Source organism: Glycine max, chromosome 18 (assembly GCF_000004515.6).
Source record: "Glycine max cultivar Williams 82 chromosome 18, Glycine_max_v4.0, whole genome shotgun sequence".
Classification (NCBI taxonomy): domain Eukaryota; kingdom Viridiplantae; phylum Streptophyta; class Magnoliopsida; order Fabales; family Fabaceae; genus Glycine; species Glycine max.
In genome coordinates this window covers 5,080,129-5,142,995 of record NC_038254.2, presented here as the reverse complement: position 1 = coordinate 5,142,995, position 62,867 = coordinate 5,080,129, and the positions used below count along the sequence as shown (strand labels likewise).

At 30.2% G+C, this 62,867-nt stretch overlaps 5 protein-coding genes across 8 annotated transcripts; 4 read left to right on the top strand and 1 right to left on the bottom strand.

Annotated features, from left to right (window-relative positions):
• Nucleotides 1-11,874: 11,874 nt before the first annotated feature.
• Nucleotides 11,875-15,444, top strand: LOC100810350 (protein G1-like7). The gene is made up of 2 exons (XM_003552889.5): nucleotides 11,875-12,922; nucleotides 15,060-15,444. The coding sequence occupies exons 1-2, from the start codon at nucleotides 12,239-12,241 to the stop codon at nucleotides 15,072-15,074; spliced, it is 699 nt and encodes a 232-aa protein (XP_003552937.2). The 5' UTR covers nucleotides 11,875-12,238; the 3' UTR covers nucleotides 15,075-15,444.
• Nucleotides 15,445-34,081: 18,637 nt separating this feature from the next.
• LOC100809820 (lipid phosphate phosphatase 2) lies at nucleotides 34,082-36,860 on the bottom strand. Its single transcript, XM_041012074.1, has 7 exons — nucleotides 36,599-36,860; nucleotides 36,474-36,563; nucleotides 36,285-36,394; nucleotides 35,833-35,926; nucleotides 35,498-35,686; nucleotides 35,328-35,387; nucleotides 34,082-34,336 (listed from the first exon to the last, which is right to left on the bottom strand). The coding sequence occupies exons 1-7, from the start codon at nucleotides 36,858-36,860 to the stop codon at nucleotides 34,194-34,196; spliced, it is 948 nt and encodes a 315-aa protein (XP_040868008.1). The 3' UTR covers nucleotides 34,082-34,193.
• Nucleotides 36,861-39,662: 2,802 nt separating this feature from the next.
• LOC100809284 (glucan endo-1,3-beta-glucosidase 9) lies at nucleotides 39,663-43,438 on the top strand. The gene is made up of 2 exons (XM_003552887.5): nucleotides 39,663-40,606; nucleotides 42,185-43,438. Exons 1-2 carry the CDS (start codon nucleotides 40,257-40,259, stop codon nucleotides 43,287-43,289), a joined length of 1,455 nt encoding a protein of 484 aa, XP_003552935.1. The 5' UTR covers nucleotides 39,663-40,256; the 3' UTR covers nucleotides 43,290-43,438.
• Nucleotides 43,439-44,671: 1,233 nt separating this feature from the next.
• Nucleotides 44,672-49,317, top strand: LOC100819953 (transcription initiation factor TFIID subunit 15b). 4 transcript variants are annotated; one of them, XR_005889700.1, is made up of 8 exons: nucleotides 44,672-45,090; nucleotides 45,181-45,286; nucleotides 45,417-46,140; nucleotides 46,390-46,540; nucleotides 46,631-46,712; nucleotides 47,453-47,660; nucleotides 47,775-47,811; nucleotides 49,098-49,317. XR_005889700.1 is itself a non-coding variant. In XM_006602010.4 (6 exons), exons 1-6 carry the CDS (start codon nucleotides 44,742-44,744, stop codon nucleotides 47,565-47,567), a joined length of 1,527 nt encoding a protein of 508 aa, XP_006602073.1. In that variant the 5' UTR covers nucleotides 44,672-44,741; the 3' UTR covers nucleotides 47,568-49,204. The 4 variants fall into 4 exon arrangements, 1 of the variants encoding a protein (XP_006602073.1); XR_419339.4 differs by having other exon boundaries at nucleotides 47,775-47,831; XR_005889699.1 differs by having other exon boundaries at nucleotides 47,775-49,204.
• Nucleotides 49,318-52,279: 2,962 nt separating this feature from the next.
• On the top strand, nucleotides 52,280-54,875 carry LOC102666672 (protein DOUBLE-STRAND BREAK FORMATION). Its single transcript, XM_014770451.1, has 5 exons — nucleotides 52,280-52,338; nucleotides 52,407-52,614; nucleotides 52,831-52,974; nucleotides 53,453-53,597; nucleotides 54,799-54,875. The coding sequence occupies exons 1-5, from the start codon at nucleotides 52,280-52,282 to the stop codon at nucleotides 54,873-54,875; spliced, it is 633 nt and encodes a 210-aa protein (XP_014625937.1).
• Nucleotides 54,876-62,867: the final 7,992 nt, after the last annotated feature.

The following is a 62,867-nucleotide window of genomic DNA, read 5'->3' as shown; positions in this document are numbered from 1 at the left end:
AAGTAAAGAGATACAAAACAAATCATTTTATTCGACCAAAATTTAAAACAAAATTAAATATTTTTGCTTTCCACCTTTTATTATATTTTATTTTATTTTGTATATTCCAACATGACTAATATAATGGATAAACTATATTTTATAATCAAATTTGTATGTTGTATATTCATGTCCTTTGATACTCAATCATTGAATAATGATGTAAAAACTGCAAAAGACATAACAAGTTCCAACTTAAAAACAACAAGCATATGTAAAAAAAAAATAGTTCTAATAGTTTTATTTTTCATGTCCTCTTATACTAAATTATTATAATGGGTCTAGTTTTTTTTAACTATCTTCACGCCATTAACATTATTTTATAAAATAGATTGATTAATTAATTAAATAATCTAACATTCAACATATATTAATAGCATATAAGATAATAGCTTAATTTGGGTAAAATATTTGGTTTGGAACCTTATAAAGTCTTGTTATTAATGTCCTACATTTAACACTTATAGATGTGATGTAATTACTCATAAGTTAGTTTCATATTTATAGTATAATTTAAATAAAAATTACAAAAGGAATAATAATAATAATTTTATGTAATATGAAACTTAGAAAATTTAAATGTGTTTTCAGGGATCAAAATGATGGTACATGTTAAGTTTAGGGATAAAAATATTAGTAAATAGTTAAGTTCAAAAATTAAAATGACAACAAGTTAATATGATCAAAGATCAAGATGAAAAATCAACTTTTAAAAAGTGGTTGTCTAGTAAATGACACGTGGTAAAATGTGAATAAAACATGAGTGTTACGTGACTTGAAGTACCACATAGACTCAACCATTTGAGTAAATAGAAATAATTATCCATGAAACTAATTTGTTGTATTTTTTGCAAATTCAATGTCAAAATTTTAAGTTTTCATCTTACAAAAATCTAACTGTTAGTGCATAACAAGTTTAATGATGAAAATGAGTATTTATTCTTTTTTTATAAGATATTTTAGAATTCCTATCAAACATTTAATCTTTTATCCATTAGTTGCTCTTATTAAATATTCTTAGTATTTATGTTTTTTTATTGATAGTGGTACATAATAATCTTGGGCTTTAATATTCTTACATCATCCAAAATAATTTAATGATTATTAATAAGGACATGATTAATACATTAATTATTGAAATTTTTATTTATACAAAAATAAGTTTTAGAATTAATTTAGTTTTATAGTATAATTAAGTAGGAAAGTAAAAAAAAACTATGAAGAAAAGAAAAGAGACGAATACTATAAATCTAATACCCTACGAATAAGAATCAGAGGGTAGTGGAAGTTGTAAATGAGACGGTAGTTGTAACGCAAAATGTAACCTTTTGTCAATTATGCTCTATTAATTTTTAGTATTATTTTATTTTGGTATATTAAATCTTAAAAATTTTATTTTTATCTTTTATGTTTTTGAAAGTTTTATTTTTATTTTTTATGTTTTCAAAAATTTTATTTTGATATATTAAATTTTAAAAGTTTTATTTTGATCTTTTATATTTTTGAAAGTTTCATTTTAATCATTTCTTTTAATTTTTGTTAACAAACATTAATGAATCGTTAACTTTAAATTTTGAAATAATTAATTTAAAATAATAATAACTAAAAATTATCACTATCTTTTTAAAATATATTAAATCACCTATTTTTCAAACTTCCATCATCTTGCTGGGCAAATCTTATAACCACCAAAACATAAATAATGTAACCACTATTCACTCATAACTACAATTGTGTCAGCATTATAACTATCATCAAATCAGATATATAACATTCATATATCATCACACCGTGATCTGATATAGATCAGAAACATTAAATTTCAATGGTAATGAGAAACTTTAGATCTAACATCATGAGGGTGATTTTAGATCTTTCTTTAATTTTTAGCCTCATTATTTTAAATTAATCATTTAAAATTAACAAAACACATCTCACGTTTACAAATAGAAATTAAAAAAAATATCAAAATAAAATTTTTATAAACATAAAACACTAAAATAAAACTTTTTTAATTTAATATAAAAAATAAAAAAACATTACAATATAATAAAATAAAGTGACATTTAGCCTAATCATAATTCGCTCAATCTGTCAATCATCAATGAATAGCAAGCACGGCTTCCCTGATTTAGCATGGTACAGTAGACTTAAGTACAGATTATTTTTCAGGGCTGTTCTTTGCAATAACTTGCCGGTTCTTGCTGGTACTTGCATAATTAGGACCAAGAAACATTTCATGCAATGTGACAAATATTGGAGATTTTCTTTGGTTGAAAATATTCTTTAATTCATTTATTAATGGTTGAAAATGAAATACTTGCAATGCAAAAGATTGTATATTATATGCACATTAAAAAAAAACTCATATGTCTTTATTAAGTTTTAACAAGTCAATATAAGATTACACAAATATTTATAATATAAAAGTACATATTATATTTTTTTTCCTTAAACGTTTCACATTAAACATGAGACTAATCTCGCCTAATTAAAAAAAAAATAAGATCAGCATTGCTTATGAAATGACATATAACATTTTACTCCTTCCACAATTTTTTTTAGATAAAATTACTCCTTGCACAAATACTAAACATTTTCTTAAAACTGTATGTCAAGTTGCTTTTGTTCATTTACAAATTGCTTTCCATATCAATAAAAAAATTGTCAATAATAAAAAGTATGTGGCCAACACTACTTAAAAATATATATATAATTCTAATTAAAAATAAATATATTTTCATTTACATAAAAATATCTTTCACATGGAATTCTATAACAATTAGAAACTATATATACTACAGAATTGTTTGGCGGTTTCAATTATATGTAAGTTTCAAAAAAGTGCACTTCTATATTAAAAAAAATGGATGACTTAAGATCATCATTAAGCATGTGGATGAACTAGTACACAATTGTTTTATCTTAATTAATGGTCTCTAGTTAAAGTTCTAGATATGTAATAATGTTAAATGTCATCTAGTTTGGATAAAATTCTCTTGCATGTAGTCTCTATAAAAAAAATTGTCATTAAAAATATGTTGGTTTTTTCGATCCTTATTTAAATTTTTTTTAATTATAATTTTTACATTTACTAAAAGTAATATATTTTTAGTATACCATTAGAAACCAAAAACTAAAAAAGATGGTTTTTGTAATATTTAAGGATTAACGAAAACAAATACAATTTAAATATAACGAATTTCGCTTCAGGGACTCGTGCAATAAATGTTTCATGTCAACAACCTTATAAAAAAACGAGAGAGAGAGAGAGAGGCATTCAATACCCTAGCCCTACTAACACAACCAAAAGAAAAATTAGTAATCCATTCGCAATTTATATACTTCTTTTGACCATGTCACGGACCCAAAATACAAATATATTTATTCATAAACACAAAAGTAGTGCTCAATTTAATTTTATTAATTTGTGAGTCTTGAAGATGAATAAATACAATTTCCAAAAAATGACATGGTATCTTTATGAATACAACACTCGTACCCACAAGTCTTTTTTCAAGGCAGAATCGTTGGCAGCTTCCTTCTTAAGCTGGATATGTTTGAATGGAGAGAATAGAAGATTAAGAAAATGAAATATTAATATTTTAATTTTAAATTGAGAGAGGTATGAAATATTTTTTAAAATGGATAAAGAATAATTAAAAAGTTATATGATAATATACTACTTTTATTTTTAAGTATTTAAATACTGATTCAATTTTTTTTAAAATAATCACTCCCCTATTTTCCCGTCAAAAGGGGAAAAAAATTAAATTTTACTTCTTGATATAAAATATAATTTTAATTGACAAATAACACTAAATAAAATTATTTAATTAAACCCTTTCAGGAAGAAAAGTGATTAACTTAATTATTAGAACAATTTCATATCAATTTATCTACAGTGCTCGATGGTATACTAGATGTGTTGAAGATACTATACTTAATTTTATCTATATTTATATAAAGTATTACTATCCAGTATTTTATAAAATAAAAGTAAAAAAAGTAATAGAAAATATTTATTGAAAAGTATAGTTAGGATGCATTAAAAGTCAGTATATTGATAACATTTTTTCATTTTTCTTTTGATTCAATGACCAGCGTTTTGTTTTTTCCTTACAACGATGTTAATGAGATTAAAACTTAAAATCATTAGCAAACTATACTTAAAATCCTCATCAATAGACTAACTTTAATAGTTATTGACTACTTAAACACTTGTTAAAATTCTCCTTTTTATATTTCTGGTACAATAAATTCGTTTTTTTTTACAGAATAATGTTCTATTTAATTTCTTCAACCGATGCACTAAATAGCATTTACTATTTTTTAATCTATATCAATTTTTTTATTAATATTTAACACTACTTAATCTAGACATAAAAAATTGCTCATAATTAAGATTGTGAAGGTATTGATACAAATATAGGTAGTATAATATCTAATCCTATCCTATACTTGTACCATATATTATAATTAATTAGAATCGAAAGATTTTAATTTTATAAGTAATTAAGCTTGTGGTACTTTTAATGACTATATATCTATTTATCAATTTTAAGTTTTTAACATTAAAGTAATAATTTTCTTTTATTAATTCATAAAAAAACACATTAAGAAAATAACATTTAATTAAAGTGTGAATAATAAATTCAGATATATCATATATACATGCACAAATGTGCATTACATACCAAGCAAGAACGTTAAAATTACTAACGACATGAGTACGTAAGAATACAAATATTTTAGTAATGTTGGCTCAGGAAATGACTCCTATAATGATTATTCTGAGTTTCATTTCATTTTGTTCAAACTTTAAAATTCACTTTCAATTATCATAAATTCTAGAGTGAGTTATGTAAGAAGGCAAATCAATCAAGTTACTCGCACTCTAAGTATGATAATTAAGTTACATGCTATCAACTAAATTTTTTTTTATCGTATTCCTCTATCATATCAGGAATGAAATGCACACTATTCTCCTTTACCTGAAAACAAAAAAAAAAGTAATGCTTTATCTATACTTGGCTATGATTCCTTCTCGATTCATTGGGGTTGAATTTGGGTCAGGTTGAAAGAAAGAAAGAAAACCCGTGCTATAAAGAACGAATTTGATTCATAAATAGTCCAAGAAAACATAACCTAACCCAACTAAGGACTCTCCCAATTTGAAGTGCTTATTTGTCTCTGAAATTATTGATCATGTATGAAGTAATAGTATAATAAATAGAAAATATTCATAAAAAAAAAATAAAAAAAGGACGAAAGTGAGGGTACAAGAGGTATCTATCTTGAAAGCTAACATGGCCATGAAATATTCTACCATGTTAAGACCCTCCATTTATTGCCCCATCAGATCCGCATAATAATAATAATATAATAATAAAATACTCCACGCTAGAATGCCCCCGTGCTGACCACATTTTGGAACAGGCCAATGAGAAGAGCGCGTGGATGAAAGCACGTTTTGGTGAGAGTGGGTGAGGAGAAGAAGAGTGGAGAACCGCGAGTAGTGAATGGTAAACCTGTCACGTAGAGAATAGAGAGGGACCACCATGTGAAATTGCCAACACTGCAAAATCAAAATGGAAATTCTCTTCCTTTGCCAAAACTCACTCGCTCTTCACTCTCCAAAGAAAAGAAACCCTTCTCACTTCTATTCATTCATTCAGTTCGTTTTTTTACGTCCCATCAACAACAGTCCCTGTATAAAATAGACAAATGATAATGAATGCTATTAGTATATTACTAAAGAATTTAAAAGATGTTTTTTTTTATTAAAATATACAAAATTCTTATAAAAAAATATTTTTCTCTTTTAATTCTTTACTCAGTATCTTGATTATAAAATATTCCTACATTTTTCTATTTTAAATTGAGAAGAGGAGAAAAAAAAAACTTCAACACTTTAAACATAGCTGGAACTAAATAATAATTAATGTAAAGTAGAGTTTGATCTAATTTATTATTAACTTTTATTTCTCTGAGCCAATCATTCTGTATATAAAAGCTTTTAAAATATAAGTAACTTATTTTCAAGAAGAAACCGTAGAAATAAGCTTTTAAAATAGTTGATTGGAGGAACTTTACACAACTTGTGTGGAGTTTTTTTTTTTTTAATTACAAGCCTCGATTAGGGGTGAGTACGAATTGGTTATGGTCTCCAAAATATTAAAAATTAAAATAAATCAAAAAACTAATATCATCTGATTTTATTGTCAGTTTAATCAAGTAACGATTTAATAAGTCATGATTAACTTGAGTCTGTACATGCATGTGGGGTAATTTCTGAAACTTCATTGTTGTAGAAACATGGTATGTGTTCTTTTTGAAATGAAACATGTAGATGAGACGCCCAATGAGTAATACACATGTTTACGAAAGGTTGTTGCATATTGAGTGTTTATGAAGCGTTGTTGCCCAACACCCAAGGTGAATGAATGTTTCGCTTGCTGCTATGCTTTGAGTCTCTTAGAATAGGGTACATAGTCACTAATTCTTTGATAAATACGTTTTTAAAAGATAAAAATATAAAATTTAGTTTCCAAAAGTATAAAAAATGTGATAAATATATCTGGCTGTTAACTTTCATTCATCATCGTTAATAAAATAGCCTACATGACATATAAGAACGAATTTGTCATTGAAATGATTATCAACGTAATCATCTCTAATTGTCAACATAGAGACATATTTGTCGCGAGCTCTTTTCGCAAACCCTTACTTTCATGATTGTCTCCTCTTGTTATACCTTCTTAAGGATCACCACCAACCCAGCCACCGGCCACCACTGGCGCCGTCTGTCACACTACCACCACCATCTTCCTCCAACTCTCAAACTCTTAAACCCCACTTCTCTCTCTCTGAGACTTGGCCCTCAAACTCACTTGTGTGTTGTAGGTAAAGAGAAAGAAAGGATGAAAACAAAGAGGAGGAGACATATTTGTCATATAATATTTTATTAACTTTTTCATTTTCCCACTCTTTGAGAATATGAATAGGATAAATAGTCACTTTTTTCCATGAATGTGTAATTCGTTGACAAATACATCCATGAAAGATAAAAATACGAAATTTAATCTCCGAAAATGTAAAAAGTGCGATAAATATATTCGACTGTTAACTTTTGTCCGTCATCGTTAATAAAATAACAAAGATTCGAAGAAGTGAAATATGAGATATATTTATCTTTTATTTATAGTAGATTGTGACTAATTATTATAATTTAAGCAAATTTGTAATAATTGATACACTATTACAATGCTTATTTTGGTAAACCGGTACAATGTTTATTTCGGATAATTTTTATTGTGACAGACAAATTATGGTTAATAATCAATATTATCATTATTATTATGTTTGTTTTAAATCATGTTTGTCAATATTTTTTTAAGTGATTATTGTAATGTTATGCTTGTAATGATAAAAAAAATGGTAAAAATTTACCATAAAATTATATTTTATCCTTAAATGAAATGAAATTTTGGATCTAACAAATTAGTCTAATAAAAACATACTAATATTTAGGTCCAATAAAAAATTATTGATATTTTCATCCAAAAATGGTAACTTATTGACATTTTGGTGCAATGGAATGTACTGACATTTAAGTCCAAAAAAATATAGACATTTTTCTCCAATAAAAAATTATTGACATTTACGTCTGTTGGATCGAGTGGCCTCAGAATAATTAAGAAGGGGGGTTGAATTAATTATTCCTAAACCTTTACTAATTAAAAAATTACTCTTTTAAGGCTTTTACTAAATTGTTAAGAGAATAAGGAGTAGAAGAGAAACTTAACAGAAAGTAAAAGCGGAAATTAAATGCACAGTGGAAAGTAAAAGAGTAGGGAAGAAGGAAACAAACACACAAGAGTTTTTATACTGGTTCGGCAACAACCCGTGCCTACATCCAGTCCCCAAGCGACCTACGATCCTTGAGATTTCTTTCAACCTTGTAAAAATCCTTTTACAAGCAAAGATCCACAAGGGATGTACCCTCCTTTGTTCTCTTTGAGCCTAGTGGATGTACCCTCTACTAGAACTGATCCACAAGAGATGTACCCTCTCTTGTTCTCAGTCAAACCCAAGTAGATGTACCCTCTACTTGTACCACAAAGGATGTACCCTCCAATGTGTTGAGACAAAGATCTCAGGCTGTTAAACCTTTGATACTTTGTGAATGGGGATACAAAAGAATTCTCAGGCGGTTAGTCCTTTGAACACTTTTGTATTAGGGAAAGAGAAGAATCAAAAGAATTCTCAGACTGTGTCGTTTTGAATTCTTTGACAAGAGAGAAGGGAGACACAAAAGAATTCAGGCGGTTAGTCCTTTGTTCTTTTGGAAAAGGGAGAAGAGAGACACAAAAAGAATTCAGGCGGTTAGTCCTTAGCGAATTCTTTTTGGCAAAGGGAGACGAGAATGAAAAGATGAATGGCACAAGTTTTCAAGGTTTGGAAAACCAGAAAACTTCAGAAAGCTTTTGGTACAAAGAAGAAGAAGAAGTTCAAAGAGATTCAAGGATTGTAATGAAACGATTGGAAAAGTATTCAAGATGATTGAAATGCAAAACCAAGCCTTACTTTTATAGACTCTTCATGTCTGGTCAAGAAGATCATTTAGAAGAGTTATAACTTTTAGAAAAACTTAAAACCAATTTGAAAAAGTCAAAAACCTTTTTGAAGAGTTACATCTTTTGATTTATCAGAAACAGTCACTGGTAATCGATTACCAAATTAGTGTAATCGATTACACAAGGCTTTTAAGTGAAAGGATGTGACTCTTCACATTTGAATTTGAATTTCAACGTTCAAGGGCACTTGTAATCGATTACCAAAACATTGTAATCAATTACAACCTTTTGAAAATAATTGGAACGTTGTAAATTCAGTTTGAAAACTTTTTCAAACTCATTTTGCTACTGGTAATCGATTACAACAATATAGTAATCGATTACCAGAGAGTAAAAACTCTTTGGTAAAGGTTTTGTCAAAAACTCATGTGCTATTCAAAGTTTTGAAAAAACTTATTAATACTTATCTTGATTGCATCTTTTCTTCATTCTTGAATCTTGAGTCTTGAATCTCTGATCTTGATTCTTGAAATCTTGAACCTTGAATCTTGATTCTTCTTGAGTCTTGATTCTAGGCTTTCTTCTTGAGTCTTGAATTCTTCTTGATTCTTGAACTCTTGAATTTTTCTTGATTCGCTTGAGTTGTTCTTTGATTGATCTTTGAGCTTTTTGTCATCACCTTTGTTATCATCAAAATACCTTTGAATCACCTTTGATTCACCATGAAGCTTTGCTTCTACAACGTCTAAAAATAATATTTTATTGATATTTTCGTCCAATCTAGTTAGTCAACATGATCACGATGACAATTATTTCAATGACAAATTTGTCCCTCTATGCCACGTAGGTTATTTTATTAACGGTGACGGACGAAAGTTAACGGTCGAATATATTTGTCGTACTTTTACATTTTCGGAGATTAAATTTTATATTTTCTTCTTTGAGGGACGTATTTGTTAGAGAATTACACATTCGGGGACAAAAGTAACTATTTACCCATTAGAATATCTTTAATGGTAGAACTTATTTGGCTTAATTGTAGAAAGTGATCTCTTATTTTTTTTTATTTCACTAAATCAATTTTTTTTAATTTATTATCGGAGTCCCCTCATTTTCCAAAATTCATTATCTAAGTCCCCAGAGGAAAAATTGAACGTTGGTTATTAGTTTATAATGTTGGTTGTCACATGTTCTCATATAATTGGTCGTTTAAGAGGTATTGATGTGTTTAGAAAATATCATTATTTGTAACTAAAGTGATTTATTGTCGTAAACTTCATTTTTTCTAATTTATCTTCATCAGTAATTATGTAATTAATAATTATCTCAGAAACAATTATCCCAACCATAAAATGTAAACTTCATCCACCCTAATTCCCAAAATAAGCCATACGAACCTAAATTGAACAACGAGAATATGAAATGCGTAAAATAAGTTAACGGTCAACATTCAATTTTTTGGCTCGAGACTTAAATAGTGAGTTTTGAAAAATAAAATGACTCCGCTAATGAATTAAAAAATAAGATGAACAATTTAGTAAAATAAGAAAAATAGGAAGATTCTTTTTATAATTAAGTCAACTTATTTTCGATTCTTATCTCACTTTTTATGGAATTTCTATCTTCACAGATTTAAGAAAACACATTCTTTATTTATTCAAATAATAAAATTAAATATGAGTTCTTATTTTATTTTTTGTAGACTTTTTTTTTCACATGAAAAAGCACTCACTCCCTCACTTTTTCTTCTTCTCAATTCTTGTATGTTCCTATATAAGAGCCAGTTTTACAGGTGTGTACCATGTCCCTCTCCAATGCAGCATAAAAATAAAAATCAATTTTTATTATAACAACTCAAATAAGCAGCCTGCATTAGAGATCATTCTTAGATCATTCTCATTTCTTGTAAAATTTTGAGTCATTATAGTTGTATTCACAATGAATATTTGAAATTATATCTATTATTAAATCAACGGAGCAATTTGTTTGGTATGATATATGCGGCCTGTGGGCTCTTTTTTGTTTCAACCTACACCCTGCCCAAAAGTAATAAGATAAATTTTGTAGATTACTAATTTTTTTACATTTATAAATTTTAAATACCTAATTGATATTTTTACTTTTTTTTATCTCTTTTTCCCTATCGAATCCTATCACTTATTATAATATTTTTTTTCTCTTTATCTCTCAAAATGTCAACTAGCATTGTGTCTAAAAAAATTTGTTTTCAATTTTCTAATTCTACTAACTTGAAACCCAAATTCACCCTTGATAAACATGTTTCTACTTGATTTAGCCGGGTCAATGGGTTATGGACGGTTTGCATAATTTTGGTTTGCATAAATGTTTTTCCTTGCATCAAACATTCAATTTTAAAATGTACGCGTCAGTTTTTTCCCTTACGATTGACCAAATTTATTTTGTGGACCCAACATTCAACTTAAGTCAAAGTAGAAAAAATTGATTTAGGAGATTTATTTATTTGTTTTATATTACATATTAAATAATTTTACTTTATTTATAAATTTTATTTTTAACTTTAACTTAAAAATAGCTTTTAATGAAAAAAAGACTAAACATAATTTTAAGAAATTGATATATATTATCTTTTTTTATGTACTTTTCAATGAACAAGGATTCCCTCCAATAACTGTACTGTATATAATAAACATAATAATTCATAAACATTAAAAGCTGATATACAGCTAAAAATACAAAGAGAGAAAATCATAAATAAATTAAATAATTGGAAATAAGAAAAGGAGAGGGATAAAAAGATATCATTAAAATAATTATACAAATATTAATATAATAAAAATAATATTATCACTTTATTTTTTCTATAACCATCGTAATTAGAGTATTTAACTCTCAAAATATCTATGAAAGTTTTAATCCTTTGAGCTTGAGCTAACTAACTACATGTAAAACTTCTCAACCTTCTTCATGTAATAAAATATTTATTGTTTACTTTATGTTGGAAAGTCTTCTAGATGAATTTAACAGTGAGAGTTTGAGTAATATGTACAAGTTTAAAAACCTCTAACACAATGCAAATATTGACAAATAAAATCTAAAACTAAAAACTTTTCCTCTCACGGTATACCTGCATGCTACAGGGGATTCCCTTGAGAATACATTTATTATTATTATTTTTCACATTTTCTTTTTTCCTAAAAAGGTATATCCACTCTCTTCTACTAGTATTAGTATTATTTAATTTTGATTTTTTTTTCTACCGTTTTTCTCTGTGACTCTAAAGTGAAGTCCAAACCAAGCAATAAAACGCTCCCTTCCCCCTTTCCCCCCCTCTCTCTCCTTTTCTTTCCTTCTCACGAAAAAGAGAACAAAAACCAGAAACCCTTTCCCCGTGAAAACATCACCCTCAAACCCTCTTCATCACCCTCAAACCATACCCACCTAAACCAAACCCTAGTTCCTTTCACTTTCCTATATACCCCAAAACAAAACCAAAAATCACAGTCCCATAAACCTCACTTCCTCAACCTCAATCCAACAGAAACAAAAAAAAAACCTCACTTAGATCACATAGATCAAACAACAAAACACAGAGTTACCTAAATTGAACCTACCCCAGTAGGTTCTACAAGCTCTTGATCATGGCCTCAGCATCAGGGGAGGCACCACCACCCCAACCCACTTCAACAGAAGCAGCTCCAGCATCAGGCTCTTCAGCTCCAGCCATATCAGCAGCAGCACCACAACCCGGAGGATCATCGCCGGCGCCTCCGAGCCGCTACGAATCGCAAAAGCGTCGAGACTGGAACACGTTTCTGCAGTACCTACAGAACCACAAGCCCCCATTAACGCTGGCGCGGTGCAGTGGCGCACACGTCATTGAGTTCTTGAAGTACTTGGACCAATTCGGGAAAACCAAGGTTCACATCACGGGGTGCCCGTACTACGGGTACCCCAACCCTCCTGCGCCCTGCGCTTGCCCACTGAAACAAGCGTGGGGAAGCCTTGACGCCCTGATCGGGCGACTCAGGGCGGCTTACGAGGAAAACGGAGGCCGCCCTGAGTCTAACCCGTTCGGCGCCAGGGCCGTCAGAATTTACCTCAGGGAGGTAAGAGAAGGTCAGGCTAAAGCAAGAGGGATCCCTTATGAGAAGAAGAAGCGGAAGAGGACCACCGTGGTGATGGTGAGTAGTGGTGGTGGTGGTAGTAGCGGTGCAGTTGCCTCTCCGAGTGGCGGTGGTGATACCGCTATTGGTGGTGGAGCTGGTTCTAGTGCTAGTTTAACTTCTTCAGCAACTGCCACAGCTAATGATACTACAACCACAGTATAATTTTAATAGTTATTTAATTATTTATTTTTCCTTAATTTTTTTTGTTTTTACATTATTACTATCTATTTTTAGTTTTCTAAGGAAATTAATTGTGATTACAAGGCTTATATAATTATCAAGTTGCATATTTTATTATGGCGATTTTCCATCTACGAATTTTAGGTGTAAATATATATTGTTTAATTGTTTATGTCTCATGCGCAATCATTCTGATCTCTATCTGCTATATTGAGCTATAGCATTATTCGTAATGTCATTATTCTCTTGCTAGCTTGATGTAGTTCACATGGCACTTCATCACTAGGTTTCTTCTCGATCATTTGATATATTTTGCTATATATATATTTTTTTAATTTGGTATTGTTTTTGGGAGGTGGTGTTTGATATGCTTATGTTAAGATTTAAGGACTCAATCGTCCGCTATAGTGGAGTTATAGGAATGAACTCGTTGCTAGAATAGACAACTCCAAGAGCATTTCATTTTCATGAACTAAGACTCATAATTCTTTGTTTTCATTCCTGGTTCCTTTGTGGGGTTAACTGTTGGAGAGCGAAGGAGAGAGCTCAAACGCTGTTGTTACATTTTTTTTCTCACTAGGAAGTATATATTCCTATGATGCCATTAAGGAAACTAGCAAGCACATCGTTTCTCTTTGTTTGAAATGACATTTCGTTTTTGTCTTGACTGGTGAAACTCCAATCAGTGGTGTGTGCACACATAACAATTTGGCCAAATTTTGAACAATGGGAAAGAATAAATAAATAAATAATCACAATGATGTCTTAATCCATGATAGTCATCCTGCAAAGTTAGATATAGATGAGAGAGCTATATCATAGGAATTGACCATTTCATTATGATAATAATCATAATCATTTTAGGATTGAAGGGTAGATAATTATTAGAATTTTTTTTTCCCCCCTCGTCATTGTCTTATTTTAGTGGTGCTGGCTAGTAAGATGGTAAACAACACATAGAATAAGTCAATTAAAAGATCTAATCCTTCTTTATACTACTCCATGCAACACTGTTCGATGGTCCCCGGGTTCTATATACCTTGATATCTGTTGGTCTTCACCAGTGATACACACGTGTGCTTATCATTCTACAACATTTTTTTGAGCTTCTGTTTCAGGTGCCCCCTTTGCAACATGATCTAAGATTTTGTGTTGTAAGATTTTGTATTTCAGCTTTGCAATTTTGGCTTATTGTTTTTCTCTTGGCCTAGGTAAGTTAATTTTGAGATATTATTATCTCTTTTCACCACCTTCCCCTCTCCTATGTCTTACCTTTCTCTCTCTCCTACGATACCTATAATTGACATATCTTTCCGTGAAAACAACACCTACTAAAAGATATAGGATGCAAGCATCAACGAAAAAAAAGTAATGCCTTGTGATTGCTGCTCATATTTTATTTTGGTAACCACCACCTAAGTGTGAAAAGGACCATTAGCCAACCGTCCTTTGCATTCTATATTTATGTTGATTATACTATTACTCATTCATTTGTATTATCATAACTCAGCTATAATTTATTTGTTATGTTCCATTTGTTATTATAGCATAGACCCACCAGGCCCTCCCAAACAAATCCACGTTTTTTAATGTAAATTTGGAATTTTGGACCCATATATCCACTAAATCATGATCCATCTACTCATGATAATGGTACCGAAATTATTTCTTTGTATTACTTTTTTGTTTGGTTCTTCTTTTTCTGGCATTATTTTTTATCCTTCTCTCTCCATAAAGAAATATTCATATACTTTTGAATGTAACAAGAACTTTCGCTTTCTGGCCTTTTGTGGAACCACATAATTTCGTGTAGGGAACTTTATTTCTCACTCTCTTTTGTTTTTTCTTTATTATGTGCGGTGGCCACTTTAACCATTTCGATTTCTAAAAAGTCAAAAAGAAAAATTGGATATATCCCTTCTTTTTCTAAAAATAAAATAAAATATATAAAAATCCGTTTTCTTTCTTTCTTTCTACATTAATCCACTGATTACACTCTCTTTTCTTTTCCAGTTTTACCCTAAGAAATACGTACATCCAATATTAATACGATGAAATATGAATTGTCCTTTTTATTCAGGTTTATTTATTTATTTTATTTATTATACTACAGTACATGGGTCAGTGAGTTCTGAAGAGAAATAAGTGCAATGGACATATATCACAAGGTTCGTCAGGAGAAAGGCAATCCCACTTAGATTCTGAATTTTTTGCCTCTCTTGTCGCCATATAGAATGGTAGTATAGTATGGCAGAACCCTCTGCATTCGCCAAAACAAAAAACAGCATATGCTTCATTTATGAGAGAGGGGTGGGCGTTTTCTGTTGGGTGGGATTCGATTAGATTTAGGGGTTGTTTTTTCCTTATTCTTAAGGCACCTGCTTCTTGTGATTGTCTCACACAAAGACCATTTGAAAAGGGCCATTATTGACGTTATGGATTGGAAAAAACGAATATGTACTTCAAATTTGTTTATATTACTTTACCCATAGCCTACCCATCATCAGTGATTGATTGATTGATTGTTGTGCAAGTAGTAGACCCTTGACCCTAATTAAATAAATTAACTCCATTATTTGTAACTCATTATGGGAGCTAGGACTTTACTTTTTTACTCCTAATTGAAGGGTTTAGTCTCATAGTAGAAATGAATCTTCACGTGTTTAATTTATATAAATTTTTATCAAATCATCTTATAATTTTTAAAATAACTATTATAAAAATTAATATTTTTTTTATATGGCTCATATCCTATGAATGGACAAACTATTTGCATAATCAATAATAAAAAACAATTATTATGCTTTCAAAAACATAAATACACTTATTAGATCTCCTTAAATCTTATATTCTTGTGTGTTTTAGAATTGTGGTTATTTTTACTAACACTTATCATACATAACTATACATCTATGATATTAAACAAAAGTGTAAAAATTATTTACCTTAAGTACTATATATACTATAGTTTAGAATGCCCATCAAAGAAAATTGAAAACAAGGGCTTGAGCTATATTAGCCAATAAGGAGGTGATGCCCACATGGCATTGTTTAAAGTCGCAGAAAATGAACAGAGTACACAGTAACACGTGGGGTATAGTGTCCCCAGCATGCAGCAACTAGAGCCATATATTTACGTGCACATTTTGCAAACAGATGGGGTGCATTTGTTGACAATTAATACTAGTACCGAAAATGGATGGTGATGGGTCTTTGTTTTGTTGGGCAAAAATTTCGATCCAGCTGAGGGGGTGGAGGGGGCCCTGGGGCAGTGCAGTGGTACGGTGGAGCTGTCCCTTGTTGTTGCCTTTTGCATTGTAATCCTGTGATGGTTTTCAAAACTTGGGTAGGATCATCAATCATTACGCTATTTTTTTGCAACCGCGTGGTGGTGGCCTCTTGGTTTTGCTCTTTTTCACATTGTGTGTGTGTGAGACAGTAAGTTTCAGCTTTCAGGTATCTTTTGCGTGCAAACCACTATCAGCATATACACTCATAACTCTGGTCCTTGCTGCCTTTGTGTGTGCTCGTGCGTCCATTGTTTAATGTGCATGGTGCTGCAGAGATCCATCCACTTGGTTTGCCGTGTCACTAGTTAATTTAAAGTGCAAAAACTGAACTTCAATATGTCATAAAAATTGAAATACACAATTTGGAAAATCATAAGTAATAAGTTCATGACATGTTTGGATTGGCGGTCCCTTGATATAAAAGCAATTAATTTTTCATGGTAAAAAAATAAAATTACTTAACACAGAATTGCTTAGGATTTATCTTGTTTTTTATGTGATTTTTGGCTCCAACTAGGGTTCTATATTGTGTATTCAGAGTTCAAACGTACCATGATATACTTCCACTCTCCCTACTCTCCATTAGGGACTTTTTCGGGCATTTTCAATTTTCTTCTCTCATTTGGAAGTGTCTTCACGAGAGAAATTAATACATGACCTAAGACCTCGAAGTGTATGTTGGGTTCGAAACCCGCGCTATTTCATGTTTTGTGCAAAATGGCATCACGCAAAAGCAACTGTTAGTTGTTTGGACATTAACATCAAATAATGCCTCTAGCATGTTTCCAAACACATTATGTGTCTTAATTAGTTTGGCCGATCTTTATGTAGCATAAATTTAAATTTTTAACTTATAACAAAAAATTGTTAAGACTTAATTATGTGTTGCATATGGATTAGTCAAGGTCATGTGGTCTTCAATCATGTAATAATTTTTCACACTTCACCCTCTATAGATTATCACAACCGGACAAAAAGAAAATCATCTCAATTATTTCAAACTACCTTTTCTTTTATCTTAATATCTAAATTAAATTTCAATTATTTTTTTATAAATTATCAATAATTAAAAATAAACTAATATTATAATTTAAATTATTTATTATAAATTTAAAATAAAATTCTATAACCAAAGATATTTGCTTATTACAATCTTTTATTTAACCCAATTTGCATATGATTTTTTTTGTACTAGTATATAATTATACTAGAATAAACATTTATCCTATATACTTCCTTGGTTTCAAAATATATGACATTTAAGATTTTTACACAAGTATGAATGAATATAATTAATTTATTGAACTTTAAAGAAAAAATTAAATAAATTTTTAATATATCATTTATCTCTCTAATTAATTACTCATTTATTTTTAATAAGTATTTCTTAAGGGTAGTCTTAGAAAAAAAATATTCAATACCATTGATTTTGTAAAATGTCATGTATTCTAAAATAGAGGGAGTATTTCTTAAGTGATGAAGTTCTTCAAGAACTCTTGAGTAAAAAGATTTCTGACAAGCTTTCTGGTATCTGAAGAAACAAATACGTGTAAATATATGAAAGCAAGTCCATTCATAAATATGTGTATGTGCAAATGATGAAGGTAAAGTCCATTCATAAAAATGTGCGTGAAAGGAAATTGGGGAATTCAATTATTTAAAAACAAGTGGTGAGAAATAAAAAAATCTTAATAAGGGAATTGCTTTGTAATTTCATTATTTGCTTATTTTATATATAGTTTAATTTTTTTTATTGAAAGATATCCTATTAGGACTAGCCAATTAATGGACCAAACTACTTAAATGGCTCTAACAATCGTTAAACATAATTTCATGTTTTTCTTTTCTTTACTTAACACTGTTGGCCAGCTATAATGTTCCGGACTAGTTTTGGGGCATGGCTATTTGGAAGCCAAGCCATGAGTAATACACTAATAATCTAATCAAAACAAAATAGACAACATGCAAGGGAAAAAATGTATAGCGATATAGGTTTGCAACAGTTACGACAAAATATACAACATAAATTTAATGAGAACTTATAATGACATTCTTCTTAAAGAGATCATTCCTTTTGTAGGAATTTCTCCCAAGAGAATTTGACATGCAAATGCCAACATTTTTTAGACGATTTGAACGTTTCCAAAATTTTCCAAAGATGACAACAATTTGATTATTTGAATAGCGGATGATTGAAATTTGTTGAGTTTGCATATATGAATATGCTCATGATCGATCTCCTCGATTAATATATCACGAAATCCTATCTTCCTAACTCAGATTTCAAATTGAATGATTCTATGAATTATTTCATCCAATTTAAATTAAAATGTTCAATTTTATGTTAAAAAAACATGGATATAATTTATAAAATAATGGTATAGAAAATTAGAAATGATTGGGTAGGATGTCTGGCTTGAATGGATAATATAACAGAGAACGCAAGAAAGAAACTTACAATAGCATACATTGTTAATCATTTGTTGGAGATGCTTGTTAATTTTTATGTAATTTGAAGAAATTAATTCAAATCTTTAATCAGCTTAATTAGCTGTCATCACAATCATTGATGACGTATATACTCTTCTCTCCTACCCTAGAAGCGACACATAAAGAACTATATTTGATTTGTTGTATTACTACGTAGTGTGAGTGCTTCAATTTCATTCTTCTTTAGATTAAATACGCATTTTTTACTATTTACTCTATTTTAAATGAGAATGTCTCTATTTCTTATTTCTAATATGTAATTAATGCTAATGCTAATGGGTTAATGGTCCTCATTGACGCTGCCAAAACGGCTAGCGACAGCACCGTTTACTTTCAAGATCGGAGCGAAGAAAATTTCGTCTCATTATTTTACGAAATTTATAAGGAACATTGACAATAAATTCATTTTATTATTAATGTGATTGATAGATGTAATAACTTATTATTGAACCAACTAATTTTTAAACTAAAAAAGTGTACTATAAAATAATTAAATAAGTTTTTAAAAATTAAGTTATAAAATCAAATTTAAATATTTTTCTTATAAATTAAAAATCAGTGCAAAAGAATAAAAAAGTTTATTTAATATTCCTATACTCTTTAAATTAGAAATATTTATGAGTTGTTGTTGTACGTCAAAAGTCTTACATGAGTCAATACTCATAATAGTTTATAAATACTTTTTTTATTCTCAATCATGATGAATCACTAAATATTAAAGTGGCGTGGATAATACTTCCACTGCGATGATCTTAATAATAATATTAGGAGAATTGAGCTTAAAACATAAATAAACTAAAATATATTCATTTTATCCTTAGATGATGCGAATTTTTAAATATGTCTTAAAATATTGCTTTGGATTCATGATAAATTGTGAATTTTATTTGAAATTCCTAATAAAGAAATGACGACGAGTTTCTAATAAAATAAATTTTTGTTTTTGATTGTTATTTTGATTTAGTCTTTTTAATATATTATTTTTCATTTTGAGTCCTTATAATTTTTTTTTCATTTTGTATTAGTTTTTTTGAAAAATATTTATACGGACTTATGATAAATGATCTGTGTATTTTAAAGATAAAAACAAAAAATATTAAAAGGACTAAAATAATATAACAAAAATAAAAAACAAATTTTTTATTTATTAAAAATTTGATATATTTTTTTATTAGAAACCTAAAATAAAACTGATTAATTTATCATAAGCTGAAAACACATTTAAGCTGCTCTCAATTTAATAAAGATAGGTTAATGTAACGCACCATGAACATTTCTGCTCTAAATAATTAAGATGGTGGTGGCGTAGAATCAGATGAGAAGCGAATATATTTATTATTCACCCATAACGTATGTGACGGGTCGTTATTATTGTTGGATTTTAATTAATTGGGGATAAGATGCTGATATGGGATCCAATGGTGTATGCTAACCGGGGAATTGAGAAATGTCAGCAATTAATGATTTAATTCTTTTTTTATTATTAATTACTTCATTGTTCCTTTTGATAATAGGATTATTATGCAAAAATCAATAAATATAATATTTTTTCTCGATCTTAATAAAATAATTGAGATTTTTTATTTCATTTTTTTATGTATATATATATTAATTAAATATTAGGTGGAAAGCAAGAACACAATTAATATAAAAATAATTAATATTATCTTAAACTTTAAAAATGACAAATAAATAAAAATAAAAATCTTTAAAAAATTTGATGTTTAAAAAGAAATAGAGAAAGTAAAATTTATGTAAATCTTATATCTTGTGTGATAAATTTTACTTATAGTTTTTTAAAAATTTAACTAATAAAAAATATGTTTAAAATGTTGAAAGAATCTTATAATAAATAACTTTGTCTAAAAAAAAGCTGAATTTATGTATAATGTATTTAGATGATCATATTGTAGTTAGTCAAAGAAATGAAATTATTTTAATAAGAAAAAAATACTAATAACATAAGCTTTATATTATTATTTAACTACACCACATTATCATCATCATGTATAATAAATTTATTAATTTTTATGATAATTATTTAAAAAATTATACAAATAATAAATTATAATTAATCAATAATATAAAGTATTTTACATAATGCATCACGTTAAACTCTTTCTTTAATTTCTATTTTTAGTAAAGATGCCCTTCAATTATGGAATATGATGTATTAGTATGTGACGAATAATAACAAGTATGGTGCATTTCTCTGAATGACTAATGCCTCTTCTAAACATTTCCAAGAGGTTTATAGTATGTTCTAATGCGTCAGTCTTCTTATTATTGTCGTTTTCTTGTTAGTTTCGCGTAATTAATTTTTTTTAATCTATTTTTACCGTGTCTTCTACTATAAGTACCCAAATTTATGTCTATCGAATTTAGTGTGTGCGCATTAGTAGTTAATAATGCAAACAATTTGCATTCATCTTTAAAGGGAAAAGAGTGCTCAATATTCCTAAATTCTACTTGTTTTATAAATAAATATCCTAAATTTTTATTTTATTAGAATTAATCTTTAATTTTTTTATTTCTTTTACAATTAATGTGCTAGTTACACTTTTATATAAAAACAAAAAAAAAGTGCTAGTTTCAGAGTATTGTACATATGGTGCATCTAGGGGTTCTCAACACCTGTTATGTACTCTCAAAACCTGTTGCAGGCCGAAGCTACCTTTGACAAATTAATATTTAAGAAATTATATTTTATATATTTTGAGAATATATAAATTTGGATTATACTTTGGATCATCTCAATCTAATTAATTGACATATAAACTCTTTTAAAAAAACAATATAACTTTTTTGAATGATTATGTATTAATAATATAACTTCTTTACTCATGGATTTGTTTAGTATAATATTACATTAATTAGTATACTACTAATTTTGAAAGTATTTATCTTAAAATATATATTATAAAATATTATATACCTCAAATGTATATTATTTAATTTTTTATTTAGTTATATGCCATTAATATTGATATATTATATCAACAAATCAAATCAAGTTGACTTAATGGGTCACATATATTTCAAATTTAATTAGATCAAAATTGGGTTTGAATTCAGATAAATATATAATAACTCTTTCAAAATTTTGAATCAACAGAAATATAAATAGACTCCTCTCAAGCCCTCTCACAAACACTTCCATGTATTAGTTGTGCAAGATTTTTTTTATCTAGAGCACATTTTTTTTTTTTTACAAAAAAGATCATATATTTTTTTAAAGATAATCATATTCAAGTTGAATATAATTATAATAAATAAAGTTTTAAAAAATTCTAAATATTTAACATAACTATATATTTAAAACTTAAACTTAAAATCTATAATAAAATTATAATAATTTAATGTGAATTAATCCACTTTGATGCATGCGGTTGATAGTTGTTGGATGTGGTTAATAATATTACTTGTATAATTGATAAATATGCATGTCATTACTTCCCTATTTTTTAACTGAAGTAACAATGTTCTATGGAACGAAACCTTATACTATCTCATATCTAAAAAATTCTTGGAATTCGGAGGAAAGCAATTTAACAAAAACTAGGGTAGGGCTTTAGTGTCTTTAACGCCAACAGTAGTGGTCGGTCCTTTTTTCAAGCAACAAGCAATGTTAATTGGGCATTTATGGACTGAACAAAATGCTAAAGTATTTATTATTTATATGTACCCCTAAAGGAATTAATTGAAGCCATTGCAATTGTAAATTGCAACCAGAGATAGTTTCATAATAATATTTGTATAAACGATGTGCTAGTGACTGATATCATTTGACAAACTGTTGTTTGATCACCGACAGCCATATCCGGCCCCTAAATTTCTTTGCTGACACACTGTCTTCTTTGATACAACACAATTTTATATTTTTTGATTTAATTTCCACTTCTATAAATTCCTTCAAGTTAATTTCAGCCTTCCATGTCATGATTCAAATTACCATTTTCATACACATAAAAAAAAAAAAACAAAACCCACCGTCTTCGTCTTATTTTTAAACTCCATGTCATGTTGTAAGAAACCAGAGAAACGAGGTCAAGTTCATCAAATGGGTGGTAGGGCAAGGTATTGATTTCGTTGGGACTTTTTGGCTAGATTTTCAAACCACATTCAATCCAATACTTCTTGTCGCAGGAAAAAACAAGAAAAGAAAATAGGAATGCGTTCTTTCAGAGATAGAATTAGATTCTTGTCGTTCTAAAGTTATATATATTACCTAAAATATTGTCCACGATGAACAATGTTAGATAAATTAAACATTTATAATTACCTAATATTGTAATAAATATTTATTAATATTTTTTAAAAAATATTTTATATGTTGCATTGAATTTATTTAATGAAGTATCAAATAGTTTTAAAGTTTTATAAAAAAATTATACACACTAATTTTTTTAATTTAACAGTTCAATTAAGAAAATTAGTATAATCAAATAGTTATTAAAGAGAATAACTTTATCAATAGTTATCTCTAAAATAATTTGATTTATATGTAAGTTCTATATTGATGCATGTTTACAAGCAAATAAATTTAAGTTACATAAGTGAAATGATAATAAGAGAAAAGTGTTAAATATTTTAAATAAACAGATTACCCAAAATTAAAATCTACTAAACTCACTGCCTTAGATTCTTAGATATGACTATTGAAGTTAGCTTATATAAAGGAAAGATCTAATCCCAAATTAAAATATGGACTTGAAAAAAATAGAAAATAAAAGTACTAAATGAAGACAATAATATGACTTTTTAACTAAAACTCAAGAAAGGAAATGATATTTTATATTATCCTTTTTTAAAATTTCTCTACAATCTTTTTTTAACTGTTGTTTCAAAATTATATACCTTTGTTTAACCTTGGAAGTGATTTACATGCAAATCACTTGTTAATTAAAATTTGATTTTAGAAAAATATTTATCAATACATTTCAGAAGAATACTTAAAATTCCTTTTGAAATTTTAATTTCAAAATATATTAAACATTTTTCAATTAATTTTGAAAATTTTAATTCCAAATGTGATCAGTTTTTTTAAAGGCCAATGTTAGTTGTTAATTTGTTAGTGATAAGTAAATGAGTTTCAAAAGTGATTAAATCAATTTTATAATTAAATTTTCACAAGAGTGTTTTATACATTTCAAAATTGAAATTTCAAAGAAAGAGAAGGCAACTGATATAGTCATCTTGTTTAGACAACAAAGGTAATCCCATAGAATAATAATTGAAAAGAAAATGAAAGTTCAATTAGCAAAAAATAACTAAACTAAAAACAAGCGCATAAGTGAATACAATAAATATTGAAAGTAAGACATAACATATCTAAAGTCGAAACTTGAAGTACAAATTTAGGCTAACAAAAGTTATAATTAGGTCTAGCCTTTTTTACTTGAAAACCATTGAAGAGAAACTATCACAAGAATATGTTTTTTTTTTTACACTATCACATGAATATGGTAGGAACAAAATAAAAAAGACATGTAATTAAAAAGCTGAAAGTTCACTAACTCTATCACCCTCTTGGATGCAAGTTATATGCAGCTTAGTTTTTTTGAATAAAGTTTTGAATACAGTACGTGAGTTAAAAGAAATATATTGTAGAAAAATTATACTTGTTTTTATTAAGTTTATTAGTCAAATAGTCTGATATTTTATGTCGTCAAGTATTAGTATGATCACCGATTTCATTCTCTAGCATGTGATGAGAATACTACAAAGGAACTTTGACTATTAAGTCAGTTAAACCCAATATATTTATGTATATAAAAATGAGTAAAATATCCATTTATCTTTTGTCTAACTAAGTATCTATGAATTATGGAAAGATGTTATCTCCTAATAACTATCTGTGGACAGTTTAGCAAGTATCTCCTAATGGAGATCGTGTCTGAATACATACCAAGATATGACGTGTATGGTACATTCCTTAAATATGCTCATCCAGGTTAATAAAAATGAAAAATATATTTTTGCAATTTTTGTAGGGTTCCTTATATAAATGCAATATTTATTTATATAAATTATGTAAAAAAATTAATTATTGAGTTATATACATTTAAAACTTATTCCATTTTCGTTATCTCTTCTCTTGTGTTATTAGGTTTCCTTTGATCCCTTTCTTTTTAAGACTTCTCTAGCTCTTTAACAAGGCAGCAATACTCTTAATTGATCTAACTCTGTAATTCTTCCAGCTCAAGATATTTAATTCTTTGTGCCATTTTAAACTTTAAAGGAGGTTTGCAAAGAATCAATGTTGCCCTTAGTGTAAGATGTGTTCGAAATTGTATTGAAAAGTTCATATTTTTCTTTTGTAAGAATCAAAGATAGTTGTAAGAGAATTTATAACATTTAACATATTTTATTCAACTGAGCTACCTAGATTGTTTTGGTAAAAGTTCATACAATTGACGTGTATTTTTGCATCAATCATTTTTGGAAGTCGGTGTGTAAAAACCCAAATTAAAACTACGAGATCCTCTCACAGCCACAATAAGAGACTGTTGTCTTGGTCCTGCTATATACGATTATAAAATATAAATTCATTAACTAAGATTTCCAACAACGACTATATATGATCAGTGTTTAAAGATGGAAGATGAGATGGACACTACTTTGCAAGGTGGCGCGGGGAAGAAGAAAGTTGAACTCACAGAAGATGTTGACAATAAACAGAAAATCATTTTTAGAATATATAAACACAATGTATAAGTTTTGTGATATGTTTGAATAAAATAATTAAAAAAATATGACATTAAAAAATAATACATGCATGTATTACATTCTACGTAAGATTATAGAATTAATTAAGAACGACATTGAGTATAGTGTCAAACACTGTGTTAATATTTAAACCTAAAAAAAACACTATAGTGATATTTATGTATATAAAAAAAATGCTATATTAATATTTAACGAGTCATCTTCTTCATAAAACATTAAGTAGTGTTCTGTATATGTGTCCTTTTCTTTTCGTGTTATTGGTACATTTTAAAAAGTGATTTAATTTCTTATATGATAATGACTATAATCAAAACTTAAATTGCTAGAACCATTGGTTGTAGCAAATTTTTTAAAATTTTCTTTTAGGTAATACTTTCTGTAATTATATCTACCGTACCAATAAAAATCGATTAATAACAAATACTCAACCAACAGAAACAATCTTAATATCCAATATTTTTTTTCCGGCATATGACATTTTTTTAGTAGTAGATCTAATGTTCTACTACCAATATAAATGTGGTATAGTTGTCAAATAATATTATTCTTTAAATATATTATTAGAGGATTGATTTTCAGATCTATGTTATGAAAAATATTTGGTGTAAAAAATTAATCTTTTAAATAAATCTTAATATCTTAAGAAATTAGCCATTAACTCTCAACTGAAAAATATATTGATTCATCCAAAAAAAAAATATTCTGTAAGTGTTTATACTTTTCATACTGTAGCATCATATATTTTATTTCCCTTAAACAATTTTCAAAGTTAGATCTTGTTTATTAAGTATTTATTAAGTATCACAACATATTTAGTTTGACCCTTTGGAATGAGTTGATGCAGTCTTAACTCTCAACCATAGCAATACAAAGATAATGGTAAGGACTCTATGACTTTGATTAAGGAACATATTTTTTCTCATTGTTGATTGGGAACTTGGAATTCACTACTAGAGCTATGAAAGAGATCATTAAGAGTGTGTTTGGTTTAGAGGATAAAAATACAATAATTTTTTAAAAAATTAAAATAGAGTGTAAAAGAAGTGGGTATCACACAAAAAATTACAAAATTTCTCTATAATATTACCTCAATCTTCAAAAACAAACACAAGCTAAAATCATTAATAATGTGATTCGTATCTATTTGAATCTTGGGTGAACATGTAAGCTGGACAAGGGGGATTGAAATCGTAATCATTTGGGCTTTAATGCATAATCTATATTAAAAAGTTCAAACAACCCATCATTATACCTGGGTGTTGGGCCAAACAAAAAAGAATATAAGGCATTGATATTAGTCTACCACATTTGTTATTGGCCCCTACACACCTGAAAAAAGACCCCCTTACCCTCCATCATGGTTGACAATGTGTAATGTACAGAGGAAGAACGTCGACAGCAGGATTCGAAACTGCGCAGGCATAGCCCAACAAATTTCAAGTTTGTCTCCTTAATCATTCGGACATATCGACGTTCATGTTTACGTTGTAGCTTGTTTTTATATCTAAATATGAATATATGCAAACAAATACATCTACTATACGTTAGTAAATAAAGTAATAATAATTGTTTATAATTTTGATTTTGGTATCAAGTTCTGTAAAAAAAAAAAATTGATATCAATTCTTTGCAACTTAAGATGCACACCAGTAAAAGAAGTAAATCTATCATAAGAGCCACCCTTGCATAAATATATAAAGTTTGTTAATTATACGTTTTTCTTTAGCATATGCAATTTGATTGGTGAGAATAGGTTATGGTTAAAAAAAATCAGAAACTACCATTTATTATAAGTTTATCTTCATCATAAAAATCATATTAACAATTGTGATTAAATAATAATATAAATATGTTAAAATTTTCAAATTAATCTCTGATTTTTTTTGTTTATTCGCTCATCTGTTTATATTCTTAATTTTTTTTTATAATTTCTGTATCAAGATTTAATTTGAATGAAATTTTTAATAAAAAATTATAGAACAAAAATAAGGTGAAATTATTGACACTCCAATATACTTAGACTTAATTACACATTTTACTATCCAACTTTTTTTATTTTGCATTTCCTACTTTTTTACTTTTGTTTATCCTTATTCAAGTTTTTATTTTAAATAAAATTTTAAATCATTTATGTTAACTTCCTTTATATATCATGCACAAAATTAAAAATATTAAAAACAAATTAAATGAAAATAAATATATGTTATTTTTATTTATATATAATAAAAATATTTATAATTATGATAATATAATAATTTAGTTGAATGGAAAAAATAATAATAACATGTTGGGTGAATGATTTGTTATTATTATTATTATTATTATTATTAAAAGTCATAAGATAATAATTAACTAAAACTTTTATTTATTTTTGTGTTATATTAATAAAACAAAAAATTAAGCATCTAATCATTTTTCCTTGCCAATTTTAGTCTATTTTTTTTAAAATAATAAACTAACTTTTTTTTATCTTATTGCAAAGTTACATTTAATATTTGGGCAAATACTCAATTTCATCATTTAAAGTGTCAAACACGGATAATCTTTATCCTAAAAGATCATAAATTATTTTTTAATTCTTGAATGTACAAAACTGACAATAAATTATCATTTTGTTAACCCATCATCGTTAACATTCAGTTTTATGCCTACGTAGCACATATGCTAGCAATGTGACAATATTAGGACAAATTTGTCAATGGAAGCTTTGTGCTGAGTCACATTGGGATTAATATGTCAAAAGAATATATCATTTTCTTACTCTCCAATAAGATACAAAGATTATATTTTTTCACCCACCCTTATTAGAGTGAGAGAAAGCTTGTGCTTTTTCTTCTTCGCACCATTGTTAGAGTGAGCGAGATGACTCTGACAATCTCCATAACCGTCGGGACAGAGCTTTTATGTTGCATCGTTTGAAAATGACCAACCTAAACAATACCTCTATAATATAATTTACTGACAAATAAGTCCTTCAACAATAATACTTAATACCAATTTCATCCCTGAACAATACCTCTAACTGTCAATGTAGTCCAAGAAATTAATTCAACCAAAACCCACAATATGGAACCAATTACAATATCCATCAACTAACAACTTACATTACAATTTTGTTCACTTACAACACCCCTAAACCAACCACAACAAGTAACAAACAACCACCAACATATATAATAGAGAAAAAACTGAGTATTTTATAATTTTCAACTTTTTTATAAGTCATCAATCTTCACTCTCATCTATTCTATCCACCTCTCTTCAATAGGATTCACCCAAACAAAAAAATCACAGCTTTTAGCATATTGCACATCAACAATGGCAGGCTCATCCAATGCATAAATCTTTCATGACAAAAAATAGAGCTACAACAAACAAAGCTTATGACATGAATGGAACCGACCTTTGGCAATGGGCAAGTGTAGAACATCTTCCTTATTTTTTTTATTTTATTTTTGATGTTTGAATAACAGCCTTCTAATGTGTAAAATATGTTAGGCTTGCACAAGGACAAGTGTATTTTACATAATAGTAATCGTGTACTCGAAAGTTAGGATATTGAACTCAAATGACTAGTTGTATCTCCAATTAGTCAAGTTTATTAAACTAACAATAGAAATGATTAAAATGAGAATTTAAATATTTTTATGATTTTTTTATAAGAAAACCAAAAAATAAATATAAAGAGAGATTTTGAATTGTAATAAAAGTTATCAGAAGTTATGACTCACTAGTACCAATTTTTCTCCAATCTTAATCCTAATGAAATTCATTCCTTAGTTAATTATCGATTCCCAAAATCAACTAAAGTCTATGACCAAGATCAGAAGATGTTCTTTGACTTAAACCAATACCTTAATGATCATGGATCTATCAATTTATGTCAAAGGATAAAATCAATTTTGGAGATGATTAATTAAATATTAACTAATCTACTGGGGATTATCCAAACAATTTGATCATGTAATTTGCTGCAAAATATTCTCTACCTAAAGCTACCAATTACATGCAAACGATTACTACTATGTAATCAATTGAGTATTAGAATGATTTGTTTCAAATAAACACTAGGAAAAAAAATTAATTAACATTAAACAATATGGAATTCCATTAAGAACAAGGAGAAAAGTACATTTGGATAGTTACATCATAATCATTCAACTAGGTGGAACTAGCCACTCATGATCAGAGCAAAACTAGTAATCCTAAAAAAAGTAAACATAGACATACCAATAGGTATGAATGATGATCACGATCCGTCCAAGTCGTATTGTCCATGCTTTTAGCCCTCAATAGCCCTCAAGGTTCCCTCAAATTCATAAAAGAAAAGAATAAAAATAAAGATTGTTGTTACAAAGACAAAGACCTCATGTATAGTTTCCTAATGATAACTACACGAAAAGGCATACTACAGTTGTGGTGAATCCACCACGATCGTGGTCAAAAGTAACACTGAAGCCATGGGCCATTATGGATTGATTATGATCCTCTTGGTTGACCACGACCCTCATGAATTGACCATGACCATTGTGAGTTTACCACAATCATTATTGGATCCTTGATGTTGTTATGGGAGGGTTGTTATCATTTGACTATGACTATGTTGATAACCATAGCCATGGTAAATGTACCATGTATGTGATTAAGTGTAGAGTCTTCAAATCTTCATAAAATTATGTAATTTCTAACTCTTTCACTCAACTGAGCGACTGTGCTTTTGCAATACAGAACTAATATCCAAACATGAATTCTACCAATAAAATATATGCAAAATGAAACAAAATACCACTCAGAAAACCATGACTGCTACAACCGTGCACTTTCATTTTGTTTCCACTAAACCCTGACGCTTAATCTCCACCCATTTGATATCAACCAAATTTTTTTGATGCAAGTCACTGATCAATAGAAAAGAAAAGAAAAAAATAGTAAGAAAGGAGGAAGAAGATTATATAAAGGAAGAGAGGGAGGAAGTAGTCATTATCATTCAACCATTACAAACCTTGGTTAAAGTAAAGAAAAAAAAACAAATCTTTCAATTTGACAAAATAGTCCATCAAGAATTTAGTGACAAATTAATACATCTTATTCATCAACTAACATTGTTAACATTTGTACACATGGGTTGACACCTAACTAGCTCAAATATCATGTGTATGCTCATGTTAAGGTTAACGGTGATGGATTAACGGAAGGATCAATTTATCACCGGAAACTAAAAAATAATTTTAGATTTTTTAAGGACAAAATTGTCAGAAATTAACACTTTCAAGAATAAAATTGAATATTTACTCTTAATATTTTAGTAAATAAAAACATTTCTTCTATATGACAAGAATATAAGAAAAAAGTAGAATTTTACTTAATTACAACCACTGCAACGAATGTTATACACAAACACACGTACACAACATGATTTTATTCGAAAGTACTATGTGCATCAGAAGTTCTATTACTTTTCGAGGGATCAACACGACTATACAAGATAGCACAAACAAACTGCTTCAACATGCAGCATTGGCAAATCTAAACTGCACCACCAAGGTTCATCTAGTGCATCCATGATGCGATGATTGAACTCACTTTTTCCCGTGTTGGCATCCCACTGTCCTTGTAGCAAACTGAATGCTTAGGCTTTGCATTCACTTCCCTTAGGTATGATGCTTGGGTGCAACTTTGGGGTGTAGCAGTGCCTTTATAAGCCTTACAAAGATAGCTCAAGAAGTTCTCATAATCCTGCAGAAAAGAAATTTGCAAGTTCTTTTTGAATTTCCTGTACACTTCTAATTTCATTCATCATATAATGCAACTTACATATATGTAAAGGACAAATTTCAGTGTCATAAATTATCTGTTGATTAGAGGTATGTTTTAGTGAAAAATTCAAACACCAGGAATGGGGTGTGTGGTTCAGCCGGTATAAAATTGCAAAACTGACCTCATAGAGTGGTTCTCCATTCACAACTACCCAAGGAACATACTTGTGAGGAGGCTCCAGAGCACTTGTTTCATCTGGCATATTGTAGCTCTAGCTGCATAAAGATGGCAAATGTTACTTGACACAAAAATTTCAGCCAAACAATGATTTACAAACTCAAAGCACGTCTGTCATATCTTTTTTTTTTTTTTCCATCAAGAGATAGTCTTCACATTCAGCAAGATTGGCAAAATATTGAAAATGGATTTTGAGAAACCATCTTGTAGAAAGATAAAAGTTCAGAAGCTACAAATTGTCAGTTCCATTATATCTAGTGGCAGTAGCTGCAGCAACGAGCAATTAATCACATATGACAATAAAGTAATTTTTAGATCATATTACACTGCTTTAGAGTTTTGTAAAAATCAAGAACATGACCAAATTTTGAAGTAATTGTTAGAATAAGTTAAAGTTACTTCTCATTAGCTATTTCATTTTGTTGTCTTGAAGAATGAAAGCAAAGTAGTAGACCAGCACATAACAAATACCAGATCTTACTATCCAAATTGAACATAACAGAACCAGTTACGGCTAGTTGACATGGATTATCTCACCTCGAAGTGAGACTCAATTATCTATGCACTTGTCAAAATCATGTAATTTACAAAAAGTAAAAATAAAATAATTCTTGCTTTCCTTAAAATAAACAATTTCCTTGTATATATAATTTTTTAAAAACCACGATATCACCATAGTCACAAATTAGAATAACTATTTGTCTATTTTGAAAAAGGTATTTTTAGGACCTATTTTTGTACGAGAATAATTTTAGGAGTTTTTCCATAACAAAAATGATTAGGAATTTTTTTAACATTTTGTATCTTTCAATATATTTTTTTAAATTATGTTATTGATATGAAGTATCTAGTATTATTTGAACCAATGACTTATTGATAATTCAACATATCTTTTACATTTTTATTACTAAATTTAAATCCAATATTATTTTTAAAATATAAAAAATTTAAAAAATAGTGTATCATAGTATAAATCGTTTATCATAAATCAAATATGTTTTTACCAGAGGATTCTTAATGCTTCGTACACTAACTATACACTAACTAATGTCGCTTTGCTTGTTATACTTAACATTTGATTGGTATCATGTTATGTGTCAATTGAATTTTACTTGCTTCTGGGCGTAGGCATCTAGGAATCAATTGAGGACATGCCCACAATTTGTTGTCTTTGCTCTTTCTTAGGTTTACATCACTCACACATCACACAACAGACAGCTAAAATTAGAATATTATTATTTTATTATTAATATTATATGTATATTGAATTGGATTGAACTCATTAGGTTGGAATTTATTAACCTGACACCTAATTCAACTATAATTAGATCATCCGCAATAAACCTAACTAATTTAATGATCGAACCTCAACCCATGATAGGTTACAACCTAAATTTTAGGATCGAAAAAATCAAGCTAATTCGACTTGACTCAATGAGTCATATCAGACTTGTAAAATATTGGCCCAAAAAACATCAAACTAATTTGGCTCGATATTATTTATTATTTTATTTAGTTTATTTATATATAATTAACCTAAAAAAATTAAATCAATTTGGCCCAACCTTATGGACTAGACTACGCTGATAAATCTACAACTCATAACAAATTCGGCTTAGCTCATCTCATTTCAATAACTTAGTCTAGATAACCTAATTTGTCATCTCTGAATATTTATATTTAAAAATAATTTATTAATAAATAATTATAAATTTCACACTTGTGTAAAACGTGAAATTCATTATGTATGGATGATGAGTTTTCATTAACATAAACACACTTTTCTTTATAGTTGATTAGAACTTTATATGAGTTCGAATCTACTAAAAGATCTATTAGAGATCACAAATTATTGGAAAAAAAAGCAAAAGAAACATTTAGTTATTTTCATACGATAAAAAATGGAGAACCTATTCAAGATATACATGGAAAAAAGAACTATACACTAATAATGTAAAAAGTTTTACATCGTCCTCAAATTACAATCTATCATGTATGATAATTTTGTTGACTTTATGATAATTACTTTAAAAGTTATATTAATGATAATTTATGATTATACATAGTATAAAAAGGGTTTTACACTATTTGTGCATAATCATTAAATTATAAGTATATACTTACAAAAAAATTTCTTATTTCATCCTATTTCATTATATTTAGAAATGATTTCAAGATATACATGAGAAAAAGAACCTATACACTAATAATGTAAAAAGTTTTACATCGTCATCAAATCACAACCCATCATGTATGATAAGTTTGTTAACTTTATGATAATTATTTTAAAAGTCATATTAATAATAATTTGTAATTATAGGATAATATAAAAAGGGTTTTACACTCCTTGTGCATAATAATTAAATTATAAGTATATACTTACAAAAAATTTTCTTATTTCATCCTATTTCTTTATATTCAGAAATGATTCCATGAAAGAATGAACTGGACCATTCTAATTTCATTCTTAAATAAAAATCTGTTAGACTTATATTAGAGAAAGAGCCCCATTAATTGGTGTGATTCTAGTAAGAATTGAAACTTTGAATTCGCCATGCTATTAATTATAAATTTCACTACTTTGGAGAATATTAATTCTTAGTTCGACCTAAGGAAACTGCAATCTTGCAAGGTACCTATTAGAGATGTATACATGGACACAACACTGCCAAATGTTTCTAAACTGCCTATAATCCATTTCGTCAAAGAAGCATATAGCATAACAGAAATCAGCAATCACACATTCACATATATCTTGTCCCACTTTCCATTTCCGCCATTTGCAGGGGAAACTCATCTAGTCTTGTTGTATCTGGAGTTTGGCTTCCTCGTTGGGAAGGAGAATCACTCTCTCTCATCATAAGAAAAAAAGCATGAGGAGCCCAACCTACAGATTTGGAACAAAAATACAAGTCAAGAAACCAAAGATTGATGCCCAATTTAGATTAGCTTCTAGTTTGTATGATTTTTTTCAATTGTAAAGCATTGTTTTTAAGACTTTTCTAAGGCAAAAATGTTAAATTCTAAAAAATCTTATGGGTATTTACGGAAAAGTTATATGAATAAGTTGAAAGTTCAAGTATATAAACTAATATAAATTATCTAAAAAGTTTTTTTTTTTTGCCTACAATGACGATAAGAAAATTTAATTTTGCAACCTTGTGAAATTATCTAAACCTCTCATCACTTGGCCGACTGGGTTAAGTTTGATTTATTTTGAGTCACATATTCACTTAACTTTTTCTTTATAGTTGTTAAGAAGATAATCCAAACTCATTGTAAGAGTTATATTTCACTAGTTACCGAAGGAGTTTTTCTGCACTCATTTGAGCACCATCCAACAGACAACTTAAGGAAATATGAGCACAAGGTAATAACACTACTATAATTATAAATGTGGTCATATTGCTTTGGTTGAACTAGCAGATTACTCATTTGCCAGCGCCCACTTTCTAGTTTCTCTCCATAGAGAAAAAGAAAAAACATAGAAAATAAGACGCAATACTACAATACGAAGATTAAAGATCTAAATGACACTAATTGGGTATCTAATACTCTGCACAACTTTTGTCCAACCAATTTCTTCGTTGTTCCTAATTCCTATCATTCTTCATTGACATGATGAGGTCCAAACATTAACATTCAGGGGTTCAATATGTGACTTCCATGAATTCATGCAGTAACACTACTTTTTCAGGAATAAACAATACCCGAGAATAAATATGAAAATATTACATTCCAAAGTTCACATTCTCAGAAATAAACTTTTAATTCGCGAAATATACACACTCATAATTGTCCAGGAAAACAATTATTCAATACAAATGGTGGGCTAAATTGAAATTCGGAAGAAATAATCAAAGAACAAGAATTCGTACCATGTGGATGAGTAGGCAAAGGAAAGAGTAGCAAATAGCAGATTGAAGACACGGTAAGTCCTGAAGCAACAAATCAAAGGTAGTTACATAGGCATTATTTGCAAAACAATAATATTCAAATGTAGCAACAATGTATTGCATTATGATAACAAGTGTAACTAGCAAGAAACCTATAAGGCCTCCAGCAAACACATCAGTCCAATGATGCCAGTAATCATCAACTCGAGTAATTCCCACAAGAGCAGCAATAAGTAAAGGAAGCAAGACTAGGCATAGTTTCCCAATATGCCCCCTGCGATCAAACACTCTAACTTTCCCTGATAAGTACCATGAAAGGAAACCAAGACCAGCAAAGGACCCTGCATTTATTAATTACCAAATTAAAAAAGCCAAACACATTCCACAATTGATAATTTTCATAGTTAATGGTTAGACAACCTTCTAGACTAGGTTCATGTCATCAACACCTAACCATTATTTTTGAAACAGATATTCTACTACTTACATGAAGTATGCCCACTTGGAAAGCTTTTGTATCCTTCCTTTATAACTGCCTTAATCCCAGTACAAAGAACATCACCATTGTCTTTATCAAACACCTGCATGAACCAATTCACATAGCATAATTAAGCAATCAGTACTAGACAGAAAGGGCCAGAGACAAGAGAATCAGAAGGATTGAATGAGAAGTTAAGGATCTATTTGGTTTGAGAGGAAATTTCTTGGTTTTCATTTCCTGCTTTCACAAATAATTAAAAATGTACACAAAATGTTTTTTCTTTGTTTATAGGAAATGTTGAAAACAACAGAAATCTTCTTGTCACTATTACATTATACAAATCTTTTTAAAGTCAAAACAATGTGACCTTACTTTATAATATGAAATGAAAACAAACAAAATTCTCTGGAAACGACCTTAAAGGTTACAGAATACTGAGAATAAGAAGGAAAACACACAGGTATATTGTCAGGGAAACACCGGTGGAAGAAGTTTGGTCGCGGTCTACCAACAGCATCTTTAATGGAATCAGTGATGACTCCAGTGATTAAGCTTGAAAACATGAGACCTAAGTTCCAAATTAAGGAAGCAATTCCAATGAGATGATGATAAAACAAGTAACATACTGAGAGAGCACAAGAGAATACCCAATGTTGCATGGTGTAAATCATAGACATCCCTTCTGGCAAAGTAAAACGCAATAAAGATAAGAATGGGGATGAAAATAGAGAGGATCTGTTACAGGAATGATCAAGAAGTTAAGTTTTTGTATCCTTAATGGTATAAGGTATAATTTTGAGGTATCTCCATGGATTATTAGCATGATGGAAGCAGGTACCTACAGGGACACCCCACATGGGTATGGTATCTTCTTTGAATGGGAACATAAGGTCTCTCATCATGTCTTTCCCGATGTAGCGATGGAATGGTTCTATCATGTTCAAGGCTCCATCCATAGCAGCAAGAAGCAGAAGAATCAGCCAATCATGCATATGACTTAGTGCCAACTTGCTTCCTGTAGATTGAAAAACCATTTTTTTTTTCTCCCAAGTAAGGCTACAAAAGAAAAAGCTCAGTCACCTTTGTATTCATTTATTTTGGCTTAAGAACACTTGTGGTTGATCTGTAATGTTTAATATGTTCAAAGTGGCCATGCCTATGTAACGAATGGCTTGACACATTGCAGGGTAATAAACTGGAAATTGAAGGCTTTACAGGAATATAAAATAGGACAAAACTTAAATACAATTTCTTAAGTGATTTTAGTGTTGTTCTCCGTTTACAAATGGAGGTTCACTTTATCTAATAAAGTTTTGTATAAAAGATCAGGGTAGGCTACTGAGATAAAACTCCAATCCTAATTAGAGAACTATACTGAAAGAACTAATGGAACTGCATCTAAGTTGTCCTATAAAATACACTTACGATTATAAGTTTCAATGTTAGGAACCAAACGTGATCTGAGTATGACTAGCCTGATATGTTCCCATAGGATCTTGAACTCATGCTGAACGTTATTCATGGAAGATCATTACCATTAGCAACCTTTATTTTATAATCATGCAAAATATTTTATCAATTTTTAATTTGATCATTTTGTGTTAAGTTGATGCCTGCTACACTTGAATACTTCCCATGAAAGCAGTGTGTGAATAGTATTGCATCACGAAACATATTTTAATGTTCATTGGTAAGTAAAAATATATTTTTTTCTCTGCTCTCTATCTAATTACAATTTTAACAATCTAACTGTCTAGTGTATAAATGCAGTTTATACAACAAGCCTGTTGCATTTTTGCTCAAAGTTAAATGGAGAGTAACAGGACTAATAAAACTAATAAGAAAGGAGAGCAAAGAAGAAACTGGCTAAACATAATTTGTACAATATACTTTCAAAATGTAATAATCTATATGATGAAGAAAATAAGCAGAAAAGGAATAATAGTGTTTTTTAGAAGTCTGGCTGATTTTAACTTTTTTCACATGAACATATGGAAAAACAGATATTAACCCCATAAAATGCCTAAAGGAATTACAATGCAATATATATACTAACTACTGACGTGCAGATGAACATAAATAATATAGACACATAAGGAACTGATTGTGAGATTAACGTTTTAAAGTGAATAAATGTTAAGAATTAAAATCCATTAAGGGGCATAACGAGGATACCCATTCCTCCTTTGGCAAAATCAACTAAATATCTATGGTATATTGAGACAAAAACAGATAATGTCATTCACGAAATTATATTCCACACATATATGATCAAAGAAGACGATAGCCACAATGAAACTGGAACCTGAAAATTGTTATATAGATACAAAAAACTCAGACAGACCCTGAAGAGAAAAAAATTAAGGGAATCTAATTTGAAATAAGAAAATTAAAAATGAACCTTTAGCTTTAAACAAATGTTTGGAGAAAGAGATAGAGAAAGGCAGGGACGTGCATTTTTTAGACTGCACGCCCGGTGTCTAACGTAAAAGCTATGATCGAGAGAAACTTCAGATACATATCGGAGTTTGATGAATGATTTGAGGAAGAATTGCATCTTATGATCTAAATTAAAGTGTTTTTTTATTAATTATTAGTAATCTCAATTATGTAGTTATAGCATTAAGAATATTTTCTACTAACTAGTAAATCAACTATTTATAAAATGATAGTGGACTTTACTGGTTATGCATTTATATTTTCTACTAATTATTTGATTAATTCTCCATAACACTACTTCTAATTAGATTTTATATACAGTTTCAAGTTTTAAATATAGAAAATTACAATTGTACTTTAGCTAAAGTGAATATAAAATTACAATTGCAAATAGTTAACGACTAACATAAATAAATAATTATCAGCGATCGATGTAAACTCCCTCCTCAAATATGTGTTTATTTTTGGTAGTGATTTTTGAGTAATTTAATTATTTAAACAATAAAATAAAATGTTTTTTTTATAAATATACATATAAAGATGCTGCAAAAAAATTACGAGTTTTGCATCTAGAATTAATTTTGTTTATTAATGTTTTTAAAGAATTTTAATTTCTATCAAAATTAATTCTTTTATCTCAAAATTGACTTTAAAAGCAAAATTTTATTTACCCACAGTCCTTTCGGTAGAGTGGAAATAATTGAAAATAAAAATAAATTGAAATGAAAATTTTAAATTAAAGTAAAATAGAAAAGTGTGACTCTCACTTCATTTTAGTATTTATTTTCCTTTTTTTTCACCCTCTTCTCTATGCAAACGAACGGATCTTGCATGACCATCTAGTGCGCTAATTCATGCCTGTATAGCAAAGGGGAAAGTTAACATAAACAAACAACCATTGTCAATTTGTAATATAGTTCATTCTTAACATTAAACCCAAGATAATTGAACTACAAGCTCATAGCTATTCAATTTTACATATTAAGTAAAAGATTCGAAATTTTTTTGAAGTTAAATAATTTGGTTGTTAATATAAAAAAAATCTAATTCAATTGATGTGTGATTTTTTTAAAAAAATTTATTGACACTTTCTTCTATTGATATAAAACAATCATTTAACTGATAGTTATTCAATTTATTTTTTCCTTTCCTTATTTTGCAATTGGTGAACCAAAAGTTAGAATATAAAAGGAAATAAATAAGTAACATGAGAGAGCATAAGTTTTATTTATTTATTTTGGTCAATAGTTTACAAATTAAAAAGTCAAAATCCCAAAGTCATGTATATTGGGCCTCAATTAGGATAGGTTTGATTTAGAAAAAAAAAGATAAGTTTTTAAATTAAAGTAAAATATAAAAAATTATAAATCACCTAAAAATATAAAAATTTTCTTCAGTATTATTTCTTTTCTCTTTATCAAATAACCCATCGTATTTCCATCCATGGGCAAGCAATTTGCCCCAACACAGAGGGTTAAAGACACAAAACCAGACAACATAGTAATAAACTAATAAAAACAACAAAAGCATGAGCATATATGTTCCACTGCCAGTATACTTCAATAGCCATGGGCCTCAGACCAGTTCACTACACCACTGACACCACACATTAAATGCTATGCAGCCTTCACCACTTTCACTTAGCACCTATCACCATTGACACCTACTTACAAACCTCCAAAAAAATTTCAAACTATATAAAAAAAAAACCTTGCTAGGAGTATCCTTAGAACATAACAACAAATATTTTAAGAAATTGGTTAAAAAACTAAAAAAAATATATATTTATCATAAAAATCATAAAAAAAGAAGAAGAAAAGGAGCACTTGTCAGCATTTGAAAAAAAATAAAAAATACACAGACATTGAATTGAACCCCAAAGCTTGAAACTTGAAACCTCCAACAAAAGTTGCCACTTACACAGTAGCCAAGATTGCATTTTTCCCTCCTTCCTTGTCCAGAATCATCAAACATCACAACACAAACCTGAAATGCCTACTACCACTTTTTCTTGCTTCCTCTTCACGTTCCTCATCATCACTTCCAGCATTGCCTGTGTGGCTGGAGCTGTGGGGGTGAATTGGGGCACCATGGCTTCTCACCCCCTTCCACCCCACAAGGTGGTGAAGCTCTTGAAGTCCAACAGTATCACCAAAGTCAAGCTCTTTGATGCCAACTCTGATGTTCTTCAGGCCCTTTCTGGCTCCAACATTGATGTTAGTGTGGGTGTTCCCAACACTATGCTCAGGAGCTTGAACTCTTCTAAGAAGGCTGCTGATAGCTGGGTCCATGATAATGTTACCCGCTACATGCCTAATGTGGGCAGTGTGACACGAATCGAGTGAGTCAGATTATAATATCTTGGCTCTTTTTGTTGCCCCTTTGCTTTGTTTCACTTGTGCTTTGTAGTTGCTTTGTTGTGTTATTGTCAATCATCTTCTTATTATTCTTTTATTTTCCCATTTTTTTTATAAGTGTTTTAATTCTCAATACATGGTTGTTTTGCTTTGGATTTTTTGTTTACCTTTTTTAATTTACTGATGATCATGGGCATTGTAAAGGGGGGTTTTCAATTCCGTGTTTGTTATTCACCCTTTGATGAGTTATCCTGAAGAGTAAAACAAGCATTAGTGTCTGCATACGATAGGTTTTTATATTATAGAACAATCCCATAGGTGTCAAGCGGCACGGTTTTCATATAACCATATGAGGATTGCCATAGCTCAAAGGGACCGAAGATAATTAACTACAGAATGCTAGAATCTGTACTTGGACCATTGAGACTATATACCAAGAAGAAATCAGGATGATGTCCAATTTGTTGAACTTGATTCTTTTTGTTAAGTCTGTGTTTCTTTTCTTTATTAATCAGCTTCCTTGGTTCACTGCACATTTGCCCTTCACTTCCAGATATATTGCCCCTTCTAGTAGAGTTGGGTATTGGCCTCAATAGCAATACCGGCTTGCTAGTCCGTGTAAGAAAATAATAACAGGTGAAGAACTTATGATTTATGATATGTTGCAAGCTACTGTTTTGTGTGTGTATGTGCAGAAGACAGTACTGCAGTTAGTGACATACATAAAATGCATCTTGTTTGATCTCGGATGGACAAGCTTTAAGTTTGCTCTTTTAACTTTAAGAGTTGGTTTTGGAAAAAAAACATTACTATTTTCTCAGTATTGCATGCTAGGAGAATGAAAAGCTAGTCTGCAAACTTGTCTAAATGTTGGTTCTGTACCCTGAAAATGCTGATGCTGTAGATATCTAGTTCCATTTATGCCTTAATAATTTACAAATATGAGCGAGTTTTAATAAACTCCTCAACAAGTACTTGTAAGACAAACAAAAATAATATGAAAAGTTCTCGCATAAGTTAAAACTAATTTATGCACCTCAACTTTTTCATAAGTTCCCCCACAGAAGTTGACCAAGAGTCATTCAATTCATGATCATATTCTATTATCTATGTTCTTCCACTGTAGTTGTAGAACAAGCATATCTTCCCTTCCTCTGTTACCAATAATATCAGGGGAATGTTTAAGAAGGTGGACTAGAATCACATAATAAAATGCTCACTACTTGATAATGGAACCACTGCAATGGTTCGAAAACAAGCCCCATTCTTGTTCCAGGGAACCATGTTTATTAGGAAAATCATTTTTGGGGAAGATGGAATGACAGTCTTGTCTCATCTTATCTTGCTTAGGACTTTATCAGCTAACAGGATTTGAAACAAGATATTAAAGAAATTCATCTAGCAGCTATGATCTGGCAGTATGGCTAGAGCCACTGAGCTGCATTGTTGAATCCAGTTTTTTTTCCAATTGAACTCAAATTTGAAATAAAATGGATTTTGTATCTCTTATCAGTCTTATGGATGGTTCCCTCTACATATAGTTCTAAACATAACTTTTGCAGATATGTTGCAGTTGGTGATGAGCCATTTCTTAAAATCTACAATGAACAATTTCATCCCTTCCTCATTGGAGCTGCTATGAACATTCAAGCAGCTTTAAAGAAAGCAAAATTGGACAGCAAAGTGAAAGTTGTGGTTCCATGTAGCTTTGACAGTTTCGAGTCAGGATTTAACCTGTCCTCGGGAGTGCATTTGAGGCCTGACATCAACAAAACCATGATTGAGCTCCTCACATTTCTTGATAAGCATGGATCACCTTTCTTTGTGACCATTTCCCCATTCGTAACCCACCTTCAAACCAAAAACATTTCGCTGGATTTCTCCCTCTTCAAAGAAACTGCACGCCCTCATAATTTTAGCCATAAAACATACAAAAACAGCTTTGACTTAAGCTATGATACAGTGGTTACTGTATTATCAACAGCGGGATATCCTAATATGGACATTGTCGTGGCGAAGATTGGTTGGCCAACAGATGGTGCTGTCAATGGAAGCTCATACCTTGCAGAAACCTTCATTAAAGGCCTTATAAACCACCTTCATAGTAACTTGGGGACCCCACTTAGGCCACACAAGCCACCACTTGAAACATACATTATGAGCCTTCTTGATGAGGACCAAAGGAGCATTGCTTCTGGAAACTTTGAAAGGCATTGGGGTTTGTTCACTTTTGACGGCCAAGCAAAGTACCATATGGATCTTGGCCAAGGTTCAAAGAGCCTCGTGAATGCTCAAAATGTTGAGTATCTCTCTTCTAAGTGGTGTGTTGTGAACAACAATAAAGACTTGTCAAATGCAACTGCCAGTGCTTTAGAGGCTTGTGCAAGTGCTGATTGTACTGCTCTGTCTCCTGGTGGATCTTGCTTTAACATCAGCTGGCCTAGTAACATATCATATGCTTTTAATAGTTACTATCAGCAGCATGATCAGAGAGCTGAAAGCTGTGACTTTGGAGGTCTAGGTTTGATCACTACTGTTGATCCATCCATGGATCATTGCAGATTTCCCATTGAGATTCGCGTCTCTCACTCAGAATTTCACAGGATGTGTAATTTCCTGCAGGTGATTTTACTTGTAACAACCCTCTTGGTGTCTTTGGCACTTTGACATAGGTAACCATTGGGGAGGATCATATTTTGGCCTGCCGTAATTTTTTTGTAGATGTATATTGATGAATTGAAATGGTTAGCACCTTTTATTTTAATTTACTTATGCAGGTTAAATACGAAGAATGTCACTTTTCATTTTTACTCATTTGCATACATTTCTGAGTTCTCATTAATCAATTGCATGTGGTTGGTGAAATTACTATTTCCAGAAGTTGAGTGAAAATATCATCATAAATATTCATGATATATGCAATAAGGTACTATTATAGAGCTTAGAAGCAGCATGGATGTTTTTTTATTGACAAAAGTTTATTCAAAATAATGCTTAATTTTCTGTCTGTTCCAGTGTTCCGGAAGACTATAGTTACCTTTCTTGGTGCTTTTGATATGGAGTTGTTTGATTAGGAAATGAAAATGTCCTTGTTCTTTTCTTTGAAGTTCTATTTTTACTACACTATGTTAAGAAATCACTAGAAGGAAACTAGGATCAGACTGTTCTAGCTTTACTGTTCTAAGTTAGCTAGCGCCTTACGATACTAATGGAGAAAATATTAATAATTTTTTTTATTGCATTCAAAATATAATAAATACTTTTTTCTAATAAAACCTTGCTAGTTTTAAATCCGTTTTGAAGGTGGATATCAACATTTTTTTTGCTTTACAATTACGGTTTTATTATGTATTATTCTGAGTACAATTAAGAAATCTATAAATAAAATAAAGTTATTAAAGATTACGACAATGATATATTGATAACATTTTTCCATTTTTGTACAATTTTAATTTTTCCTATAAAATCACATTATTATTTTCTATTATGAAGATTTTTTTTAAAAAAATAGTACTTAATCATGGATGGTATAAAGATTTTTACAATGATATTTAATTTTGAATTATCATAAAATTAAAAATTGACACTTTTATAATAATCACTTTTAAAGTTAGAGTAATTTTTAATTGGTTGAATTTTTTTATATTAATAGTATATCAAAATTAAACTCTTTTTCTTTTTAAAACATTAAATACATTTATTTTTTATTTAATACAATCTTCTATTTGTAAAAAAAAGTTATTCGAGGATATGTAACACCCAATGTTACAACTTGTAAAGTATGTTGAATTTTATTGATGTTTAAATGTTAAATGTATAAGTTTATAGATTATAAAATTATTTATATTTTTTTTAATATAGATGGCATCATCATTAATTACAATGGTGGATTTATTGTGTAAATCTTGGTTACAAGATATTAGAACCTACACGAAGCTTGACTTGTGTGAAGGAACGACTCAACAAACTGACTAAGTAAGATAACGTGGGCCGTTAGAAAGGGGCTTTAAGGTCTTCACATTTAGGCCCATTTCGCAGTGCTTTCTTTACTCTACTTCACAAACTCAGCGTGCTAAAAGAATCTCGTTCTCGCGGTCTCAAGGAACCCTAGATCGGATCATGTCTGGAGCGTACGGTCAAGACGGCGGCGGTTCCGCGCCACCGTCTTATGGAGCCAGCGGCGGATACGGTTCCACCGGCGGTGGTGCCGGTGGAGGTGGTAGTTATGGTGGCGGAGGCTATGGAGGAGGAGGAGGTGGTGGCGGATATGGTGGTAGTGATGGCGGGGGAGGTGGAGGTTACGGAGCCAAAGGCAGCGGAAACGGCGGCGGATATGGTGGTAACGATGGTGGAGGTTATGGCGGAAGAGGCGGCTACAGTGGAAACGATGGCGGAGGCTATGGAGGAAGAGGCGGCGGGGGAGGTGGTGGTCAAGGTGGCCGGGGAGGTGGAGGTTATGGTGGTCGAGGTGTTATTTTTTACTTTGTTTTATCGTTTTATCTGTTAATTTATTTATTCTTATTTATATAATGTTCTTATTTGATGTGAATTTCTGCAGGAGGTGGTGGTGGATTTCAAGGCGGAGATCGCGGTGGTCGAGGTGGCGGTCGCGGCGGCGGCCGTGGCGGCGGTAGAGATGGAGACTGGCGTTGTCCTAACCAAAGGTTCTTTTTTTTTAAAAAAAAAATTCTGCTCTTGAGAATATTTCCTGCTTTTCATTAGCTGAAGCTGTGAGAATTTTACTGCTGTTGATTTCTGTGTTTCTCTATTTGATTTTGAAATTGCCTTGTATAGTTGTGGGAATTTGAACTTTGCAAAAAGGGTTGAATGCAACAAATGCGGTGCTCCAAGTCCTAATCCCAATAGTTCTAATGACCGTGGTGGTGGTTATAATAGAGGAGGAGGAGGAGGTGGGGGCTATGGTAACAATCGAGGAGGAAGAGGTAATGACTATAACAGTGGAGGGGGTAGATCTGGGAGTTATGATGGAGGGAGAGGCAATGACTATAACAGTGGAAGGAGTGGTAGTAGTGATGGTAGAGGTGGTTCATACAGAGGTAATCAAGGTAGAGAAGATGGTGGTTATGGTCAAGTTCCTGCTCCTACTGCCCAATCTTATGGTGGTGGTGCTGGTGGAAACTACCCACCCACTTACAGTTCTTATGGTGGTGGGAATGCAAGTTATGGAACAGAAGCAGTTCCTCCACCTGCAAGTTATACTGGTGGACCCAATTCCTATCCTCCATCATATGGGGGTAATGTGGGTGGTTATGGGGGAGATAATCAAGGGGATGGACGGAGTGGCGGTAGATCCGGGCCTCCTACTGGATATGACAGCACTTATGGTGCTGGTAATCGAGGTGGATTTGGTGGATCTTCTGCTGAGCCCCCTGCTGCAGTGAGACAGTGTGATGAGAATTGTGATGATACATGTGACAACTCTAGAATCTACATCTCAAACCTACCACCAGATGTGACTATTGAAGAATTGAGGGAACTTTTTGGAGGCATTGGACAAGTAATATCCTGATCTTTTTACATTAGAGTTTTGCATATTGATAATATTTTATATATGAATGCAATGCTGAGTAAATTCACATGTTTTTTTTTTTTAATTTGTAAGTACATTTTTTATGGGTTATATCTCTGATCGTGCTTATATAAGAAATGCTTTACTTGTGCTAGGGAAATATGATTATTTTTCTCTTCTCTTACTTGAAATAGGCACAACATGCCATGATTTTGTTGCATATTTTTAACCATTTAGGTTGGAAGAATAAAGCAGAAGAGGGGCTATAAAGATCAGTGGCCTTGGAACATAAAGATTTACACTGATGATAATGGAAACAATAAGGGTGATGCTTGCCTTGCTTATGAAGACCCTTCTGCAGCACATTCTGCTGGCGGTTTTTACAATAGTACTTCATCGAACAATTTCCTCATTTCTATCTGTCTATATATTTAGTGTCTCTCGTAAAGGGATGTTAATATAGAATATTGCATTTCAGATTATGATTTGAGGGGTTACAAAATCAGTGTTGCAATGGCAGAAAAATCTGCACCAAGAGCTCCACCTGCATATAACCAAGGGTATCTATTACACACTCAATTAATATTGACTGTTTTCATTATTTCATCACAAATTTGAAGATCAATGCTATTGAAATATTTAGTTGTAGCTGTGTTATTATGCTAATCCTGTGTAATGGGATATAAAATTATGCTCCACCTCCACCTGCATATAACCAAGGGTATCTATTACACACTCAATTAATATTGACTGTTTTCATTATTTCATCACAAGTTTGAAGATCAATGCCATTGAAATATTTAGTTGTAGCTGTGTTATTATGCTAATCCTGAGTAATGGGATATAAAATTATGCTCCACCTGCATATAACCAAGGGTATCTATTACACACTCAATTAATATTGACTGTTTTCATTATTTCATCACAAGTTCAAAGACCAATGCCATTGAAATATTTAGTTGTAGCTGTGTTATTGTGCTAATCCTGTGTATTGGGATATAAAATTCATGTTATGTTTTATAGTAGTTAAAAAATTATGTCCACTAAGTTTCTATGCATGTTTGTTATATTTCTCACTTCATAAGAATATATGCCAAAGATGAAAGTATTGAACTTATTACCTACGGTCAATAATGAAAGGCACTGAAATGCTGGTTATGAAATTTAGTTGTTTGGTTAATCAATTAGATTGGGATTCATTCTGTACATTTATCAATGAAAGGATTTATCACACAAGTACACAACTGGTCATTGTGTATGAATGTTTCCTTGTCTAAATTTTATTTTTCTTGTTTTATAGGGGCAATAGGGGTGGCTATGGTGGAGATAGACGCAGAGACAATTATAGAGATGGAGGTGGTGGTTCTGGGCCTGATAGGCGTGATCATTATGGAAATCGTTCTCGTCCATACTGAGAGCTTGGACATTGAACGTTTTATGTACTATGAATTGTGGGCTGAGGGTTTAATTATTTCAGTTGGCTGGTTTCTTAAACTGGAAGCAAAGAGGTAGGTTGTTCACTCACTTTGAGCAATACCTCTTCCGCGCTCCTTTTTGTTTCTAGCTGGTGGGTTTTGAATTTAAACCAGGGATTAATTTAATCATGTGAATGTTTTTTCTAGAGGAAAGTGGATAGTCTCCCAATTGCTTGCTGCTAAGGTAGGTGTTGAATATTTCAGGTGAGTGCTGCTTTCACGATAATGTGCCTAATACTTGCTTGGAAATGAAACCATGTGTCATTATGTGGATAAATGCTTGCATTCCTAGCTCATCCCATGTGGCATCTGGTACAAGCAGATGATGGCATTAATTAATAGAATGCTTTATGTCAGTCATGGTTCCATAGATCAATAAATCTTAGTTACAATGTTTTAAGGGAAATCTGTTTTTGTCAGGAAAGTAGTAATGCTGGCTGCTCTTTGCTTTAAATTAAAGCCTTTACAATCAATCAATTATGAGTGATACTATCGTTGTCTGTTTGAAAGTGAGGCTCCATGATGTCTTGTATTTTTCTTCATTTACTTGATAGTTTGGGAAGTTTTAATTTAACTGCTTGAAATTGTTATCTAAGCAGCTCAAGGTAGAGCCAAGCTTGTGAGCTAATTTAACACTGAAAAGAATGCAATTTACTTTATCATTGAAGTTTTGAAAACCGCTTCATTTTGAGTCAGAACCTAGGATTATAGCATATAGCAACAAGGTTGCTATAATGTTAGCTTCGTAATTGAAGTTTCATACTTTGATGGGATTTTTTTGTTTCATGACTGAGTAGCAAAGCTAATGCTTTTTTAGGGACAGAGCTGAACAAAATATTCTACTATTTTGGAGATTAATCAGATAAAGTAGTTCCAAATATTATTGTAGTTCAAGTTGTACATAATGTCCACCAAGCTTCAATCAAGTTTCATTTAAAGTAGATGAAAACTTATATCAACAAGCTTCTAGATGTGAAAAGTACTGTTGCATATCTGATGTAATGTAATGCAGAAGCAATTCTTGTATAGTCTTTTTAGCTTTCCTATTGGTTTGTTTTCTTATTTTACATCAGCTAATAGGGATGTCAAGTAACTTTTTAACTGTTATACACATGTTTTTAGCAAGCTAGCTATTGGAGTTCGCACTTCACAGTAGCATTCCTGTGCTTATTGTCTGCAATGCTAGTTTGTTTACATGATAAAATGAGAATAGTTGCATTGCTAGTTTGTTTTATGGTTCACACATCCAGTCCCATGTGGCTTTTGCATATTCAGTATCACTTGCGAGCAGAACTTTCTTCCTTTGGCTATTTATGGTGTGAAAAATATGGTAGCTTCTTACCGGGCTTGTCCCCAGATGGGTTTTGGAGGGCATATAATTCAACAAATGTACTTTGACACTTAGTGGTCTAATTGTGTTATATATAGCCTGTTAATAAAGGATTTCCTTTTTTGTTATCGTCCTTACAGGTTAGTGTCCGGTATTTGTTGGTTGTGAATGCCCTCTTGTCTAATATTGGACAATCTTTGAGACGGTTTCATAGAGGATGAACTTAAACTTCCATCAGTTATTTAAATCCCCTGATGTCTTTCTGACCATTTTTTCGTAATTCTTGTTTTCTATTTTGTTGAAACTTTCACCGGCGTTGTAATAATTTGATTATTTCATCAACGTTGATGTTTTGCAAAATGTATTGGGTCTTTGTCAAATCCTGGGATCAAAACGTATTGATCAATAATATAGCAAATTCAACGAGATTGAGCGTGTGGTGATCAATTATTGGGTCAGCGTGAGTGAACGGGAGCACTAAGTTTTTTTTTTTTTTTCTTAATTTCAGTCGAGAGCTATGAAGATAAAATTTTACAATTGAACATAATTTTATTATTTGCACCAAAATTTGTTACATCGCCAAAAGGGAAGTTTGTGAAAATCTAATAACCAATTGGTTTATGTTATGGTTACTCGCACGTTTTGGAATGATGGGTTAGTTTATACGTAAAATATTTTTTTAGTCCAGTTTCATATATCTCCTTGAAGTCGTTCTTAAAGACTGAGTACAAGCCTAATACACTAATCTAGGTAATGATACAAGAACCTCGTTAGTATTTTCAACTTAAATAGATTATGTTATTTTCTTAAGAGATAACATTCTTCGAGTTTATGTGAAATTAAAAGTCATTTAAGAACACATTTCTTTAAAACTTTTTAAAGTCAAATAATTAAAAGAAATTTGAAACCTTTTTTCTCATTGTTGCTTCTTTTTTTTATCTTGTTTTATAAAAAATTAAACTTAAATATAATTTTGGTTTTCATATTTTTCTTATTCTATAGCTTTAGTCATTCTATTTTAAAATAAAAATATTTTGTTTTTCTATTTTAAAAATTCCACAAGTTTAATCCTCATATTTCAAAATAGAAACATTTGTTTCTTATATCTCAGAAAATTTATAATTTTGAACCTCATCTTTTAAAAGGAAAATTGTAATTTTAGTCAAATCTTTAATTATATATATATATATATATATATATATATATATATATATATTTCTTTATTTCCTTTTTTTCTTACATTATAATTAATTAAATCATTTTTTGAAAATACCTTAAATAAATATGTTACGTCTAGGGTTTAACTAGATCAAAATAGAAGAAATAAAGCTTAGATGAAATTAAAAATTTGATTAAAATTGTAAATTTTATAAAATAGGAGGATTGAATGTTTTTATTTTGAAATAAAGGATTAAAATCACGTATCTTTTAAAATAAAGGAATCGATGTCTTTATTTTAAAATAGAGAGATTAAAATTGAGGATTAAGCAAAATATAGGGATCAAAATTGTATTTAAGAAAAAAAAAACTACAATTTCTCATTTTGCCTCCTATAATGTATTGAAGTAAAGCACGATTGTAATTTGATCATTCGTTCGTTTTATGGTTGAAAAATAACCTCTATTCGCAAATGTCTAATTCCTTTTGCTATGCTGTGCGCCATATTTATAAAAAATTCTAAATTAATAGTCATAGTTGAATTTTAAGGTTAATATTCTATTGATATAATATACAAGCAAGGAATGTATTGTTATATGTGTTTTGGTTACGGGTTATAGTTGGTTTTTAAGATGGTAATTATGCTATTGAATATAAAATGAAAAGAGAGGTCCCCCCGTTTCTAAAAAAATATATAAACGATGGAATCCACTCATTTTTTTTTATATATGTCCTATTTCGTTTATTTTTTTTACAATGGTGGCACTGAGGTTTGAATTAAAGAATTTATGTATATTATTCCAAGTTTCCCACTACTAGGCCAACCCTAGTGGTTTTCTTATTTCATTTACTATTGCTATGTTTTTCAATAATTAGTATTAATATGATTTTTTATTTACTATGAGAGTGTAGATCAATCGGCAAAAAGTTGTTTCAGTTTAAATAGAGGTCTTAACTTCAAATACTGAATATGTAACTACAAGACTCAAAGAGAATTGTCTTCCATGAAAAAGATACATGTTATTTATAATTTATTATTATTATTTTGAAATTCAATATTTAGAAAAAAAATATAAAAAAAATTGTGATTAGGGTGGTTATAGTAGCAAGAGCCATTGGAAACTTTTTATACATAAGAAGAATTCATTTTTGTTATTACTAGAGTAGGAAGAAGAAAAAAATAATTGAAAAATCTCTAACCATATAGCTTTTTTTTTTCACCTATATTTTGTATTTAGCAATTTATCAGAATCTCCCCCTCCAATTTTACATAAGCTATAAAGCTCTTAAACTTCACGAACTCTCAATGCCATTATATATAATTTTTTTCGCCATCATCTATTAAAAATGTACTTCATAAACTTAAATATTAAATTGGAAAAAACTGTGAAGTAATTAAAATTTAGTCTTGTAATTTTATATGTCAAACGAGATATAAGGTGGGTTGAGATAATTAAATAAATAAGAAAAAAGAAAAAAAATTATGTGTTCAATCTTCTTTATTAACAAAAACTAGCATTACTAATAAATTAATATTTATCGATTAAAAAAAAACACTTTATATCTCAAGTTGATGACTTTATCTGTGTACCGCATATTCAAATGGATTGCTCATAGTAATAGTAAGACTATTACTGTACAGGGCACTGACAATCCTTAAACTCATCCAAACCAATAACATTAAAGGAGCTAAATATATATAAAGAAATATTAGTAATGTTTTTATTTTATTTTACTGCTAACAGTTTAAAAAAAGTGTGAGTCCTACTTATTAAGTAAATCTCATTGATGACTTTATAATTTTAATAAATTTTAATTAATAAAAAAATATGTTAAAGAATATTGCAACTCCTTGTACATTAATACATTAATGTACATCTCTACGTGTTAAAAAAAGTAAGTTAAAAAGTATTGTAGCTCCTTTTTAATTTTGCATTCACTAGTGGCTTATTTTTTTAAAAAAGAAAATCAGATTTTGTCTATTACAAAATTAAGTTTAATAACTGATAATAAATGTAAAATAATTTTACTTGATAAAAAAAAAGTTTTACTCTATTGTTCTTTTTTTCTTCATATTTAAACCCGACCTTTTTAAAATTTCAAAGTTGGAGTTCTGAAAGACGTTCCTTAACCGCCATTGCCAATTTCCTCTCCCTCCCGCGCAATGTCACACTCTGTGGACGAACAACTCTCCTTTCTTCGCTCCCTAATCCAAGCCAGAAGGTCTTCTCTCTCTCTCTCTCTCTCTCTCTCTGTATCCATCTATAACATTTCGATTTCATTACATGCAGTTTCTGCGACTCTACCCTCCGATTTCTCGAATCGCTCTTGGTCTCCAAGGACGTGAAATCGTTGATCGAAGTTCGATCCAGCTTGACGCACCTCCTCAGATCTGAATCCCTGTCCGTTATTCGCTCCATCGCCGCAAAAACCGTCCACGACAAGCTTCTCGTTCTCGATTTTTTCGTCCGCGCTTTCTCTCTCGTCGGAGATCAACAGGTACTCTTACGGCTTCTCAGCTTCACAATCTTCTCTTCAGAAAACGTTGTCTTGTTCCATTTCTCGTGCATTTTATTACCTCAACTTTCCTAATTGAAATATCAAACTATATATATATATAGCAGGGACGTGTATGTGCTGATTTAATTAGTTGCTATGAAAATGCGTCGTGCTAATGTTTATTCTCTTTTGCGTTTTCGAATTCCTTTTTGCAAGAGTTGTTTGGCGTTGAGATACGAGGCTTTAGTTATGAGAGAACACAAATCTGCTAGTTGTCAATGGCTACAAGTTTCGCCTGCGGAATGGTTAAGTTTTGTGGAGAACGCGGTGCACAACGGTTTTCACGCCGTTGCCGAAAAGGTATGAGATATGGTGCAAATTATAATCTGCGATGTGAGACGTAGCAATTTATTTTAGGAGAACAGATTTAGAAGAGTTTTGAATCCATGATATAAAACTGTCTCTGTATTTGTTATTGAACCATACATGAGGGTTTGTTGTGTAAATAGTTGAGACTTCATGAAGATGCTTTAGGCAATTTAAGTTCTATTTGCATAGACTTCTATATAAGGACTTTAAGTTATAAAGAGAAGAGGATAAAAAGGTAAAATAATTAATTAAACTTCTATTGTAACTTAAAATTCACTTATTCAATCACTGGATTGGATGGTTAAGGGAGAAGAGAAGGAGAGGAAGGTTGCAAGTTTCATCCCTCCTGCTAACAAAAACTAACATTTTAACAATTAACATTTGTTGATAAAATAAAAACTTATTTGATCACTTTAACGTTAGGAGAGTTTAGTTGTGTCTGTATGCTTAATTTCTGCTTGGCAATTAGGCATGTGAAATTGCATTGTCGTGCCTTGGGAATAATGATGATCTGAAGCACGGAAGAGACCCAGTTCCAGAAAACTTGAAGGCTGTTATCAGTGAGATTACAAGGCTCAGGAACTGTGCAATGGCATCTGTTGCTTCACGATCTGGTATCTCTTCACTCATCCATTAATTGCATTGAAGATTCACGCGATTAATGTTCTTCGAAATATATCAATATTTAAAGCAGATTTGAATTACGAATCGTTTTCAGATTATGCAATTCAGAATGATAGCAGCAAATTGTTTGGTCCTATTGCTGTGTCCATCACTCATTTTCAACTAAAAATTCTGTAGAAGTGTGCAGCTTATGCTGTTCTTTGCTGTTGTATTTGGTTAGACAAAAAGCCTAGGCATCCTTTTGCCCGAGATTTGCTTTGTAATAGGAATGTCAAATGTGTGTATTTAGGTTCTCTTTTGTACATTACTTATAACTGTGTTAAGAGTGTTTCCTTGTTTTGTAGGATATCTTTTATTCTTTTTAGTTTTTCCCCAAATTTCTCCATTTTTCTCTTTCTCTATTTAATTTAATCATGCAAGGAGGCTAAAAATTGTACATGTAATCAAGTTTCGTTGACTGTTTCATTATTTTTGGTTTCTCTGATGTTATTTACCTATTTGTAGTCCGTTTGTCATACACTTCTCCTTTGGATGGGTATATAGGGGATATTGCACTTGTTATTCATTCCCCCCTCAGTGGCTAGTTGCACGAACATTGATATTTAAACTAGATTTTTATATACTTTTCAGAAACTAATGCATTTTTGTGCTTTATGAGTAGTCATTAGTTCACTGCTAATGCTGTTTCCTCATATCAGTTCAGGTGCAGACGGCAGAGTATCTAAAAAGGAAAACAACAGAGCAGCAAAAACCGGACTTAATCTACACAGAAAAACGATGTCTAGCAAGCACTTCTTTCAGAAACGGAATTAAGAGACAGAATATACGAAAGTTACGTGAACACCAAAGTCTCCAACAGATCAGCAGTGAATTAAATGGAAGACATCCAAATTTGAGGTTAAATGATCAATTTAATTGTGACTTCTTTTCATTGAACTAATTCATTGTTTAAGCATGTGAAGTTTTTAAATTTCAGTCTTTTTTCCATTTGAGTATTAAACCTTGATTAGTTTCTGGTGTTTTTAGTTTTTACACATTGAAAGAGCTAGTTGCTTACGCCATATAATATTTGACAAGTTAACAAAGGCAGTAGCGCAGTACATATGATTATATACCATTTGTGCACAGCTATTTAATTGCAAATCTGAATTTCTGTTACCTAATAAACTAACTTTTTTTGTGTGTGATCAGTTGAAGCCGATAGTGCAGATTGCAAGCTCCTCTTCAAATTTTGTTTCAGACGCTATCCCCACTCTGACAACAACTGACAAGTATACTCGTGTGTTTGACCGGTGATACCTATATTCATATAGAAATCATGATGCGGTTAACTTTAAAAAATGAGAAGAGAGTGTGTAATTTCTTTAAACATCATGAGAAGTTTTATAATATAAAAATTGAAAATACTCTTTCAATCAAACAAAGATTTGAATTATATCTATATTTATATAAAATCAAGAGAATCAAATAGAATAAGAAATTGATTCTTATTCCAATTGAATTCTTTTTAAAATCTTTCTTTCAATGTACTATATATATATATATATATATATAAAATGGGGGCCCATTCCTGACCCCCTTGTCCAGTAATTTATTCAAATAATTTAACGAGCTTTTAGTAATAATCGATCAATGGTGGGAAGTGGTTGTGCTAGACTAGATTTTATAAGGTATGAGCCTAACCTACATTATGAATCAAAGGTTTGAGACTAGTTTGATTACTTGATGTCGGTCAGTTTTAAGACTTGATTTAACCTTTCTGAAAGTTTCATGTTGTTGAAAAATGAAAAGTTTATTTTATAATAAAATCTATTAAATGAGATTTCAAAATACTTCTAAATAACCTAATGAGTTTATCTTATATGTGGATTAGTAAGTTTAAGTTTTTAAACAAACTATTATTATTATTCAAAATATCATAGTAAAAATTAAAAATGTTATTATTAATATTGTTTAAATAGGTAATTTTATTAAGGTCCCGTTTGAGGTGATTTATTGTTTGTAGTTTTAAAATTTTATAAAATCAAAATCAATTTTAGTATTGAGTTGTTAATTTTCAACTTTAATTTTAAAATTATGTTGCAAAATAAAAAAGAAATTTCTAGTTCTTGAATTTCAGTGCATAGAGGTAAAAACTTAGCACTATACAGGCCAGGAAAATAAGCTTTACCAACTAGAAACAAAAAGCAATGCATTCAGCCCCACCCCAACATATAATTCAAAACAAAGGAAAGTATGTAATAATGAATGCCTTTCAAAGTAGTTTCTACTTGATGGGCAATTGAGGGATTTTCATTAATGGACCTTAGTAACTAAGTGAATTTTGATATCACACTTTTATTCAAAATTTTAAAGTTTAAGTTTATGAGTTTTTCTTTTATTTATGTGATGTTCAACTTTCTTATTCCTATCTTTGTAGGATTTTATCTCACAATTGTATTTCAACAATCTTTCTCCTCAAGTGTAAGTTTCTTTCACATGTCTACCCTAAAACGAAATCCATTTTTATCTACGAATATTCTATAATGATTCTTAGAACTTAATTGTGACTATCTCAAGGCCAACATGCTCTAATACCTTGTAATATTGCAACACGTGCGGGACTCGCTATCTGATCCCATGCATGAACTCACTCGTCAGATAGACTTTCGATATAATGCATCTTCAAGTCCATGAATTTATTGTCTTCATTTTACTCGTATGAGTCGGTCATTAAGTCGAATTTCGACTCTGATACTAATTGTTGGACAATCAAGTGGGTTAAATACTAAGAAAATTTTCATCAATGAGTCATGAACAATCATATAAGTGAACTTTAATATCACATTTTAATTCAAAACTTTAAAACTTAGGTTTACGGGTTTTTTCTTTACTTATATGTACTCAATTTTTTCATTTCTACCGATACAGGACTTCACCTCACACTTATACTCCATGCATTTATCTTCTACCAAAAATTCACGAAAATTCCCTTAAACAAAATTTGCATAAGAGTTGTGGCAATGACGACCACTCCCAAAATGATGCAATAAAGCCCTTTGGCTTATGGAGGTTGGTGGTGGTTTAGGCGACCGAATCTGGTGAAGGGGAGGTTGGTGGTGGTTTGGGTAACCAAATCTAATGAAGGGGAGGTTGGTGGTAGTTGAGGTGACCGAATCTGGTGAAGCGGAGGTTGGTGTTGGTGCAGTGGTGGTTTAGGTGATCGGATCTGGTGAGGGAGAGAGACAAACAAGAGACGGTGGTAGTGCTGGTGGGAGAGAAGGAGAGAGACGAACTTACCGACGACTTACAGCCGCAACAACAGTCTTTGCCTCCATCGGGGAGGGGTGATGGTGAGTGTGAGAGACCAAGAGATGAGTTAGGATAAAACGATAAACACAAATCCACAAACCTATTTTCATTGTTTTTGAAATAGAATAAAAACTGTTTTGAAAACAAGTAAAAAGTCAACTTGGTCCCATTTTACGTGAACATGTTACTGTTTTAAAATTATATTTTAAAACAAAAAATCAGAAACTCACAGTCATCCCCAACGTGACCTAATTAAGTTTTCACTCTTGCTTTCCCCTTGTCCAGAGTATCCATTCTTTTACTGGGCTTGGTGGTGTCTTCCAATGGATGCGTACAAAAAGGGAATTGAAGCTACCAAGTCGCTGATAAATTGGCCGATCATGAAATGTCATTAGTTGATAGTTTTTTTAGTTTATGATTATGTTAAGCCCTTTATTTTCCTCGTGGTTTTTAAAGTCCTTTGGGTCTCCGCTCCTTTGTCGCCCAAAAGTAAAAATAATAAATTCGAGTCTTTATTTTTAAGCAAGATAATGTTTTCTTATTACTTAATGAATTAATTAATATCGTACATAATATACTAAATATTTAATTTGCTTGATTTACTAACTTATGTAAAAAGAATTTGCAAAAAAAGTTATCGTTATAAATATATCATTACCTGACTCTGATTATCATGGAAGTCTAAACAGGTGTGAGTGCCATTAATTTGTATCCGACATTATTCCATGCCATATTTCACGTGGCTTGCATGTCTAATTTTAAAAAAGAAAACAATAAAAGAATTGAGTAGAGTTTTCAAAGTTTTGACACCCCCGCCCCCCGTCCATGAACATCATATTTAAACATGTTGCTGAAATTTTATATTTTTGCATATAATTTCACCATAATATATATATATATATATATATATATATATATATATATATAATCCTCTCACAAGTCACAATCCAAAATTTTTATATGCAACTAGTTTTTTGGTGGAAGTTTTTAAGGACCCGCGTATATTTGAACAATAGTTATGTTAAAAATGTACACCATGAATTTCACAGTCGTATTCTAATATTACACTCATTGGAGGCTTTTTAGCCGTTAACAATTCAATATCGATTTGCTCATTTCTTTTTTTTTCTTTTTTCTTATTTTACTTTTCTTATCATCTAAATCTATTCAAAATGGGGTGGAAGTCGATAATTATTCAAAATAAAAATTGAGGCGGCCCTGCAGGCAACAGATCATGATCATGTGCTTCGTAATTATTATAATTTGCAAACATATGCTTTGCGTAGAGTTGGTCATATCAATCCAGCATGCTGAAAATTGACGATGATCATATTGGGAACTGAACTCCATTTGCTCATGCAGATATATGAATTTCAATTTTGAGGCCAGTTTGCCACTCAGTGTCACAGCTAGCAAATTTTCTGTCTTGCTTTATTTGTCAAACCTCATACTTCTAATGTCTCCAATTTCCCAGCTGTGTCTAAACTCAGGTCAGATTTACATGGCTTTGATAAAAAAATGTTTAACATTTTTATTTGATAAAACTTTAAATTGCATTATGATTTTTTTCTTTATTTGATTTTTTTTTAAAAAAAACGTACCTTTTTTTAATTACATATTTATTTTAATATAAAATGAACTCTTAAAAGAACTCACCAAAAAAAAAACACACTCTTAAAAGACTTTTTCGTGGTTCTCCACACTCTTTGGAACATAAAAGTTTAGATTTGGACAAGACTCACCCATGTACATATGAAGTTAGAAAAAATCATCAACTCTAACGATTTTATGGTAAGGCTAGCTATGAATACGGATGGATTTTATTGTCTCTGGAATCAAACGCAAATCTTGACATTTACCGGAGCTAAAGGCTTTCTAGGTGATGAAAAGGACTCCCAGCATTATCAACTTTAGAAATTCATAAGAAAGACCAATTAGGAATTTGGATAGATAATAAGAGTGTTTTAGAACATTTCATTAATTATATGATTAAACTTTAATTTTTAACGGTAACAAATGATATTATGTGGTTTATGCAGTTGATCTCATTTAATGAGATAAGACTTTGTTGTTGTTGTTAGAATTTTGTTTGTATTAGTAAAATATAAATACATTTTATTTGAAAGAAAGAGTTTGTATAATCTTTTAAAATGATGTGTATGGATTAATTTTAAGTTTATTCTTTCATCATAATAACAGATGAGATCAAAATAAAATATATAAATGAAAAATTATTTTTATCTTAAATTTACAAGATTGAGTTAGATTTATATCTCTCAATTTATGATCTGTTTTAAATTTATTCAAGATAGAGATTATATTAATTATCCACACATCAAGTCAATGTAGTAGTCAATGTAGTAGGTATTGATCTTATCTTTAGTCATAGTGCAACTTGAGTTTTTCCAAATAATTCCACTAAATGAACTTCTATAAATCAAATTAAGATGACTGGAGCACTTTGGCATCCAACCTAGCTTCTTTCATTGCCACTTTCACTGTTCTAGATTTTGAAGACCACGTTCATTTCAAGAATCGAATCTTCCATATCACCAAGGCAAGGCAGAGAGGGCCATTAATTGCTCTGCGTTGGAGCTTGCATGTCACATTTTTCTTCAAGAATAGTGAGAGATGTTTGTTTTTCTTCTACTCGTTAATAACATCAACCTACGCGCGCAACCATTAATAAAAGATTATATTCAGTTCATATATGGTTTTATTTTTCTTTCTATTCCCTTTTCACAACTTTCAAGAGTTTGGCTGTTTTGAAAGTTGAAAAGCAGTAAGTGATAGAATTAACCATTAAGAAATTCAACACACATGGCCCCATCATGTGTCTATTATTTCACCCTATCTCTACATAAATTATAAAAGAATCATCCCAAAGAACAAAACATAAACTTGAACTATAAGACAAAGTCATATGCAAATATTGACTGAAACAAAGGATATTGAGTTTGCTCCTCGGAACAGAAGATTTGAAGATAGGAATCATGTGGAGAGCATTTAATACAAAGAAAAGGAATAGGTGTTAGGGTTTCACAGCTAGGTACAGTTTTAATTTCAACCTCTCTTGAAATGGGTTTTTCCTTTTTAAAAATTCATAAGGGCTTGCTCTATGTCGGATCAATGATATTAATTAATTTAATCAAATGGGTTGTTTACATCTATCAATTATATTGTCATAAGTACGTACTGATAAGGAGATGAGTAATGCAACATGGCCACGCATGCATGGTTTGCACTTTGCAACAACGACTATGGAACAATTAATTGTGTTTCTGCTATCGCGAATATACAACTCTTCCCTTTGTTCGTGAAGATGATTTAGCTTTATATATCATGTGCTACAATTAAAGACAGTTTACTTTTGGAAACAATTAGTATACCCCTGCCCTTTCTGTTCACACTGTCGTGAACGATCAAATTTAACTTAAGAGACATTTGTTTCAAGTTATGATATTGCATTCTCAAGAATCATTTTTCAACATGAGTAGTACTGAGTCGAAGAGGTTTGGATTTTGTGGTGTTGAATTTGATCATGACATTCATACGTATTGGAAAAGGTTTTCGCTTTAACGTTATGGTGAAACTAAACATATGTAAGTTAACGCATAACTTTACTTGGGAGATTAGCAATACATTCACTAAACGATTAGTGGAAAAAATCAAATGAGAAATACTAGATGGTACGAGATGATCCAATTGCACGAATGTAACATATCAATTACTTTTTGGCATATTTTCCATCAAACTTTTCTTTCTTTTTATTTTTTAATTTATTATTTAATCAATTATATGCCACCATGTCTTTTCGTATGCAATTTGCACAGTAATATTTTGTACCATATAGCAATGCTCAAAATCAATATGCCGCCGACAAATGATGTCTTTGTCAAGGTTTCTAGAGTCCCATGTGCATGATTGAATCTTTTCTTGCTTAATCTCTTAATTATAATGATTCAATGTTAAAACTTCTACGGCCTAACTCGATCATGGTTGAACGTTATCGGACGAATAATTTATTTATTTTTCATTTAAAACATTTATAACATATTTTACACTAAAGAAAGATAAAAAAGAAAAGAAAAAAGAGAAAAATTAAATGAGATAAAATAGATAAGTAATGAAGAGAAATAGAGAAAATAAATAAATTATATAAAAGATTATAAGGAATTTAGTGTAAATAACATTACTCCTTTTCCGAATATAATTAATACGATCATTAAGCTTCTTAAGTTGTACAAGATAAAATATGATAAGTGTATAATCTGTTTCTCCATAAAAAAAAAAAAAAAGTGTATAATGTCTTTCTGAAGACTGTTTCTATTTTATGTGAATTGAGGTTTTGAATCTGGTCTTAATGTCTTCCCGTGACTGACCCTTTAAGGTTTTTTTTAAGAGAACCCTTTAGGGTAATTATTTAGTAAAATAAATTTGTAATTTAGAAATTTTGGTTTAAACTATTCTAATTCAAAATCGTACAATTCTTTAGCCTGGGAATAAAGTTAGATTTTATGCATTTATTTATAATTTCCTAAAGCTAATGCTTATGACTAATTTTGTTTGCCTATGGAATTAGGGTCCATAATTAGGATAAAGGATTTACCTACTAGGAATTGAGGATAAGCTATATATTATAGAATAATCAGATGTCAATCACAAAATAAAAAAAGGATTTAGAAGAGAAAACATTACATTAGGGAAGAATTAAAGGGATTTGTATACCTACCCATTTTTTATATTTAATTTTTTTTATAATTGTTCATTTGTGTTTGTTTCTTTTTCATTACAATAAAAATTTAAAAACCTAAAATCAACCATGCTCTATTATTTTTTGAATCAAAAGAGTAATTAACTGATTGAATAAAGTTAAATTAACCATAATCCTGATGGATACTATAATTTAATTTTTTATTACTTGTATAAGTATAATAAATCTACAGTTATTTAATTTTAGTCTCTTATACCTACACGAGGATGAAGATAATGTCGATTGACTAAGAAGTTATGTGGTATGACATCTTGTCGTTTCAATATGGCTCTGCAATACAAGGGGCCTGAACGATAACTTACTTTCCAATGCGAGAATGCCCTGTGACTAGTTCTCTTCAGCTTTAGCTAGAAAGATAAATATATAATTTGGAACCAAGTAAAATTCTAGCATAAGATTGGAAACGTATATTTGAAAGGGTCATTCCCTTTATTGTTTTTCATATCTAAGGATCTTAGATATAGCATACATGGGAGAGTGAGTTAATGGTGAATGAGAATGGAGATAAAGGTACGTGGAGAAGGAAATTTTTTTCATGTGGAAGGAGAAAATCTTTACTGAATTGTCTAATTTACTTTCCTCAAATTCTTTAAGCAGAGAAGGATATCACAAATGTGTATGGAAGATGGATATATAGTTCTTGGATTTTTCAGTAAAAACTACATACTCTTTGTTCCATAAGATGTTTCCTGTGACCTTCGTGAGAATTTTTCCTATGCCTTTTGTAGATGCATAACTCCATTAAAGGTGTTGGTTTTTCTTAGCATTTGTCGCTGGACAAATTACCAAATAGGATTGGAATATATAAGAAGAAAAGTATTCTCAATATGTAGGAGACTTTTTTGTGCTTTATGTAATCTAGACCACGAGGACACAAAACAAATGCTCTTTTTTTTTTTTGACAAAACAAATGATTAAAAAAAAGGGAAACAAAACATGCTATAATTGGCGTGATTGATACGGAAAGACTTTTTCTCTATTTTTTTCCCTTCCTTGTTATACCACTTCCCTATTTACTTTAACCATTTTACCTTATTCTTTTTTTCCTTGGCTGATTGTTACTAGATAATTTGTAACAATTTGCGAAAAAAATGTTTGCACAATACTATTACTCATTTCTGAAACTAAACTAAGTCTCAAGATTAAATTTTTTTTATTCTTAAAAATAAAAATAAGTACTAAAAAATTTATAATA

Excerpts from the sequence above, each read along its gene's own strand:
- LOC100810350 (XM_003552889.5), top strand. The coding sequence starts at position 12,239 with ATGGCCTCAGCATCAGGGGAGGCACCACCACCCCAACCCACTTCAACA.
- LOC100809820 (XM_041012074.1), bottom strand. The coding sequence starts at position 36,860 with ATGGTTTTTCAATCTACAGGAAGCAAGTTGGCACTAAGTCATATGCAT. Across the intron at positions 35,687-35,832 it reads TCCAAGTGGGCATACTTCAT|GGTCCTTTGCTGGTCTTGGT; the intron begins GTAAGTAGTAGA and ends TAATAAATGCAG. Across the intron at positions 34,337-35,327 it reads TTTGCCTACTCATCCACATG|GTTGGGCTCCTCATGCTTTT; the intron begins GTACGAATTCTT and ends CCAAATCTGTAG.
- LOC100809284 (XM_003552887.5), top strand. The coding sequence starts at position 40,257 with ATGCCTACTACCACTTTTTCTTGCTTCCTCTTCACGTTCCTCATCATC. Across the intron at positions 40,607-42,184 it reads GGCAGTGTGACACGAATCGA|ATATGTTGCAGTTGGTGATG; the intron begins GTGAGTCAGATT and ends TAACTTTTGCAG.
- LOC100819953 (XM_006602010.4), top strand. The coding sequence starts at position 44,742 with ATGTCTGGAGCGTACGGTCAAGACGGCGGCGGTTCCGCGCCACCGTCT. Across the intron at positions 45,287-45,416 it reads TGGCGTTGTCCTAACCAAAG|TTGTGGGAATTTGAACTTTG; the intron begins GTTCTTTTTTTT and ends TGCCTTGTATAG. Across the intron at positions 46,141-46,389 it reads TTTTTGGAGGCATTGGACAA|GTTGGAAGAATAAAGCAGAA; the intron begins GTAATATCCTGA and ends TTAACCATTTAG.
- LOC102666672 (XM_014770451.1), top strand. The coding sequence starts at position 52,280 with ATGTCACACTCTGTGGACGAACAACTCTCCTTTCTTCGCTCCCTAATC. Across the intron at positions 52,339-52,406 it reads TCCCTAATCCAAGCCAGAAG|TTTCTGCGACTCTACCCTCC; the intron begins GTCTTCTCTCTC and ends CATTACATGCAG. Across the intron at positions 52,615-52,830 it reads CTCTCGTCGGAGATCAACAG|AGTTGTTTGGCGTTGAGATA; the intron begins GTACTCTTACGG and ends CCTTTTTGCAAG.